This window comes from Apteryx rowi, unplaced genomic scaffold (genome assembly GCF_003343035.1).
Source record: "Apteryx rowi isolate R43461 unplaced genomic scaffold, aptRow1 scaffold_3, whole genome shotgun sequence".
Taxonomy (NCBI): domain Eukaryota; kingdom Metazoa; phylum Chordata; class Aves; order Apterygiformes; family Apterygidae; genus Apteryx; species Apteryx rowi.
The window spans coordinates 6,857,790-6,918,992 of record NW_020449418.1 but is presented as its reverse complement, the minus strand read 5'-3'; the positions used below and the strand labels follow the sequence as shown (position 1 = coordinate 6,918,992).

The window sequence follows — 61,203 nt, the reverse complement described above, 5'->3', positions numbered from 1 at the left end:
GCCTTTCTCCCCGCACCTCAGATCTCCGCTTTCGAGTCGGGCACGGCTCAAAATGGCTGAGGGCTGACTCGGCTCTGCGGGAGTCGCCCGCCCGCCGCCCGCTCGCTCGCTCGCTCCCTTCCTTCCTTCCTTCTACCCCCTTCCCCGGCCGGATCCGGCAGGAGGAGCCGCGTTCATGTCCGAGGGCGGACGGCGAGGGGCCGGAGCCGCGGGGGAAGGGGCCGCTCCGAGATCGCTGCGCGCTGCGCTGGGGGCCGGCTCGCCCGCCGCCAGCCCGGGCCGCGGCGCCCCCCGCATTGTTCCCCTCGGGGGCTCCTTCCTCGCTCCCTGCGCTCGGGATCCCTCCGGAGCGGGAATGAAACTAGACTAGATCGGCTTTTTTCTTTTTTTAAACACCCCCCCCCTTTTTTTTTTCCTGAAGAGGACCCAACCCCTCGTGAGAATTTAGAGCAGGTTGATTTTTGGTTCATAGGATTTAAATTCTCTTCCTCCCCCCCCCCTTCTCCCTCCCTCCCTCCCTCCCTCTGCGAAACCCATTTTCTTTTTCATTCCTATTTATGAACGGAGGGAGAGATTGGGAGGGTTGCTTTGGGCTCGGGGCTGGAATTTCATCTGAATGATTGGCCTGTCTTCCCTCGGAGCTCTCCCATTCAAGACCTCGCAATTTTGAAGCAGGCGAGAGGTTTTATTCTTCCCATTTTTTTTCTTCTGTCTTGTCTTTTTTTCCCCTTTTTTTCTTTTTTCCCTCTGCTCTGCCGGGTTAGAAGCAAATCTTCGGGGCCGTTGAGAGAATTCAGTTTTTCATCACCGTCATCGTTGCTATTATTATTATTTTTTTTAATCTTCCTCCTTTTCCCGTTTTGGATCTTAACCCTTTGATCTGTTTCCTTTAAAAGACTCTTAATTCTGAACTCCCGTCAGGGAGAAAGGGAGGAGAAATAATTAAAAAAAAAAAAAAAATCTGAGCGAGTCTGTTCTCTCAGCTGTTAGCYGGGTTGGTGGGGGACAAAAGTCCCTTTAAAATATTGAATGTCAGTTGCAAACCTACGAAAAGAAAAATCAAATCCGGAGCGCTAAATTTAGGAGGTTTATATGGAACTTGGACTCCGCTACTGGATTTTGTATGGATTTTCTTCAACCTTTGGTAAGTTTCGATTCACCTTCTGGGATCAAAAGAAACAAATTGTTTTTAAGGGTTGTTAAGACTTCGGGTTGTAAATCCTAGGCTATTACGTCTTTTTTTTTGACTGCGTTGTTTTTCTTTTTAATGAAATGACATGGATGGTGTGTTTTCTTTTCTGGGATTCCTAGACTGCTGCTCTGTGGTTTATTTTATTCTTAATTTTAAAATCTGTTGTGGTTTTTATTTATTATTTGCGCTAAAGGGCGGGGGGGGAACAGCGATTCACCCCGAGACTTCCTGTTGCAGGGAGAAAAGACCCCGGTGTCCATCTGTAGACCAAACTGAAAGATTAGAAGGGGGGAAAGTCGCCAGATCCTGCCAGCAGAAATGGCCGAGAATTGGAAGAACTGTTTCGAAGAGGAGCTCATCTGCCCCATTTGCCTGCATGTCTTTGTGGAGCCCGTTCAGCTTCCTTGTAAGCACAACTTCTGCCGGGGCTGCATCGGGGAGGCTTGGGCCAAGGAGTCGGGCTTGGTGCGGTGTCCCGAGTGCAACCAGGCGTACAACCAGAAACCCAACCTGGAGAAGAACTTGAAGCTGACCAACATCGTGGAAAAGTTCAACTCCCTCAACCTGGAGAAGCCCCCCTCCGTCTTGCATTGCGTCTTTTGCCGCCGCGGCCCCCCGCTGCCGGCCCAGAAGATCTGCTTGAGGTGTGAGGCCCCGTGCTGCCAGTCCCACGTCCAGACCCACCTGCAGCAGCCCTCCACGGCCCGTGGGCACCTCCTGGTGGAGGCGGACGACGTGCGGGCCTGGAGCTGCCCCCAGCACAATGCCTACCGCCTGTACCACTGCGAAGCCGAGCAAGTGGCCGTGTGCCAGTTCTGCTGCTACTACAGCGGGGCCCACCAGGGACACTCGGTTTGTGACGTGGAGATCCGCCGCAATGAGATCAGGGTAAGTCGATCCCCTTTGGTCTTGCTCGTCCTCCCTTTTCCCTCCGCTCTGGGCTCACCGCGGGTAGGCGTTGTGGCTGCCACGCGAGGTTGCAGCGCAGAGGGTCTCTGCCCCGAGGAGCCGTCAGAGCAGCCAGCGCATCTGCGCCGTTGCGGGTCGGCGGGGCCCTGCCAAGTGGTTCTGCAGTCTCGCGCCCGCTGCGGGACGGGAGCGGGGCACGCCTGCTGGGCCCCGGGCAGCGCCCCGGGGCGGGTGGGGGGCTGCTGGCGATAGCGCTCGAGAGCTGCCTCTCGGGAAATTTCCAGGCTTCTGTGATGGGTTAAAATCCCATCCGGYGCTGCAGCCCGTCTCCCTGCCTGCCTCCCCCCCCCCAAAGCTGAGACTGCTGCCAAGCACAGCCTGCTGTCAGACTCGGCCGGAAAGGGGTTCAAGAGGTTCCCCACCGCCGGAGCGGTCAGGTTGGGAAGGAGCCTCARCAGAGCGTGGCGGGTCCCTGCTAGGGAGCGCGATGCGGTGTCTGATAGTGGCAGCCTGAGCTCGCCTAGGTGTTTTCTCCCTCCTTCGCCTGGATCCACCGCTCGGTATCGTGCCGTGCGGGTTTCATTGGCTCTTTTTGAGAGGCCTGCGTTTGTGTAGGGCCTACACAACATGCACCCTGGTGCTGCTCCTCCTCGCTGCTCCTGCAGCTAACCCTTTGACGTAACGACCTGCTCCCCGTGCCTTGCCAATGCCCTCGGCGGCGCTGGGGTAGAAAGGAGGAAGTAAGCAGCAGCAGACATGTTAGATTACAGCTCTGTCAGGGAGAGATGGGGAAAACCAGCGTTTGCTAAACGGTGACGGAGGCGGCGGCGGGGGGTTTTGTTCTCCCGGCCCTCCCTGCCCTGTGGGGGAAGGGTTCCCGCAGGGAAGGGGGGTCGGGGCTGGGAGCCGTCTGAAGTCGTTCAGCCGTAGGACCTGCATCCGCTCGGTTCGTTTGCAGTGTCTCGCTGATGCGGCTRAGCGGGGAAGGGTAGAGGTCCGAGCGCAATGTAGGTAAAGTCTGCAGAGCGGAGGGGATTTTGAGGAGCAGTTTCCCCCGGTTCCTGCCTGGGTACAGCCCCACTGTGATTCARAGCAGGGTCAGCTGATGGCTTTAAGAGAAACATGCTAAAAACCAGTGGCAGAGAGAGCAGCTTGACTGTGTCCTCTGCTCCGGAGCCTTTCCTTCCCAGGGCCTCGTCCTCTTCTGGGTGCTGAGCAAGGGCAGGCTGGGGGGTGCCGGACGGGGGGGCAAGATGGAAGAGCTGCCTGCTTTGGAGGTTGAATCGCCCTGAAATCTGGTTTCAGGCAGCTCGCTCCCGGGGGCAACAAAGCCATGCCGTGAGGACATGGACCCCAGCCATTGTAAGGCTCGGGAATGTCAGCCTGCTGCCTCTTCCCACTGCCTTCCTCGCCTCTGCCGAAGCCTGGCGTGAGCCTTCCCATTCCTCCCAGTGAGGTCTGAGCCTGGGAGAGCTTGGCGTTAGACAGCGTATTCCCAGCCTCCCCCCTGCGCAGGGGGGGGGAAGCAGGACCTCTTGCTCGTGGGGACTCAGGATTGGGTTTTGGCCAAATAATGGGGTTTTCTAAGGAGAGGGTGTGCAGGCCTGCGCCATCCCAAAAGCAGTGTGGGGCAYGGCGCTGGCGTGGGGGGAAAGTAAGCCTGTATTTTGCTTGTGGCTGGACCATCTGGCAGGAGCTTTCACCCCTGGCTTTAGACCCTGAAATTATTGGCGGGCATTTAACCGCCCCGCAGGCAGCCCTGTTGTAACCCGCTGGCCTCCTCCAGCCATCGCGTCCCCTCCCGGCTGCCCCAAGGCTCTTGGTTAGACCCTTAGGAAGAGGCCCAGCGCTAGTCTGCCGAATAAATATTTAACAATGAATTGAATGGTGATTACTGTAAAATGGGGATGATTTCCTGTGTATTTTAATGTTGCCAAAATGAGTCACCATTTAGCAATAAAAAAAAGAGTCATAAATAAAAATTGCAGTATAATTACTTTCCAATTGGATGGCCAGGCCTGGGAGGGGGGGAGGTGGCTCTGTGCAGTGAGGAGCCAGTGTGAGCTAACAGGAAGGTTATTTTCCTCTCCAGGCTTTTTGGGGGAAAACCAGAGACCTCCGCAGAGGTGCCAGCAGCTCCACCACACACCCTGGAAGGGGAAAGACCCAGCCAGGCTTTTTGAGAAGCACTTTTCTGCTTCTATTTATAGGAAGTCATTTTTGTCTCTCTCTGCCAGGGTGGAGAGCCACCCCGGGAGGACTCTGTGGGGCTGGGACAGGCTTGCCTGTGTGTGTATTTCCCGGGAGTGTTAGCCAGGGACCTAAAGTATTTTTCCAGGTCCTTTTCCAGGACACTTTGATCTCATCTATTCCCGCTCTCCCTGCATTTTTKTTGTTGTTGTTGCCGTTGTTATGGCTGGATGTTCGCTGCTCCTTGTGGATACGCGCCACTAATGGCCTGGCACGTAACTACTACCGGCTAGGCTGAATTTTGGCCCTGGTGTGAAATCGTAGGAGACGTGGCCGGGCACCAAAGGTGTCGGGCCRTATAGTAGAGCTGCAGACTTACTGCGTGACCTTGGCCAAATCCCTTAGCACCTCCATGGCTGTTATCTTAGTTTCYCTTCTGTGCAGTAATAAGCTTGTCTCTTCTCACTGGGCTCGCGGTTAAGGTCGGTGCTCGCGGTTAGGTTAGGTGCTGGGATAACGGAGGACAGCTCGAAGCTGGAGGACGGTATACCTGCAGGATTCCCCTGCAATTCAAGCAGTTTCTCTGCAAACCGGCTGGAATAGGGAAAGAAAAACCACCGACGAGTTGCCAGCTCTCCCCTTCGCTYGCTGTGTGGCCTTGGGCAGGGCTCTGGTTAAAATCCACCCCTTGCCGAGCCGCGTGAGCCGGTCCCGGAGAGGAATGCGGCCGTGTCGGCTCCCCAATTAGGCTGCGTGCATGTACCGTCCTGCGCGCGCTCAGCCAGCGGCGGCTCCCTGCGCGCAGGAGTCAGGCCTGGGATTCCTGGCTGCTTGCTCATCCGACGCGGGTGAATATGCTCATTGAGCGTCCTGGGGAAGGACTGCCGCATGCGGCAAGCCCCCACATTGCCAGAAGGCTGGGGCTGGCGAGAAATGCCGGGCTGGGGAGATTAGTGTGACGGGGGCGAATGAGTAACGTTGGGCTTGTGAGATCTGGAGGAGGCCCCGGGAGCAAATGGTCATGAGAGATTTGTTCCGTGCGTGTCTCTGGAGCTCCTGTTCGGGAAGCTCTTAATTGAGAAATGAGTCAAAGTTTGGAGGCTAGGAGCCTGATCCTCCGCCTGGTATGTGGCGTGGGGGATTTGTGGGCGTTACGGTGGGCGAGACCAGCCCAGCGACGGAGGTGACCCCCGGAGCCCAGAGGAGGGGTGGGAGTCTGCAAACTGCCCCTTTCTAGTGCTTATTACAGCAGCCCTGCTGCCAGTCCACCTTGGAGGGCATCTCACCTGCTACTTGCAGACCGATTTGAGGGGGCAAAGGGACTCGAAACAGTTTGGGGACAGACCTATTGCTTTGTCAGCTGTAAGCCAGCAATTTGGGCAGGAGATCTCTTGCCGGCCCAAAGATGCTGGAAGCAGGTTGGCGTAGGAGGCGGCAGGGTGTCCATGGAGTAGTTACCCAAAGTGGAGGCTTGTGCTTGGGTTGTTTCGGGGGAGAGAGACCTTTCAGTGGTAGGTGCTGCACAAACCCACACAGCCTTGACTCAGGATTGGATGAACTCAAAGGTGCAACCATAGTACAAACAGTAAATAAAGTATGTGGTTAATCTTTCTTTCGTGGGCGTATAAAACGCTTACCTCCCCTTCCCCCTTGTGAGATGTTTTCTCCTTTGTTTCCTGTTTTTGTAGCGCTTAGAGGGGAGAGAGAGAGAGAGAGAGAGAGGAAAAAAAAAAGCCAACAACCCACCCTCTTTTTCTGCTTCTGGAGGTTTTATTTGTGTCAAGGTCTCAAAATGAAACGTTTTTTCTTCCATCTTTGCCTTTCCTGCCAGAGACATGTGCCTCCTGCCTGGTATTCCCAGGCATGGGGGAATCTGCTTCCAAGGTTGAAAAAGAAAGTTATTCCGACTTAAGGTTGATATGTTACTACTTCCCCCCCCCACCCCGCTTCATCCAAAGATGGGGGGAAGGAATACATTGCTGGGATTAGCGGGCAGGTCAGAAAGCAGCAAAGATATGCAAAAGGGGCTCACCCAAACATTTGCTGGATGTTACCACTGTGTTAACCCCCTCTTTGTATTGGACACGGTTGCTTACGGAGCTGAGGATGCCACTAGTGGAGAGGGTGCTAGGGGCTCTGCTTCCCCTTCGCTGTTGCTCCAAGGGATGGAGATAGCTTTCCCCTTGTTTACTGCACCTTTGTATAAAGCCGAGAGAAAATTCCTCTGTGCTCTGAGCATCTCCAATATTTCTGAGTGTTAAGAAGAGGGAGCAAATGTGCAAAGCATGCTGTGGGGGTGAGTCCTGTGGGAAAACATTTGGGGGCCTTCTGCCATYGTGCAGGAGCAGAGTGCGGCTCCATCCATGGAGCAGCACCTGTTTGGCAAATCCGGGGGGACAGGGATTGGGTTTCTGGGTGCATCTGGCCTGCAGTGGGTTTGGGCTTTCTTTGCAGTCCCCCAAATAAGCTCAGATCAGGTGCTTCCTAAAGTATGGGAGAAAGGAGAGGCGAGCACTTGGTAGAAGCACAGAGAGATGAATCCCAGGCCTGGACCTGGAACTCTGGCCCTTTGCCAGCACTGGCTACCAGTCCCAGTGCAGAGATGGCCACTGGCTTTTTCTAGCTGTCCAGCTGATTGCTGTTGAGTTCAGAAAGTCTAGGTCTCTAGAGGGAAAATGCCACTAGTTTTTCTTTGATAGATGGCTCTGACACCAGAGACACCTTCTTGTTTGAAAAAGTCCCATGTCACATCTTCCCACTGGCATCTATGCTAAAGATGTTAAGCAGAGAGCTAGGGAGCCGCAGTGCTGGGGAGACTGGGGTCTGCTCCGCTGCCAGGCTCCTGGCTTGAGCTGCTGTACGTTGTTTTACTCTGAAACAGGTTTGGTAACTTGCGATGGGCTGGATTTTTACGGGCTTGCTTATTTTCCAGATGACTTGTTTATGAGAAGCGCGGCATGCAGTTYGTTGGCGGCAGTGTGAGTGTGTATGCTGAAGTTTTCTGGTGTAATTTAGCTCTCGTGACTGTAGGTAGTGTGGGYTGGCACCTGGCAGGTGTTCCCCACGGTGCTCTTTGAACATACCTAGCCCTCCCCACTAATTTTGGCACTAGGTCCTATGAAGCTGGGCTGGTGCAGTCAAATTCCCCCTGCTCCCTCCATCTTCCAGCACCCCTGGAAGTGAACCTCCAGCCCTTTTCTCCTCCCCCATCAGTTTAGACCCGGTCTCTTCCTCCCCCAGCTTTGCCGATGCCCCTTGTTCCTGCCCAGGGGCCTTGCAGCTCCAGCGCCAGGCTGCTAAATGTGACTGATTATTGTGCCCTGGGACGCTGTCAGTTGGTCAAACTGCCTTGATGAATAATGACTTCTCAGGCCTTGGGCAGTCGCAGAAATCCCAGCACCCACCTAGCCTTGCTTTCTAGCTCCATGCTGTTCGCCGCCATCGATCTGTCAAGCTTTGCTGTGCTTTGTTGTCAGGGACAGCAGAGAATTTACGTTCAACCGATAGCAACCTGTGCTGCCCTTGAGAGATCTCGGGGGGCCAAGCCACACTGGTACAAACCCATCCGGGTTTGCTAGAAAAACAGCTGTGGGTGTCTTAGTGCTCCCAGATCTTCGGCTGAACTGGAACAGTCTCCTGCCTCCCTGGGGTTTGGATTAAGGGCTTTTCCTGCTGCTTTTCTGCTAAGCCTGGGCATTTTCCTTGCCCTTAACTCATCGGGTTGCCTGTGGTTGCTTGTTCTAAACCCGCAGCCACAATTCTTCTATACAGAGTCATCTGAGAGATGACAACAGAGATGGGGGGCACAGGGAGGCAACTTAATGCCTTTGGGAGGGAAGAGGCTTGGATGGAAGAGATGGAGCTGATAAAGCGGAGGTAGGAGTCAGCAGCCAGGGAGGGCAGGGGCTGCAGCGGGGAATGCTCTCTTCCCACGATGGGAGATGCTGCATGGAAGAGCGCTGCAGAAGAGCGAGATGGAAGGAAGAGAAAGAGAGAGGTTCATCCAAGGACCTTCAGCTGTTTGCAAGGAGTGGCAACAAGTTAAAGCCCAGCAACACCACTGTAGTATATAGCAGTTAGCTGTATTTTGCAGGTGAGGATGTCTAGGCCCAGCCTTGCACACCTGCACCGGACAGCCCTGGCCAGAGAACTTTCTGCCTTGAACCCCTCCCTGTGGTGGTGTCTTCTAATTCACCGCTAGCACAGGGGTGTTCTGGTCTGGTCTCTGAACCAGCAGGTATAAACCCAGCTTTGGCTGGTGATGAGAATGTAATAAACTTTGCCCAGACCCTTGTTTAGTCTAAATCTAACCCGTGATATTTATGTAAGTGTCATGTAGATGCTGGCATGCAGGTGTGGTTTGTGCAGCTCTCCTGGAGCCTGTGGTCATGGTGGAGAGGAAAAAAGTAGGAAAGACTTGACTTGCAGTGTGACACCCCCTGGCTTCCCTCCACTCCTCAGCCTTTTGCTTCACACGTGGGAGCCCGGGTGAGTCCATTGAGGAATATGTGAGTCCYGGGAATGTTCTTCCCTTCTCCTCCCCTCCGTTGCTCCAGCAAAGCCCCGTCCTCGAGCTCTCCCATGYGCCTGGCCCAAGCCAGGTCTTGCCGGAAGGGGGGCCACATCCTTTCTGCTGCTCTGTTCTTCACCTCTGGAGCTGTGCTGCGAGGAGTCATGCAGATGAGCCTCTGCCCCTTTCTGAGCAGGGGAGAGAAGAACGGAGGCTGTTGGAGGGGGTGGGAGGAGAAGGCACATTTCCATGTCTCACAAAGGGCACAAGTGATCAGATTCGTGCAACTGCCCAAGAATAAAGAGGCTCTTACATTGCTGGCTGCCCTGACCTCTCTCCTCTCTGTTCGAGAGGACAGCGTGTGACCACACAGGGATTTCTTAGTTGCGCTTCTGAGGGAGGCAGCAGGTTTTCTGTCCCCAGATCTGGGCCTATATTGGCCTGGTTTTTGCATGTTACCTATCTGTTTATTTTTAAACAGCCCTTGGAAGTCTTGGTGCATGGTGGTAATTTTTCTTCTCTTTAATTTCATGTAATTTTTTTTTTTTAATCTGAAGCTGAAATAGGGCTGAGAGCAGCAGTGCTTCCAGAGCAGGGACAAAAGTAACCAGGAGACACAGGGCAAGAGAGGAGGGATCGACACCGAAACAATGAAATAGCCAAGCAAGGAAAGGCTGAATGCTCAATAGCACAAGCCTTTGCAGAAATGCCTGGCTAGTGCAGCATTTTATAATCAGCTTCTGTGCTGGGCTGGCCTGCAACAGTAGTGTGATGGGGGAGGAATGCTTTGAATTAGCTGGATGCCAGAATTAATTCTGTCAGAATTCAAATGTACATGTATGTAGAGATTTATAAATAAACACTTGGAGCCAGATTCTGCTTTGCCACGCAGGCTCCGGGGCAGAATCTGGTCTGGCCTTGCTTTTCCCTTTTCAAAAAAAAAATAAAAGACTGTAGATCTGGACTGGTCTCTAGTGACTTTGTCAACTGTCTGCGTTTATCAGCAGCCTGTAGGCTCAGGAGATGCTGGTTTGGTTGGAGCAAGGGGGGTGGCTCGGAGGAGTCGGAGCTGCCAAGCCGCCTTGCTGAGGTCCCCAGTTTGCTGCATCGAGCCTCCGCTTGCGGGTAGAGAAGATGGGGTGGCTGCTGTGAGAGCCAGCATGGAGGTGTGGATGCCCRGGACCAGGTGAGGGGTGTCCTGCCCTTCTCAGCCCTCGGCAGAAGGAGCAGTTTGGCATGTCGTAAGCCCTGAGCTCGTTCAGGCAACTCTCCTTTACTCAGGAGGGCAAAAGCCAGCACCGTTGGGAACTGGAGAAAGAGACGCCTGGTCACAGATATGGAGGGATAGATGGTTATTTATAAGCGTGAGACCCGGGATGCACACGACAGTTTTTACATATGTCTCCCAGATGAACGCGGGGAGGAGGTTCACGGTCCTGCATCCTTTCTGATAAGGACAGCTTTGGCCCACTCTTGCTAGAGGATCCTGCTTGTCCCTTTTCTGTCTTGTGATTCACTTGTGACAGTAATGTGAGCAAAGTTCCCAGCTTGGAGCAGGGCCTCACATTCAGAGTGATCTGTTTGCTGTACCAGAATTGCAAAAAAAATTGAGCATGAATTAATGTCATTTCTCTGCCTCCTCCCCATCTCTTTTCCACCTCTTTCACTGTTCTTTGGGTTTTTTTTCCCCCCTACCTTTTCTTTCTCAAGTCCTGGTTTTGTGGATGTTTTGGGGGCCCATCTCTGGAGCGAACTGGAAACAACCGAGCTGTGGATGGCTCCAGATGAGGCAGTTGGCAGGGAGTGACGTTCCGGATGGCTGTGTCTCTCTGAAATATGAGTAAACGTTGTCAGACCAGCTGACTGTACGAGCTGGAGGTTCAGGGAAGGCTGCTCTGTCCTTTCCTCCCTCCACCCACCTCTCTGTGTGCATGATCCCCTCTTTGCTTGGCATCACCTGATTCTCCTTTCCTGTCTTGGTGACCTGGAAGCTTCATTCCAGAGCTGGAGACTTAGAAAAAAGGGAAGGAAAATCCCCTGTATCCTAATGGAGTCGGCAGTTTCCCTTGCTGTACAACAGCCTAATCCAAATCCTCGTTCGAGCCAGTTATTGTGCGGCTTTAAAACCCTGTCCCCTGGAAACCAGTCTCCCACCCCCTTCCCTCGCAGTCGGTCCTGGTGCTTTGCCGTCAGTGGAGCTGAGCTCCAGGGTTTGGTGCTCGGCCACACACAGGCAAATATCGATCGCGCTGGGGGTCGGTTGATATTTTTGTGGTGATGGTTTTTACTCCTGGTTGCGGTTGTTGCTGGAAAGGGGGGGGGGGGCGATGCACGCTGTAATGGGTTTGTGTGTGTAGCAAAAGGAGAGAGGGTAATGCGATCGCATCCTTGCGCTCATTATCCCCTTCCCAGTGTGGGAAGTGGGGGGGGGGGCGCATCCCTCTCGCCGTCGGGCTCCGCACAAAGCTGCCGGCTCCTCGGTGGGAGCTGCTTTTCCTCGCAGGTGAAGCTCCTCGGCGCTCAGACAAAGGGCTGGGGGTGCGGGCGCCTCTCTTTGTTCTCCGTCCTGGTGCGCCCGGCGCTGCCGGCGAAAGCCCCTCGCAGCGCCGCGCGCAAATGCCTGGAGCGCAGCAAATACGCCGCCGGGCTCCCCGGCCCCGACCCGCCGCGGAGGGGGGCCGCTCTCCCCCTTCCCTCGCTTCCCTCGGGTCTTGCATTAGGCCCCCTCGGTGCTGGGGGCGGCCGGATCCGGGAGAGAATTCCTGCCGTTCTTCGGCCAGCTGCACGGTCGTAGCTGGGTGGCTGAGCCCCGTTTGGATCGGAGGTGGTTTGGTTGTAGGGGAATCAGGGAGCAGGATCTGCCCACCCTCCCCAGGGGAGTGGGAGCATCTTCTGGGTCGATTTTCTCCTGCTTCTGCTTTGCTGGCAAACTGTACTACAGGGCATGCGGGGGGGGGGGCTGGCAATGAGTCTGCAGGCCCCGCAGAGAGCACCCCCTCCACGCACACCTCTCCCAGGGATGGGAGCACAGCAGCTAGAACCGGGGCCTGTCCGCGAGCCAAGGATTTTGTAGCGTTTTCCTTACAACAGGGGAAGAAACAGGGCAGCTTCGTCTCTGCAGCACCCTACGATCAGCACAGAGGAGTCGAGGTGTTACCCCAAAGCCAGGATAAACTGAGGTGGGGGGACTTTCCCCAGGCCGTTCAGAAAGTCTGTGGCCACGCGGGAAGCGAGCCTGGGAACCCAGGCTTGATCTCACCAGGGGTGCAGCAGCGTCAAGCCCTAGGTCTGAAGTTTTGCATACTCATCCCCGAGTCTCAGCGCGTGAGTAGCCCCTGCCGGCTGCAGTGCCTCGCTGAGCAGGGACCCTGCCGGGTGCCCCCACCCAGGCCTTTCTGCCCTCGATTCTCCCCGAGGTTGGCTGCTGGCTCCTGTTCCCACCTATGAATGCATACAGGGCTAATCTCCATTTATCAAAGTGCTTTTGCAGTAATCTAATAAACAGCACCGCGGCAACAGGCAAAACCTTCATCTACATGTTAAAAATGCCCACTGGAGTATTCCTCGGGAATGTTCCTCCTTCCCAAAATGCAAGGCCTAGCTTTGTAGGAGAGAGAAAGACAGGAAGCATCTGAGAGCTCCCCCCTCCCCCCTGTGCTAGGTAATCATAGCACAGAAATTTGAGGAAAACATTGTGTTTCCCAAAAGATGGAGGCTGAGAATTTCTGTCGGCTGGGGTGGAAGATGGAGGAAATAGGGGAACAGAAGCCYGTTGGGCGGCAGACCCAGGCGTCCCGAATCCCAGCTCTGCTGGCTGGCAGCTGCTTTGTATCCAGGGAACCTGTCTCTTGTTCTGCCCAGCGGAGGGAGCAGGCATTAACATTTTGAAGGTCAAGCAGAAATYGAGAGCTGACTCGGAGGTGCTGCCATGCTAGCAGGCAGGTAGCGGAGAAGCTACCGCAGAGCCGAACTAGCAGCGAGGCAGCTTTGTGGGTGCAAACGCACGGGGGGAGCAAGGAGCAGCCACTGCTGGTCATTCTGCTCTAGAAAATGGCAGTATGGTCACAGCTAGAAATGGCTTCTCTGCTACACCCTGCTCTCTGATGCGGCCCCCCGGTCCCCGCGTGGCCCTCGGCACCTCCCTTAACCTTTGTGTCTCTGCTGCATCCTCTTTAAAAGAGGGTAATGAAACTGGAAGAGGGAAGCAGCAGGCACTGGAGGCACCTTGGGCTGCCTGACAAAGCCCTGCTGATCTGCTGGAGATGTGAGGAGCTGCATTTTTGAGTCAGGAGATCAAATGCCAGCTCCGGCTGCCATCACACTTCCTCAGGGCTGCTGCAGCTTATGCTCAGCCCTGCTTGGGGACCTGAACAGCGAGGCACCATGGCAGCGGTGGGGCCCRGAGAGAGCTGCTCTGCGGGCTCCAGCACCGAGGTCTCTGCTGGGCTCCTGTCTGCCTCTGCAGGGCACGCGTGGGAAGAGGCCATGCATGGAAATCGTTTCCATGCAGGGCTGGAAACTGAGGCTCAAATATGGATTGCGCAGATCAGCAGAACTGTCCTCAAGCACTGCGGCTCCCCCCTCTTGCTCCTTGAGAGGGTGGAGCAGGCTGGGGTCTGAGCTGTCAGGCACCAATCTCAGTCAAACCTGAAAGATAAATGACACTTCAGGGGCCCGAGATCAATAATGTCAAAGGCTGGTCTGTAATCAGACGAGATTAAAAACCAGTGACAGGCCTCCTCCTAGGAGCAGAAGTCAGCGTGTTAAAGAGCAACAGCAGGGGTTGGTCCTTTGCTGTTATTTCTTGGCGGTGGCTGCATCCAAAACACTCACCCCAATCGCACCCTCCCAGGCTCCCCCGTCATTGATTCCCCCTCCTCAACATCAGCCAAATGCTGCAGCTCTCCTACACCCACCACTCTTCACTGGGCCCCACGCGGCTGGTCTGTCTGATCCTGAGTGCTCTTGCCTCTGGAGGAGCCCATGAGCTGGAGACAGGAGAAATCCAGCCCAGGACTGGTGTGCAAGAGACTTCTGCTGTTGGGGGGTGAACAGGGGGATGCAGGAGGTAGAGGAGGGGATGGAAAGATTGCAGTGGGCCACAGCGAAGCAGGGAGCTGTTTCAAAGTTCTGGCTGTGGGTACGGCAAAGCGATATGTGCCGTAAGGATACTTGGTTTTGAGGAGGGGATTGGAGAGAGAAATATGGGAAGTCAGAGCTGCTGCTGATTGTATTGACTTTGTCTTAAATACGTTGTTTTTACCTATATCTATCTGAGTGTGACGAGCGTTTAGCCAGGTAACACTGCTAGGGTTCAGGGAGGCTTGCTGTTGCTCCAGCAAGAAAGCAGTTGAGACAGGCGCTCTGCCGGGGTTCAGGAGGGCGAAGTCAGGGACCCCCTTTGCATGGGTGCAGCTGCACGTGGGCAGCAGTTGGGTGCCAAAGCTGGGGCCCGGCTTTCCCTGCCCTTGTCAAGCTGCTGCTGAGCCCCAGGATCCGAAGGCAGCATGCACGGAGAGAGGTGCGCGTTGCTCAGTTTGCTGGCTTAAAATACGGTAAGGCGGCTTTCGAGTCCTGCTCTTCCTCCCTCCCCTGTTGCTGCTTGTGGCCTTGAGGGGTTAGCCCAGTTTTCTTTGCTGGTTTTGCTGGAGAGGTGCAGGTGGGGGGCGCGGGGCTGTGCCCATCTCGGAGGGCTGCCGGCATTTGAGCCTTTCACAGCAGCAGCTTTTCTCCCAGGCGCGTGCTGGGCGTTGAGCCGCACGAAGCGTGGAGCGAAGCCGCGTGTCCGTGTGCTCTGGTGGAGCGTGCTTTCCCACGATCGACAGCAGCCGCAGTCCAGCCGAGATGGAGAAGGTGGCATTGATTTATTTTCAAGAGCAAGTTAAAATAAACTCCGGTCCCTTTTTTCTGCGGATCCTTAAAGGGGTACACGCTCTGCCCCAGCCCTGCGAGGCAGGGCCACATGCGGTCGCTGGGGGTTGTGCGAAAGGCCCGAGGAAATAGGGTGTTTCCTCTCTTTCCCAAGCGCAAGGGCGGTTAAAGGAGAAGGGGCCGTGCTGTTCTCCTGACACCGTCCCTCCTGCACGCCGGGAGCTGGAGGTGCTGGTTGCCTTTGCCCCGGGCTCCTCTTCCCCTTCCTCTGCGCTGCGCCCACCCCTTCCCCGCCAGGAAGCCTGGCCTTTGTGTGAAGTAATGCCTCCTGACATCAGCCGGGCGCCGCGATTTCCTGGCGCGAGGGGTGCGAGCGGGAAGGCAAGGGGAAGGGGGGTCGCGCTCCGCCGGGGCAGGAGGAGTTCCTCACCCGGCCGGCAGCGGCACGGCAGGGAGGACGGCTGCGGTGCTTTGGTGGGGGAAGAGCGTGGGGGCTCTGCGCTGCCTCTTTGGCATCTGCCCCCAGCTGGATGCCGAGGGGGGGATAGTCACCCCCTGCCCCGGGAGCGTGGGAGCGCAGCGGTGCTTTACCCACTGTTGCTGCTCAGCTTTCTGTCTGAAAGCACCCCCGGTACAGGGCTTGTCTTGCCTCTTGCTGCCTGCAAATCCACTGCTTCAGTAGGGCCTTTACCCCTCCAGGAGCGCAGGATTGAGCCGTCTTTATCTGAAGCCTGGGCCAGTGGAGGGTCCTGGGTCTCGCTCCCAGAGAGAGCAGCTTGGTGACGCTAAGCAGAAGCAGGAGGGTTGGTACCGGAGGTAGGAACAGAGCCTACATCTCCGGGGACCCAGGCCTAAAACTGGGCTCTGGGAGGATCTTGCTGTCTGCATAGACATGTTACTTTAGCAAGGGCAGAGCGCAGCTCGGCTGCAGAGAGGTTTGCAGGGTGTGGGCTCTTGGCCTCCTCTTAGAAAGGGGCTAATGCAACACATGAGAATTGGCCAAATGCCTTCCAACAAGACGCCACCGCTGGCGTCTTGCCAGGAGCTGGGGGCTTTGCATCTATTTAATTTAAGATGTGTTTACAGACGGATGGTGCTTTGCAGCTGGCTGGAAACTACAGGTCCCAGCATGCTCCCTTGCATGTCACCTGGCTGCTGAGCGCCGGCAGGAGCATTGTACTGTGGGACTCGTAGTCTCTGCGCTCACAGCTGCGGGGGTTTTACTGCCGTGGAAGAGGACTTTAGTTTAGCCTTGCTGGGCAGAGGCTGGCTGCGAAACACAGGCTTGGTCTCTGCCTTCGGCTTTCTTGTCCTCCCACCACCCACTTGCCTGATGCAAGACCAGGTTGGCCTTTTTATCTGACCAGGCTGGGGAGTGAATTGGGTCCTCTTCTTGCACATTTGCAACGTAAATATTTTGATCCCAAGTATGTTGCTGGGAACCGGGCGTCACGTTCAGGAGCTGTGATTCATTCATGTTGTTGCTGCATGGAGCACAGTGAGGCAGTGTTGGGACCCATCCCAGAGCTTTCCTGTGATCGTGGCTGTGAGCGGCTGGGCTGGCGGGGAACATGGGACATCACGTTTGACTAAATCACAGTTTGCTTGATTCCTGCAAGCAAGAAGTGCTCTGCCAGTGTAGTTAAGGACTCGCCACCTCCAAAGTCTGATGGGTGCAAGTGACTTCTGTTTCCATGAAGAGGAAGGAAGAAAGGAGGAGGGAGGAAGAACAGGAAGCGAGCCTGAACGCAGACTCTTGCATTCCCTGGCCACTTGAGTGCAGAAATCCTGCCTCCATCAAGGTCACAAGGTGCAACGCCTCGTGCCCGGTCCCAGCTAGCCTAAAAAATACAGATGCAAAGTGATGCATGCTCAAAACCTGCTGTACATTGAGCCTCATATGAGGCCCCTGCAGGGTTTCCCCAGTGGGATCAATGTTACACAAGAGTCTGGGTGTGTTTTAGATGGAAATGGGACAACCCGAGATGGGATGCTGAATGGATGGGCCTGTTCCAGCTAAAGGATTGCAGTGTCAGGAGCTGTCAGAGCTGGGGCTTGTGGTGTTAGCCAGCATCATTGTTGCCTTGAATCCCTCTACAGGGGCAGGTTTACCCCAGGGTTATAGAGGGAGGTTGGTGTCCAGCCTCTCATGAGTGCCAAGCAGTGGCAGGTGTTTCTCCAACACTTGCTTTCGCTGCTGGTTCTCCACTGGTCAGAAGCTAGGTAGATCTTCTAGCGTTGCTCCCTCTGATTTGGGATGGGGTTGGGCGATCGCCGGCAAGGGAGGAGAGGCATCACTGAACCCTTCATCCCAAGGCTGCTGCCTTGTCCCCTTGCACCCACGACCCCTAGGTGGGGAGGGCGGGAGGGGAGCTGGCTCTCTTCATCCCCTTGCGTGTCTCCATCGTGTTTGGCCGACGAAGCTACGTCGTCCTCGCGCTGCTTAAAGCCAGGTGCAGGCTCTGCAGCGCCCAGATTCGTTCTGGCATCCTTCGTTAGACGGTGTTTGTTCATGCTGCATTTTTCTTTTTACTGGCTTGTTTGGACACGCACTGGTACATTCACGGCACTCAAACAGTAACGTGAGTCTCTTTCCCATTAGGAAAGGGGCCAGGATTTGGGGGGGGCTGGGAGGGCGGTTTAAGCAGTAGTTTCTGAGATATTTCCTTCTGCTGCCACACCCAACATGAAAGAGCAATATCCGCGGCTTCAGCTGCTATCGCAAGGCTCCGAATGTATCTCTTTTAATATAGATTGGTATCATTTTGCATTTTAAAGTAAAAACACGCTGCAAGCTGCAGACAGCTGTCGGTTGGCAGCTTTGTTTGAACATCTGGTATTGCTGGGCTGCTGTTCAGCACGTTCTAACTATGGGATTCATAAAGATTATAATCCAGGCTTTCAGATTCTGAACAGCCGCCTCTCAAAAAATGGAGGAAAGCGAAAACCCAGGGTCTTTCACGTACGGAGACAGTTGAGGGGGTCCTTGGTGCTTAGCAGTGACACATCGCGGTCGAAATACAAACCTTCCACAGCAGCAGAGCTCTCGCCCCGAGGTCCGGGGTTGTGCCCCTGCTCATGCGAGCGGCTCAGGCCGCTGTGCGGTTCTGAGCCGCAAACGGACTCGCCGTACGCGGGCTTTAGTGCGTGCAGGTGTCGAAGGGCCGCTTCAGGCCCGTAAAACGCCGCGGAGAGCCTGGCGTTGGGGGAGCTGTAGAAGCGCAAAGTTCCCTTTTTCGCTCTCTCTTTTTTTCCAGTTTGAGTGCCGAATCCAATTGAATCTCATGTTCTTCTGGGTGGTTTCTCTTGCTGGTTAGCTGAAGCAGCAGATTCTGCTGCGACTTTGGAGTCAATGTTTGCAACGGTTATATGCAGCAGCAGGACTATGTTTCCTTCACTTTAGAAATCAGTGGTGGAGCAGCCAAGGCTTTGAATAAAGATTTTGATGTGTCAAAACCTTGTTTTCAAGAGAGCTTGAATCCCCTTTTCTTCAAGGAACCAAAAGGTTGAGATAGCCGCATTTGTAAGTCCTATCCATTCCTCTGCAAGTTAGGCACTTTCATTGACACCTTTTAGAGTTAAGCAGCCTCTAAGCCCCTAACAGGTTTTATAAATCTTGTTAGTTGATCTGCATTTTTGCAGAGCTCTTTGAATCCAGCATATAGGTGCATAAGTCACCTTGACTTTCCGTAAGACTTTGACTCCCAAGTCACTTTCAGGCTCCATTTGTCAGTTGGAAGTGCACAAAAAAAAGCCCCCCCCATCTTTATTAGAAAAACGGCTGCCTAGAGAAATCTAGCTGTGCTCCAGTTGGTGCAAGCCAGTAATAGGGGTGCATATAAACCCGTTCTGCCCTTGTTTGTGTTGATTTAACTTACCAGTACAAATTAAAATAGCCTTGAGCAGTTGGAAGTTTAACTAGATCAGTTGTGAGGAAAAAAAAAATCACGGCCTTAAAATCCAAGCAGAGTCTCCTTTCTCGAGCTGCGCTGAGCCCGGCGAGGGGCTTGTGCCGTGGGCGCCGCCAGGCTCCTCGGCTCTAGGTCACCATGCGAGAGGCTGCAGGTTGTTGCTCTGGCACTTTCTGATGGTCTCAAGGCTCGGATGCGTGAGAAGCAGGGGAAGGGGGTGCACGCAGGTATCGCAGCAGGTACTCAGCTCGTAGGTGCTGTCTTTGGTTTCCTCAATAACCTCCTTGCGTGTCCGAGTCCTCAAACTGGCACCCTCCAGAGAGGAAGCTGCTGCTCAAATATAGACCCTTGCCCTCCCTGCCAGCCAGGCAGAGGGGTGGGAAGCGGAAGGGGCTGTTGTTCAGAGCTGCTGCTCAGGTCTTGCCGTGCCAGGGCTGAGCCAGGGTCGGTGCAAAGCAGAGGTCTCTGGGCAGGGAAGGGAGTCAGCTCAGTCTTCAATAGGAGGATGGGTGGAAGGGGCTGGCTGTGTTTCTCCCCTGCAGGGAGAAAGCTCTGAGATCACGTAGGCCAGCTGGATTTTGAATCCAAGATGTTTGAAAGAGCGTGTCTCAATATTGCAGGGGCTGCAGATGGGGGTAGATTTGCTGCCAAGTGATGAGAGTGGGTCTTTATGGGATGACTGCTTTTGAAGGCAAGGCATCCTGCCAGCCACAGTTTGGGGACTGCTGGCCGGGACCCTGAACTTGCAGCACATTTGGAAGATCTTGGGATACGACAGTTAGAAAAGACTGGGACGGCAGCAGACCAAGGCAGGATTGGGGGTGCTGCCAAAGTTTGTTTGTTTTTTGTGGGGGTTATGGAAGGAACGACTCATAGCTGATATATCAGAGCAGTGATGAAGGGGGCTTGGGTGAGAAGCAGGATTTTGTGATTCAATGAACCAAGTTAAAACACTAAACAGCCACCCATTTTTGTCACCACCCGGTCCTCCTGGAGTCAGCAGACTGCTTGTGAGAGCCAGTTCAGGAGGATGATCCAGCTCAAAGTAGACTGCTTTGTTTTACTGGGTTAATTTCTCGTTTGGGTCCATGGTTGAGAAGGGGCAGGTCCGTGAAACTGGAGACAGAAGAGGGGAAAAAAGGGAGTTTGGGGCCACAGTAGCTTTAGTGTAAATTGGTTGAAGCTTTCAAGAAACCACAAGCACAGAGTGTGCTGCAGGCGGAAAGGGCAGGACTTCTTGCATGATTTCTTACACTCTCAGAGCACACTGTGAAACCTGGTTAATCCTGTTCCTTCCCTGCTCCCCACACTGGTCAGTGCTGCCCTTCTCCGAGCTGGGAAACTGGGGCCTACCATGAGGAACTGATTTGCCTGGGACAATACAGCAAGTTGGGCACCTTCCTACGTCGCCTTCCAGAGGTTTGAGGAGCAAACTCATTTCTCTCTCCCCCAGGGTCCCTGCACTCTGGAGCACCTTAGCCTGGGCTTTTTCAGGCAGGCAGTGTCACTGCAGGGCCTGGCTTTTATTTTCTGGAATGTCAGGGAGGAGGTACAAGGATTTGATGGCAGTGTTTGTCAGCAAGGGCCAGATGTGCTCCACGTGTTGGTGTCAGTCCAAGGCCTCAAGTGGCTGGAAACAGTTGCTCAGAGTGCTTGGGTTCAGATCTGAGTCCCGAAACTTTCTACAATGTCAGAAAGTCCTGTGCCTTCCCCGTCATGGCGCTGGCTAGGTGCCAATGCTCCGGACGCCAAGTTGAGGTCCTGTGAGCTCCCAGCCCTGTCTCCGGGAAGGCAACCTGCCTGCTCGGGGGGCGTTTCATGGTGGGTTGTGCCTTAGCCTGGAGTAGGAGCCCTGTGTTGGGCAGACAGCTCAGCAGCGGGGTGAATCCTGGCACTGATTTATAAGCAGAAGGCAGTCCCAAACCAGGACGGTTTTTCCCTAAAACCAAAATAGGGGGAAAAGAGCTCCTCCCTTGCATCCCTAGTGGCAGAGAAGACACGGACCTTGTCCTTCATAAACACGAAGCCAAGCCCTGTGACTCTTTCTGGCTCTCTCTGCTCCCAGGCGAAGGCAGCCTGGACTGTCCTCCCTCCTGCAATCTGGCCGGGAGTCCTGCGGGCTGGGAACGGCTGCTGGCCGGAGTCCGCGCCCAGGCCTGGGTGGGGATCTCCTCGCGCTCCCTTCACAGCAGAGGGAAAAAAAGGTTTCTTGAGCTCCTCTCTGCCTGAGGGCCTGGTTGTGCTCGCAGCCACAGCCCTGTTGGGCCAATCCGCCCCGTTCCCTGCATCCCCCTGTCCCCGCTGTGATCTCTGTGCACCCGGCTTGCTCCAGCTGCTTTGTCCCAGGGTCTGGGCCATCAAGCAGGGGGGAGGTTTGTGCATGTGCTGAGCAKGGACAGCAGAGCAATGTGGTTTTGCATATCTCCACATCTGCAGGGACGAGGGGAAGGCAGGTTTGCAGTTTGGGAGGGGACGGGGCCCAGGTGCAGGAAGCATGGCAGCAGCCGCGTGAGCCCCATGCAGCGAGGAAGTGCCCCATGCAGCCACGCGACGGCCTTGGCTGTGGGCCTCAGCGTGCCGGTGGGAGAGGGAGGGCTGGGAGCGAGGCCAGGGGCTCTTGGAGCTGGTCTCTGGGTCTTGCTCATGCAACACCCAAAAGCATCTGCTGTCCCCTCAGCCTCGGGTGTGCTTGGGGGAGGGCTGGACAGGATTTTTCACGTGCGTGAGTCCTGCAGGCTGCTGAAAGGRTGCTACTGAGGGAAAACAACCTTCCTGGGTATCATTTTGTGAGAAAATTGAGGTCTAAAGGTGATGGAGCAGGAGCTGCGAGTCAGTGGTGRAGCTGGGCTTGTCCCCAACTCTGTGGGGCCAAGGGCCCAGCTTAATGCCACAGCTGGTGCCACCTTGCTGAGGCATTGGGGAGGGGGTTGGCAGCAAGGGACGGGACTGCGGGAGCCCTTCTCCAGCCAAGCACCGTCTCTGCTGGGTCCTCCCGGGGCAGGAGGCTGGCTGGGCACCTCTGTTTTTGGAGGGGTTCACAGCCTGCAGCATCGCCCATAGCAGGCACCCCGTATCAGGAAGGCTGTTCAGCCCCATGGTGCTGCCCTCCTGGACCTGCTCCAGGCCGCGTCCAGAGCCAGCGGCCTCATCTCCCTGCTCCTTAATCTCCCTTATCCCCCTTTGCCCCTTGAAGTGGCTGTCTGGCCCTGCTTAAAATTGGKGTCCGAAAGCTGCTGTGAGAGCCCCTGACCTCCTTCTCCCAAAGCCCCATTAGGTCCCACAGTGGCTCTGGCTGGTCACCAGGGTGAGCGAGTGCTGTCCCAGGGCCTGACGCAGGGCCTCCTTTTCGGGCGTTGGCAGCTGGGGACGTCATTGCGGGTGGGCTGGTGGGGAGGGTGGGATTGCAGGGGGATTAGGGGCAGGAGGACGCGACCTTCACTGGTAAATGTGGGTCACGCTCTGCAGCTTCCCCATTGCCTGATGGGAGAGGGCATCTTCGCTGTGAGCAGCTGGGATTTACTGACTCTCGCTGGAAGGGCAAGGGCCGATTTCCATGAGCGTCGATGGAGGTTGGAGGAGGGARCGCGGTTCCTCGTTCCCTGGCGTTTGGTGGGTTCGTGCTTTCTCCAACAGCTCTGCAGCTGTCACAAGCCGTGCTTGCTACCGGATCTGAGCTCTTCCCTTTCCTCCTGTGTGGCAGCGCTGCTGGGCAGAGCGGCTGCCTTGTGCTCCGGGTTGAAATCCTGCCGGGCTGAATGTAAATTGATTTCTGGTAGGTTGATTTGCAAATCCATTCTCTGCTGAAACAAATGAAGATATCACCTGCTTCTCACATAACCCCTTCCTTCTCCAGCAAACTCCATCTCAGGCATGGCCTTGTGTTCCCGTTCATGCTGTGGGCCGTATAAAATGCATCGCCACAAGTAATCCCTGTGATAGAGCCCRTGGCAGCTCAGCAACAGGCAAAGAGCAGGAGGGGAAACAGAGGCCCAGAGAAGTGAATTAACTTCCTCAAGGTCGTTCTGAAGGTCACTTTCAGGCAGAGAATAGATCCTGATTTCCTGGACTCCCGAAATCCCACTGCTGGCCCCATGCAACACAATACTCCTTATTTTCCCTTTGCTAACAAGTTCTTCCTCTCTGCTCGRTGTAAACAAGGGGAAAAGCAGTCCTTGGCTGCTGGGATCGCTGCGGTCCCTTAGCACGAGCTGCAGCCCAGGATCTGCTGCTTTGAAGGCTCAGGAGGAGCCAGCTGAGGCCACCAGTTTGTCCCCCGGCGGTCAGGGGAACGCAGCTCTGAGCAGAGCTGTTTTGGGGAGCCCAAGGCAGAGTTGCAGTCTTGCTCTGTAACCTGTGCCACGTCTCTCTGCGTGGTGCTGTCCGTCTCGGCCCCGCGGCCGGACCTGCTGGGGAAGGGAAGTGGTTGCTTTCTGATCGGGTCTCCCCAGCTGCGATGTTCAGTTGTGCTGCTCTTGCTACGTGCGACTTGGGTCCTGCAGGCTGTCAARCAAGCGGGCGCCACATTCAAGAGCCCTGACCCCTCTGTCCGGGTGCTCTTCCCCCTCCAGAGCCAGCGCTGCTCTCTCCCCACTCGAGACTCGCCTCCACCCTGCAGATGCCAGTACGAATCGGAGCCCCCCACCACCACCCCAAGCTGAGCCAYGGAGCAGCTCCCCCCCTCCGAGACGGTTAGGGGCTGAGAAAAAGGGAGGGCTGATCCCCTTGCCCTCACCTTTGGCCCTGCACAGGCCGTTTCCGAGGATCTTCCTAGGATCTGGCCTGGCTGGCAGGAATAGGGCACTGCTACTGCATGTCATTTCCTTTCCAGGCATAGCTGCCGGCCGGATGCAGGACCCGGGGGAGGCCGGTCCCTGGGGAAGGGCGGGGGGGCGACGCGGGGAAGGGGCAGGCAGAAGGGGCCCCTGCACGGCAGTGACACTGCGGATCTGAGTCCCTGCCGTTACGAAAGCAGAGCCGAGCAGTGGGGAGTGGATGCAGCGGCCCCCCCTCCCCTGCCCCGCTCGTCCTCCATCTGCTGCAGCCAGTGCGCACCGCTGCAAAGTGTGTGCTGCCCCACGGCGGTTTGGGAACAGCTGGAAGGAGCCAGGCCACCCCAGGCTACCAGATGTTCAGCTTCAGCCCGGGCACCTCCTCCTGCTGGGCTGGCGGGGGGCTGGGAAGTGGCAGGGGCTGCGCACTGGGACATGGCTTGGGCAGTGCTGGCGACGTGTTAGATGCAGGCAGAAGAGCGTGGCTCGCTCTGCTCTCGCTGTCCTGGGGTGCTTCAGGGACAAGGGCTGACCTAAATACCTCCGGGCAGACGTGAGTCATGACTCGGAAGAAGCATCTGGCCGCTGTGTACCAGCCAAGCTATAGTGATGCCCCATACTGAGGTAGACGCTGGAGTTGGGACATGGGGCTTAACCTCATGATTTCTCCTTCATGCTTCCTAGGGAAGGCTCGGAGATGTCACCTGCTTGGGCCAGACCAGGCAGTGTTTCACAGGGCGATGGGACAGGTGGGAAGTTTCTCCACCCAGCCTGGCATGAGAAGTGGGCGGAAAGTCACTGTTGCAAAAGGCGTCCTRTGTCCTCTCCCTGCAAGCCTGTGCTGGACGTTCAACCTCCAGCCCTTTTCCCTGAAACACCAGCTCTCCTGGCATTTGGGGAGTCCCCTGGCATCTAGCAAGGGGGTGTCTCTGATGCCCGTGTGCTGGGCAGCTGCTGCCCCCATCCCTAGCAAGAGCAGCTATTAATGTGCTGGAGGCTGCTCCCTTCCCCTGCCGGGGATAAAACTGCCTGATCCTGCTCAGAGAGCACCRTGAGAAAAGCGAACCCCCGAAATAACGTGTGTGTGCTCCTGGCTAGCCGGGGGAGGTGAAGCCGTCCTCCTCGGCCCTGAGACCTCCCCTCCTGCCTGGTGGTTACTGTAAATTTGTGCAAGATGAAACCCCAACCAGAAAACATTTCCTTCCTGTCTCTGCAAACGGATCGGCCTCCTGCAAGTAGCGCGGGGGCTGGAAGTTTTAACGTACTGGTTCTCCCCGGCTCGGGGCCGGGCGCCCTGTCTGCAGTGGGGTAGGATGGACGGGCCGGAAGGCCTTGGTGACAGGTTCGCTCCTCGCCTGCAGGCGCGCGGGGCCTGCAGGGACGTCGGTGTTGCCCCTGCCGCCAGGCTGCAGGGCGGTGGCGTCGGTGGCACTCGCCCGCAGAGGCGTGCGCCGCGTTCGATGGGCAGCCCCGGGGGAAACCCGCCTGGCTCAGTGCCGTACCGGGGGCGCAGGTATCCTCTGCCCCCCGAGGCTGGAGAGCTCCCCCAGGCTGTCCAAGGGGATGCTGAGCCACAGCATCCCTTACTGGCGCCGAAATCCAGGCCTTAAAGGCACCTTGTTCCAGCTCCTCTTGTTCTTCCCAGGATGGTTCAGGCTGGGGCCAAACTCCCGTGCTACATTTGGCAGCCTGCCCCTTTCAAAACTCCCCTGTGACTGCAGTCAGGTGCGGTGCAGAAGGTCAAAACCTTCCACGTTTGAGCAATTTCTTGTATTTGGGGGACGGGGGGGACGGGGGGGGCGGCTCACGTGCTCTGCCCCCGAGTCAGCCGCACCGTGACAAGAAGTGACGGAGCATTTTGCAAAGCATCGACTTTTGTTTGCAGGTGGGGGATGCTCTCAGAAGGGATCAGAATAGCTTGTAGCGTAGGTTTTTCTCAGAAAATTGGCTAGTTTATTGTAGAGCAGGGCTGAAAAGCAGGAAGTTTGCAAGTGGGAGGCAAGGGGAGGTGAAAGTGTGCACTTGCCTCCTAGGTCCGTGGTTGTGGTGCATTAAAATTCAGTTGCAGCGACTTCAATCCCATTTCCAGCTCTGTGCTGCTTCACAAGGGGAGCCAGCAACCTCTTTTCCCCAAGCAAGCTCTGTGTCAGGATGCTCGTCTCTCAATAAGGGTCCTTGATCCTAGTCCCTGGGCTCAGCTGCAGGTGTCTGGAGCCATTCCCAAGAAAGGCATCTGCCCTTCATGGCTTCTTTGCTCCAGTTCCACCTTCCTCCTCCTCGCCCTTCCTCCCCTTCACACTCTGTGCTGCTCCCTCAGTTCTGTCTTTCCGGTTGTTGCAAACAATGTCCTTATTCACTCGGTGGCTGTGATTTGGCTGCAAGGGGAAAGAGCGAGTGCAAAGGAGAAGGAAGGAGAGAGGTAGAGATCCAAGCTCTCCTGCCCTCGGCCAGCTATCCAGTTGGATTTAAAGGGACTGTGTCGAGCAGTCTGGATTTCTGCTCCCTCCCACACCCAGCACCCCCCCCTCCAAATTTGGGGTGTCTTAAAATTCTTTATTAAAATCCCAGTGGAATTTGGTTGCATGGTGTCATCCAGTACGTGAATTGTGTGGCAATCCTCGCCTTGCAGACTGGGACAGAAGTGGGGACTTGCCTGAGTGATGGGGCAGGCGCGAGCAAGGAGGGAGGTGCGGTACATGGTAGCAGAGCACACACACACTGTCTAGTCTAAATTTTTTCATCCTGGTTTCTTAAGGGAACGAGGGCTGTGTAATCATGCTGTTTGTCCATCTGCCCTCCTGTAATAACGTCTGAACCCCTGGCTAATTGCTGCCCAGTTTGATGGAGGGTGTGAAGTAGCATCCTGAAAGCCAGTGCGCAGAGATTCGGTTATCTCTCTTGCTGGGAGAATGGCCCTGAGGGGAGCACAACCTTTATCAGACATCCARGAGTCCACACAGGCCTCACTTTCCTCGCAAACACCGCAGCTGTAAGCTCCTCCAGGTTTTCACTGCTCCCACTCTTGTTTAAAACCAAAGCTGCTCCATAGGGCTCGGGGCACCTTTCTGGCTGTCACGAAACACAAGAAACCGCCAGGCTCCTTCCTAATCCCAGTCGGAGTCAGGCTGGGGCTGACGCGAAGCTTAGCACCTCCAGGRAAGAGGTGCTGCAGGAGAAAGCGCAGCTTAGACAAGGTTTGCGGCGCGCCAAACGCTCATGCGGACTGGGGTCTTGCCACCAGCTTTCCCCTGGGAAGATCTTCMCGCTGTGGTGGAATAGCCAGGAGAAGGTCTGCATAGCCCTGGAGGCGCAGGACACTTCCTCCTCCACCTGGCCGCTGGCCGTCCCCGGCACGCAGGACTCCCGACTTTTGGTTCTCCTCCAACCCTGTCACAGGGCTTTGCTGCCCAGCATGGCCGGACCAAGCCGTGACTTACTCCTGCTGTGCCGGTGGCAACTCCAAGGTCACATTCGGCTGGGCCAGATTTCGTTTGGGGTTTTGAAGCAGGGAAGGGGGAGCGCTGGGCTCTTGCTGTTGAGCCTGAGAGGGCTCCAGATTGGGCAGGGGTATAATCCGCAGCTACCATGCGCTCAGCGCCGACCGCGGGCTTAGCCCTGTCCTTCAGGAGAGGACAGCGGTGAGCCCAGCGCAAAACAAGCCAGGGAGATGTCTTGCCCGCAGGTTTCTCTGGCTGTGGTCTGCCTGCGAGGTCTCGGGTGGCTCTGAGCACCATCCTCTGCCCCAGCATCCCCTTTTGCAGCCGGGTAATTGTGGGCCAGGAGAGCGGGGACCGGTGTGCGTCGCAGGACTGAGGCTTGTGGTACTGGAGTCACATAATGGCTCTCAGATGAGGAGCCCAGATGCCCTGGGTCTTCGAAGCTATTAAACTCTTTACTGTCATCTTTGTGTCTTGTGGCTTCAGACGTTTAATCTTACAGATGTTCTGGTCTATAATGCCAGCCCTGTCCCCCGCCAGACATCCCCCCCCCCCCTCACGTAGACGTATGGCTGGAGTTCCTCCAGCCCAAGTTACCATGAAATTTAGCATCAAGCCCCCAGGGCTCTTCCTGCTCCAGAGTCACGGCCTCGGTGCTGTCACCTCACTAGATGCCTGCAGCGGGGAGAGGGTGCCCCAACTGAGTGACGGGTCCGTCGGGGCTTAGCTTTAACCCCAGCGCTGGCGTTGCCCGTTGGAAAGTGGGTTGGTTTTGAGGGAGCACCAAGCTTCCTCCCCGGTGGCAGTTTCCTCACAATTAGCGCCGGGCAGATAATTATGGCAAACGGTTTGCTCCACAAGCACAGCCCGTCCTTCCTGCTCGGGCATCCTCCGTGGCCGGGCTTTGATCTGACGGGTGCCTTTTGACTTGGCGAGCAAGTCAGCAAGCCGTTTCTCTGTGCGCGATCCCGCCAGGACCCATTGCGCACGTCCTCGCCAGAGGGAGATTTTGCAGTGCTTTCTTTTCTTTGTGCAGAGACGTTCCCCCAAATAGTGTTTCACTCCCGACGTGTGATTACGGGTATTCGCAGTACCCCAAACCAGCCCAACTTCTAATAAACGCACCCAGGGATTCACCCCGCTCGGCCTACGGATAATTGAGCAAAGGATAATCTCACTTAACTTCTCCTTCCCCCTTCAGCAGGCCTGTGGCCTCCTTGGGGTTAATGCCCATCGCGTGCTTGCAGCGTGGTGCCTGTCTCACCTCCTCCGAGGTTGCAGCTTGCCTTTTTCCTCCTGAGAGAAGAGGGAGATTACATTTAATTCCAGCGGAATAAGCTGGTGTCCAGCAAGTGCCACTGTCTCGCTGGGGCCTGTTGGAGCTAGATGGAGCATCCGCTTACCCCAGCCGCAGATTAATTTATTAATTAATCTGTCAGATTAATTCACATCAGCTCTCTGCTGGCTTTGGCATATGATATCCCTCCTTGCTCAGGGAGTCCGTTTATTGCTCTGACAACTGTGGTGGGAGATAACAACAGATTTGGGATTGGAGGGGCCTAATCCTTCCAGGAGCTGAGGACCCTCCTCGTGTGTTCAGCTTGCAGATGAAAGGCACAGTCATTGCCTTCTGTATATGTTTTGTACTACCTTCCTCCTCCAAAACCTGCAGCTGGAGGGTCTCTGACCACCTTCCTGTGCTTGCACCTGCTGTGGTTTTACTCCTAGTCTTTCAGGCAGATTATTTTTGGTGGCCATTCTGCAAGCTCACAGGACCTCCTCATGTCTCAGAAGGCAAACTAAGATCATCATTGACTTGCTTAGAGTCCAAGAAGGACTCGCGTAAGAGGAATATACATGGAGAGAGCTCCGGTTATCCCAACATCAAGGTCATGCATGAAATATGAGAAATTACCCTGAGAAATTCTGATCCTGGAGGAGGAGGAGGAGGAGTTCATGACTTCAGAAATACCAGATTTGGGAGGGGATGGAAGGGAAAGGGATATATTTTCCTTTTCAAAATACCTAAGGAATTCGATCTGTGCTATAGAGACAATGAAATTTCTCTCCTCAGTGCCAGAAGGGGTAGTTTATACCCATGTGTCTTGTTAAGGCTTCGGTTGCTGTGGGTGAAAAACCCTCCCATCCCACTGCAACCTCAGATACGTATGGTTTTTAAATCACTCTAAAATCAAGAGAGTGACTCAAATGTGAAATTAAAAAAAAGAAAATGCTGTGTCCTCTATTCTCTCAGATTTCTAAGCCTTTGGGTTGTATTTCAGCCACTTTTCCCAGCTGTGAGGGACTATTAAATTAGCTTTTTATATATATATATATATATATAAAAATATATATATATATAAAGTTATGTATATGTTTATAATTTCATGTAATCGTACAAGTCCAGGAGTTGGAACCTTAAAAACACATGGCATACTGTGAGATTTGTTAAAAATTACAAAAGTTGGCAACTGGGCCGTGGCGGCTGCAGGACAGTGGAAAGGCAGAAGAAGGTACYGGCGTGTCCAGGGCTGCCTGGTCAACCCCGTGGCTCCCTCCCTCACATCAGCAGGGCTGGCGGGGCTGCAGTCGGGCCCCGAACGTGCGAGCGATGAGAAACGGTGGGTGCCCCTGCGAGGGCGGCCCTGCAGCGTCGGGGAGAGAGCCGGGCCCGACGGACCGACGCGGGGTGGGTCTGGCTGCGCGCGGTGGAGACGGCGAGTCTCTCCCGGCAGGGAGGGAGGCRTAGAGAAGGGCTTGGTGTGAAGGCTCGGTATGTTTTTTGGCTCTGCGGCTTGGAGAGGGAGAAATTCAGTCTGTGCTGCGAGATCTGCCCGGCTCCCGGGCTCGGTCAGCCTTCGGCACGCTGAGTAGTTGTTGGCCATTCGGCGGATTGGGCTGGGGTTAACCCCACCACCRTCCTTAGCAAGCCAGGCTTTCTGGGCATCAGTGGCCAGTCTCCTGGCAGGGCGCAGGGAGGACAGCATTTCATCTTCCCTGTTCGTCTCTAGAGATGGACATTGCTACAGCACCTCCGTGTCCGGCTCGCTTTGCCTGGTCCCTAAGGGTACGGATGCATTTCACTGAGCGGCAGGAGCGCTGTGCGTGCAGGGGGCAGGCGGTCACCAAGTCTGTGACCAGGCAATCGTTTCCCAGCCGAGGTGAGGCCAGACCTGTCCGAGATGGGCAGGGAGGGTTGGGGAACCCCTGGGAGGACAAGGAGAGCTCCTGGGGCCTGGCCAAGCCCAACCACTTGCAATAACCAGCCACTGGGCCTCCAGAGGGAGGGTCCCACTGGGACCAGCAGACTCCTGGAGGCGGCTCTTGCATTGGGAGCTGCTGGCTGGCCGGTGCTCAGTGTGTCCTTGTGGTCCTGCCTTTGGTGGGCCATGGCGTGCCACATGGCTTCACCACGGTGGGCTTCAGTGCCTCGCCACCTGTCTTCAGCGCTGCCAGCGCTGGAAACGCTCRCTGCTTTCACTGGAGCCACCAAAACGTCCAGGATCCCTTGGAGCTTCGTTCCTTGCCAGGACTGGAGATGTGCTAATGAATCGCAAGAGCAGGGTCGTGGGGTGGCTTTTGCTCACCTGCGCCGCAGCGTGGGGTGTAGGTGGGCACCTCAGCCCTCCCCGCGGATGTGGCCGGGGACGGAGTCTCTGCTCAGCACCTGCTGCATTTTCTGCAGCGGGAAAGCTTTTCGGAAGCGTTTACCCTGGCTCTCCCTGGCTGCCGTTTGCGACTCTCACCACTGCGGGTTCCTGGAAATCCCAGGGCTGCCTGGAGCTGGGCACGCTGACGGGCTGGTGGGATTTGCCCGGTGTCCGGAGACCGGAGGGTGCGGAAGTCCCAGCAGCAGGCAGCGAGCAGGCTCTGCCCCACGTAAGGCGACAGGCAGTGCTGGGAGCTCGGCGCGCGGGGCTGGCGCGGGCGGCTCTCCCGTCAGTCGACCGCGATTTCGGCGGGGAAATTCCAGCGAGCGGGGTGATGAAGTGGCAGCCGCGCTCCGCCGCGCGGCTTTCCTTCRGGAACGGAAGCGAATCGCGCTGGCAGCCCACCGTGCCCCTCCGACGCTCCCGGCTGATCCCGGCTGTGCCGAGGCTGGAGGTGCTGGAGACCTTCCGAAAAACAAGAGGCGGGAGGAGGCTTCAAATTCCTGCTCGTGCGTCGAGTCGGAGGTGACAGCCTTTCCCTGCAATGCAATTAATCCCGGCAGCGCTTCTGCCGCCCTCCCCCTCCCGCCTCGTCCAGGAATTAATTACTTGATTATAAATCCCCGCGTGGCGGTTTGTCGTAGYGAGAATCCCCTCGCAATTCGGCCTCGCTGCCGGCCGCTCTCCGTCTCGCTAACGCCGCGGGGCCATCGCGGGCGAGCCRAACCCCTTTCTCCTCCCGCGGTCACCACCGGCAGCTTTTCCCGCTGGCCGAGCCGGTGCCCGGGGCCCTGCGCGTGCCTCCTGGCGGGAAAGCCGGGCGGCGGTGCCAAGCCGGGGAGCAGATGACTCAGACACTTGTAGCCATTTTGGGGTTTTTCACGCCTTATGTTTTGTAGGGGGTGGCGGTGGGGGGAGGGGGTTGACGTGAGCCTGTGTTTTTTGTCTGTCTCCTGCTGGAAAATGTATGGGCTGCTCTTCCCAGAAGGAGAGCTCTGCTTTTTTTTTTTTTTTTTTTTAAATGAAGTTGATTTCAGGGGTGTTTTGGAAAGCCCGTCTCCTCCTGCCCACCGGGACAGAGCTCTCTGCTGCCACGGGAGCAGAACTGAAAACACGTCCCTGTTCGGTCCAGTGCAACCAAACCTCTTCTTTAACCTCGCTTACAAAAGAGCCGTGACAATGTATCACGCGGATCGGGCGGGGAGATAGATGCCTTCAGACATGCCCTGCTCCAGCTGCTTGCCCCTACGGCACAAGCAGACCTGGGCAGATGCCAGCAGAGCAAAGTCGCCCGGATGGTGGTGCCCTTCCTCCCTGCAGCCCTGCGTGGGGCACAAGGGCCGGGGCGACGATGCTCCGGTGGCCTCTTCCCTCCCCGGTGAGCCCGTGTTTGTCGGAAATGAGCCCGGGCACTCTGGACTCCGAGCTGCGCTGTTGGGAATTTGTCTTCTCTCTGCCACCAACCTACCGTGCAACCTCGAGTGTTTCTCCCCGCTCCTCTCCCTGCTCCCTAGATATCGCTGCCGGCCCCCACCAAGGGCTCATCCAGCTTCGTGCTGTGCCAAGGGCCGGTTGTGTCAGATCGGCGTCGACCAGGTCCTTCCCCTTGCAGCAGGTCACGGCCGGGGTCTGACCGCGTCCCTTTGGCCCCAAGGGGCTGCCAGCAGTGGGGATGGGTTTAATCCTGCCCAGCTGCTGGTGAGGGCACCATGCACAAGCCAGGTTGTCGAGCTGCTTGCTGGGGATAAGGTTTTGTCCTGGTTATTAGGCCGATTGCTGAGGCCCAGCCCCGAGGAGCGAGTCGGGGGCTGGCAGCGTGGCGGGGAGGGCGAAAGCGGGCTGCGTGCCCCCTCGCTCTGTCCCTCCCGATTACACTGACGCTGGCTCTGGGGCTTGTCACGGAAGGGCGAAAGGATTTGGCACGGCGTACGGGTCTGCGAGGGGGAAGGCGGATGTCTCGCGGGAGCCTGCTGGGGATGGGTGATGGCCTCCAAGCGGCCCTGCCGTAGCCCGAGATGAGCTGCTAGGCCATGGGGATGCTGCCTCATGCTGGGTGTCTCTGTGGGGAGATGCTGGCACTGGCAGCCTCCATCCTGGCTGGGGATTGGAGGTCAAACATGAGCCGAGCAGGAGCTGGCGGTGGTGCTGGGTACGGCGAGGAGTGCTGCTTGGGGTCTGCGAGCTGGGTGCGCGTGTGGCTGAAGTGTGCGCTCCATCCAGGGGACCTAAAYGCAAGGTCTCCAGCCCGTAAAGAGGCCCAGCATGCACAACCATCGTGCRAGACCATTGAAAGAGTGAGTTTTCCGTCTCAACCAATTGCGCTGGGACTGATCCCAGCCATGTGCAGGCTTTTGGCTTAGCAGGGACATCCCGGCATRCTTGGAGACCCAGGAGGAAAAGCCAGGTTGTTCCTCCTGGGGAGCATAGGTAGAGCTGGTGCCAGCAGCMCCGAAGCTTCCCAGCGCGCGTGGCTGTGCATGTTGCTGCCACGGACGGCTCTCCTGTCTCTGACAGCCGCTCCCCTCTCTTGTCCCTGCAGAAGATGCTGATGAAGCAGCAGGACCGCCTGGAGGAGCGGGAGCAAGACATCGAAGAGCAGCTCTACAAGCTGGAATCGGACAAGCGGCTGGTCGAGGTAGCTGATGCTTTTGGCCATGCTGTGGCCAACCCTGGGGACCATCACTTTCTGGCACTGTGGGGCCTGGCTTCTGCTGGGGGGGGGGGGGTAGCAGTGACCCCAGAGCCACGTGGACAAGGAGRAGGAGGGAGGACAGTGCAGGGGAGGAACTGCCAGCCAGCCCAGCTGGTACATGGTGTCTCCATTTTGGTCCTGGCGGTCCTCCTTTTGGGGGACATGTTGGGGGCTGCCCCACAGCCTCATGGGTCTTGGGGTGAGTAGTGAGGCCAGGAAAAGGTCTGGAGGTGGGAGATCACAAAACAGGGATGTGGTGGGGAGCTGCTGAAATCCCCTGGGCGTGGAAGGTGGGTGCTTTGCTGGGACACAGATAAAATGAGATTTGCTCTTGGTCCTTGAAGCCCCTCGGCCTCTCAAGGCGTGGAGGGGAGGGCTATGGAGCATGGTGTGTCCCCAGCCTGGGGTTTGGAGGGCTCAGTGGTGGGGATGGGGTTAGGGATGGGGTTGGGGATAGGCAGAGTTTTCTCGAGGGAGCGCACCGGGACCCAGACTGCAGCTGYGCCAGCCGGTCTGCACACGCACCTGCCTTGGTGGTGCGGGGAGTTGCTTGGCTTTAGACCCTGGGAGGTGATCCCCCCCCAGCCCCCACGACATAGATCCAGGGGATCTACTGGATCAGCAGAGCCTCCGCACTAGCTCCGATGGGCTTCCTGGCACACAGGAATCCTATATGGCAGCTGGCCACAGGGTTTGCTCTGTGTGAGCATCCCTGCAGGAGAGCAGAGGTGCGAGTGCAGCTCTCGGTCCATACCTGCCCCGCTGGGGGAGGGAACCAGGTGTTCTGGGACATCACGGAGAAGGTCGGGGGGTGTGGAGGAGGCTGACCCTGCTCCTRTGCCCCCAGGAGAAGGTGAGCCAGCTGAAGGACGAGGTGCGTCTGCAGTACGAGAAGATGCACCAGATCTTGGACGAGGACTTGCGGAAAACCATGGAGATCCTGGACAAGGCCCAGGCCAAGTTTTGCAACGAGAATGCGGCCCAGGTCCTTCACCTCAACGAGCGCATGCAGGAGGCCAAGAAGCTCCTCAGCTCCGTCCAGGTCATGTTTGACAAAACTGAGGACATCAACTTCATGAAGGTGAGAAGAGCAGTCCCTGCTGGGGATGAGAAGGGGGGGGTTGGCTGTACGGGAGCCAGGAGGTCAGGGAGGGATGGGGCACAGCAAGGAGCAGGCTGGGGSCACCGTCGGCTCCAGCAGCCAGTTGGTGTAACACGGATTAGCTGATTTCTCCAGGGGCTCGGTGGTGGCAGGAAGGTGAGGAGGAGCAGGGGACATTCAGTSTCCTCAAGCCCAGCAGGGATCAGTGCAAGGAGGGAGTGACCAAGGACATGCTGCAGCTAGAAATGGGTCRGGGCAGCCTGTGCTGGGGGAGAGGAGCTTTTGGGGCTTAGAGCCCTCCTGAGCCCTGCTGGACTCAAGGCTGTCCTAGCCACAGGTCCTGGAGCCGGTGCCCAGACAGGGGTGACCCCTTTGCTCTCCGAGACGGGGAGGGCAGCAGGATTTCCCAAAGCTGAAGGAGATGCACCSTCTCTGCCTGCAGGAGGGACTGGATGAGCTCTCCCGTCTCCTGATCCCCTCCAGGCCTAATCCCCTCCTCACATGCCCTGAACAGCTCTGCTCTGGGCTGTAGAGATGACAGAGCCCTCCCCCTCCTCCCGCCGAGCTCYGGGGGCGCCTGGGGCCTTAGCAAAGAGGCTTTCCTGGGAACCGGGCGCCTCGGCGGCCAGGCGGGGTGACRCCCTTTGGGATCGCACGGGGCTGTGATCCGGGGCATCCGCAGGAGGGCCAAGGCAAGGAGCACGGGGGGGATTTGGGGCAGCTGGAGAGCTGCTGGGGGTGACCCAGCCTGGGGGTGGCCTCTGGGCTGGCACATGTCCTGGGGACAGGACGGGAGACGCTGGTGGGTGCAGGGACTCTCCTTACTGACCAGGGCTTCTCCTTCCCCTCCTAGAACACCAAGTCTGTGAAAATCTTAATGGACAGGTAAGCGCGACAGGCAGGTGTGTTCGGAGGGGAAGGGGGCTGTGGCGGGAGGCGGCGGCATGACAGACGGATGAGGAGCAGGGCCAGGGATGCTGCAGGGCCTGGGAGAAGCATGCTCCGTGCCTCGGTTTCCCTCTTTGTCCAGGGAGGATAAGAAATCCTCTCCCAGGGGCTTTGAATCAAGTTCTCCCCTTGGCCTAGAGGAAATACTCAGCTTTGTTATAAGTTAACCGCCGGGTGCATGCAGGCAGCTGGGGTGGCGATGTGGGAGCTTGTGGGGGTGCTGGGTGCGGGGCCAGGGCCAGGGCTGCCGGAGGTGCGCGGCAGACGCGGGGTGTTCAAAGCAAGGCTGGACGGAGCCACATCCTGCCCTGAGCTGCCGGGAAAGGCACCAGCCAGGAGAAGAGAGCCGGTTCTCCGCTGCCGTCGGCACTGCCTCCGTATGGAGGGCCTTCAGCAGGTGTTCGGGCCCCGGAAGGGTGCAGGGGAAGGAGCTGAAGCGGGAGCGACTGGGGGCAGTGTGACCCTCACCCGAGTGTGTGTTGTCCCTCACCCTTCTCCTCTCTGCCCGCGGTCCCCAACAGGACCCAGAACTGTACAGGTGGCAGCCTGCCCCCACCCAAAATTGGCCACCTCAACTCCAAGCTCTTCCTGAACGAGATCGCCAAGAAGGAGAAGCAGCTCAGGAAGTTGCTGGAAGGTGGGTGACGCCTGCAGGCCTGTGTCAAGCCGCCTCGTGCYGTGCCTCTCCGAGCACTTGTGCAGAGGCTGTGCTTTGGGGTGGTGCCACGGAGGGGCTGGCCGTCAGCAGGAAAAGTCCGCGGGAAGACGGGGGCTCAGCCTGTGGGCAGGGATGGCTGGGTACCGAGGTGGTCCCTTGCTTACAGCCCACGCCTGGGAGCAGACCAGGTCCTGCAGAAGCTTTCCAGTCCTCTCGTAGGGGATTTGGGTTGTGTCAGCCAGGCTGCCCTGCTGCGATGCTCTGCGGCAGATCCTGGTCACAAGCGCTTTGGGAGTGAGCTGTGCGCAGGCTCAGCCCGTGCACGTTGGGGGAGCGGCGCTTGGGACCCGTCCAAGCCTGCAGGCAGGGTCGCCAGGGGGCCCTGCAGATAGGTGACCCCTCTCTTTGCTGCCAGCAGGGCAGCCTGGGCCATCCTCAGCGCATGTAGGGCCAGAGCGCGGGTCTCAGGGCTGGCTTTGATGCCGTTTGGGTCACCCAGCCAGAGCGCCCCGGGTCTGCCCTGCGCCGTGCAGAAGGCAAGCCGGGCCGCTCGCCTCCGTACGCCGCCGCAGAGCCTTTGCGCTCGGGGACGGGTTTAGCAGCGCAGCTTCCCCCCCCCCGGGGAAGGGCCGTCGGGGGGCATCTGATGTGGACGCGCTTCTGTTGCCCTTCCGCAGGTCCTCTGAGTACCCCGGTCCCGTTCCTGCAGAGCATCCCCATGTACCCCTGCACTGTCAGCAACTCCGGAGCGGAGAAGCGCAAGCACTCCACCGCCTTCCCCGAGGGCAGCTTCCTAGAGCCATCGTCCGGGACTGTGGCGAGCCAGTACATGAGCCAGGGCGCTTCTGCTGGCGAGGGGCAGTCCGCACAAGCCATGGTGCCTTGTAGCTCCACGCAGCACATTGTTGGACTTCCCAGCGGCCCGCAGCCGGTGCACTCGGGCTCCGTCTTCAACCCATCTCACTATCCCAACACCACGTCATCTCAGCAGTCCGTGCTCTCCCAGTACGGCGGGCGCAAAATCCTCGTCTGCTCAGTGGACAACTGTTACTGTTCCTCGGTGTCCAACCACAGCGGGCACCAGCCCTACCCCAGGTCGGGGCACTTCCCCTGGACAGTCTCCTCGCAGGAGTATTCGCACCCGCTCCCGCCTGCGCCCACCGTCCCCCAGTCGCTCCCGGGACTTGCCGTGAGGGAATGGATTGACGCATCCCAGCAGCACGGACGGCAGGATTTCTATAGGGTCTACGGCCAACCTTCCGCTAAACACTACGTCACCAGTTAACCGTCAAACCCTCCGGAGAGTCCTGGTTAATGACGCGTTCGGAGATAAAAGTCTGGTTTGTTTTGGCTTTTTCTTTCTTTTAAATCAAACCCAATTTCCTTCCCACCTCACGCCCCTCCAGGATTTTGGGGAGGGTTGTTCTCTCATCTCTCTTTTTTTTTTTTTCCTCTCCTTTTAAATCAAACCCAATTTCCTTCCCACCTCACGCCCCTCCAGGATTTTGGGGAGGGTTGTTCTCTCATCTCTCTTTTTTTTTTTTTTCCTCTCCTTTTAAAATGAAATAATAATGTTTTTTTCCTTTTAATTCTTTTTTTTAATTTAATTTTGGAAAGTCCTTCCTGCCCCTCGCTGGGAAAAGACGAGGGAGAAATTACCGAGAAGAAATCGACAGGGATTTCGGTCGGGCGCCTGGTTCTGTGTGTCACACTTTTACTCGCTACTCTCTGGCTTTGGAAAACTTCCGAAGGGGCAATGGCTCCTTCTCCGTTTCAGTTTCTCTGAGTTCATTTTTCTGGTTTGGTTCAGTTTTTCCCTTCCCCTCCCTCTGCTCTTTCCCTTTTTAAAAAGAAAAAAAAAAAATCTATCATTGATTCAGTATGAAACGATACTTGTAGATTTTGGGTTTGTTACTTTTTTTTTTAACGGCTGATTTTTTTTTTTGCGTTAAAAGGCCACTTCTCATGCATATTGGCATTTTTTTTTYCYTMTTCTTTCAGAGGTTTGTAAATACACAATGGCAGGAAATTTAATGCACAAAAAAAGGGAAAAGAAACTTTAAAAAAAAAAAAAGAATAAATAATAAAAAAAAAATCTGTTCTAGTTTTCAGGAGGGGAAGCGTTGCCGAAATGCACCCCCCCCTTCTGCGTATCGCTGATGCAACTTCCTGTAACAAGCACTTTGTATAAAAAAAAAAGTGGACTTCCTGCTACGAGGCACAGGTATTTATTCTGTAACCGATTTTAGAACACACACACAAAAAAAAGAAAATATTCAAATAAATGTGATCACTTAGTGCAAACGCTTCGCTCTGCTGCAGCTCTTCCCCCGGGAACGGCAACTCCGGCGGGAGGCGCCGGCCTCCTTTTGGAAACAGCCCGCTCGCCCCTTTCGTGGGGCCGCCGCGGAGGGGACCCCGAACCCTCCGTCCSCGGGAGAAGGGCCCCATCCCGGCGGGCTCCTTCCTGCCGGAGCGTCTCCATCGCGCTCGGCCGAGGCCCCGGCTTTGGCCGGCGCCGGCGGACGCGTGGGAGGGGAGCGGGAGCCGCCAGGAACATCTGYGGTTTCTGCCGCCGCCGGAGCCGCCCGGGCAGCCCGGTCCCGCACYGTGCCGAGGGGCCGCGGCTCCCGCTACGGGAAAAGCGGCGTCGGGGCCCGGCCCGCTCCCCGCCAGAGCCGCATCCTGCCCTGGCTCCAGAACAATCCCCATTGTGGTGGCCGGGGCCGGCGGCTTTCCTGCCTCCGCGGGGACCCGGCCCCCCGCATCCGGCCCGTCCGGCTGGGGACCCCCAGGCCGGATCAACGGCGGGGGGGGGGGGGGGGGTTGAACTCGCCCCCTTTCTCCGGGGCTGCTGCCGCCAGCCAGGAGCAAAGGAGGTGCGAAAAGGGACGCAGGCGGCGAGGGACCCGCCGGGAGCCGCGGCCCCTCCTGCTGCCCGGCCTGGCGCCGTGGTGAAGCAGAGCGGCTTTCGGGGGCCGTGGGGGGGGCGTTTCTGCCCTTCTTTTCCGGGAGGGGTTCCTTCGGGGTTTTTTTCCAGTGGTAAAGGATCATCGGTTTCCCTCTGGCTTGGCTTCTCTCCGCGCCRCCTCCCCTTGGCTTTCCTTCGTGGAAAATGGGAAGGAGAAACGATCTCTGGAAGAAATTCATGGGGAGGAGGGACCCTGGCGCCCAGGCCCAGGTCCGATCCTGGGGGGGCGGCAGCGGGCACCTCCCAAATAAGGTGCCGTATCCAACCCTGGGGAGAGCGCCGCCGTGCTCGGACACCTCAGGAAACGTCCAGACCCTGCAAAGCCGGAGCTGAGCAATGCCGTGGCTCTCCGGATAAGACCTACCCCGCGGCTTCCCGAAGCGTACCGCACTGGACCCGCTTCCTCCCGCGCATCCCAAACAAAGTCGTAAATCATTCGGGAGGGCAGAAAGGCCGGAGCRAATCCAAGCTGCTTTTTCCCACTGAGCCGCTTCGTCCGCTTCCTGCCTTTCTCCAGGCTCGGATGAGGCTGGCCGGCCCCACTGCGCCTGCCGGTCCTTGCTGGGGGGGAAACTGAGGCAGGGGCACAGGCCTGTTGGCAGCCCCCGGACCCGGCGGGACGTGGGCTGGGCGCCCCCGGTTTGGGCTCACAGCTGTCCTTCCTCCTCCTCCTCCTCCTCCACAGCTGCCTCCTGCCGTCGGAGCCGGCAGCTGCCGGCCCCGGCGTCAGACATTAAAGCACCTGTTGCCCACAGCCGGGGGGGGGGGGGGMCACACMSGYCCCCCCCGGCGCCTTAGGCGGGAGCAGGGCGAGCAGCCGGCAGAGCCGGGGGGGTCGGATCGGCCTGTCAATAAACAGCTGGAGTTGTGAACGGGGAGAGATGGATCAGGAGCCGGGGGAAAACATGTCACGCAGCGGGAAGGGGAAGGAGCAGCTGGGCCGCCCGGCTCGGTGCCTGACGTAGGACGCGGGGCCTGGTGGGAAAAGGATCCCGGGGGCCGGGCGGCGCTGCTGGGGGGGGGGGGGCTGATGGGGAACAGCTGGAGCTGGACACGCACATCTGGAGGAGCGGGGAGCAGCGCCGGCCCCGGTACCCACCGCTGCCTAACGGAGGGCGGACATGAGCCGGGGCTTCCGTTTGTGACCAAAAGTCCTATTTTTCACCTTGGAAAAGGATGTTTGCGTGAATCTCCCGTCCCCACGCCACTGCCTGTCACCGCTCTCAGTTTTACGGTCTTTCAGGCTGATTCCTCCCCCCGCCCAAAATGCTGTTTTCCCGCATGCTCCGATGGCCAGAACTGGGTTATTGCTTGCAGATCTCCGCTCGCGTTAGCCAATAAAAAGGAAATCTCTCGTCCTTGCGGAAAGGCAGACGCCGCAATGTCGCACGCCAACTCGCGGGAGCCTTTTTCGGCTGCTCTTCCCAGGGGACTCCCAGCCCCCAGGCCGCCCGGCCGGGCACCGGCGCTGCCTCCMGAGGAGCCCCCCGGTCCGGCCTAGAGCCGGAGCGAAACGCCCCCGCGCGCCGGGAATTACGCCCCATGCTTAAACATGAGCAGTATATTTAGATGCCGTCAATTTAAGTTTGCACATCAACCTTATAAATATGAAAGCCCATCTCGGAGCGCTGTTGAAGACACCTCATCAGCCCTTGGAAAACATGCGGGAATATTAATTAGCGAGATTTGGGTATTATCGCATAATGAATAAATGAAGATCCTCCGCYGCAGAAGATGAATCACTGTCGGCTTTTTAGTTTTTTTAAGAAGTACGTGTCTCCGCCGGCCCCCTCCCAGGCAGGCCCTGCCGCGGGGCTGCGGCGCCCGGGCCCGGCGGAGGCGACGCGAGGCGCCTGCTGCCCTTTCTGTGCTTTTTGCCAACGGCCCAATTTGCGGGACAGTTTGCATGGATTTTTTCATCGTTCGCCCCCAAAATACTCAGGGCCGGTGGGGAAAAGGTGGCGGGAGCGGGGCTGGGAAACGCCGCCAGCGGCCGGTGCCGGCAGCCGGCACGGGGCCGGGGGGGGCTGCTGCTCATGGGGCCGTTTCGCGGTGCAAAGTGCCGCCCCGTTGCTTTAAAAACTTATCCCCAGCTTGCTCTGCTCCCCGCATCCTCCGCTCCCTCCATCCCGGCCAGGAGGTGAACTTCCCCGTTGCCGTAGAAACCGCGATGAAGGACACACTTCCAATGGGGGGAATAAAGGCAAACAAAAAAAATGGCTTTGTGTCCTCCTGGCCCGGGATGTGGCGACTCGGGCGTCTCTCTTTGGGGCGCCCCAAAGAGGCGCGTGGCGGAGAGGCATCGGGGGCTCCGGGTGCCCCGAGACCCGGGCGCCCGGAGCTGCCGGTGGCGGCGGTGGCGGCGGCGGCGGCGCGTGGGTGCGGGGAGCTGCCGGCAGCCGGAGCTGCCATTGTTTGCCTTCAATCAAGATGTTTCAGGCAGAATCAAAAGCACCAACTGGGGAAATCATCATCACAAAAAATCTTGCGCCTGCAAAATAGGTCAAGTAAGACTCCAAAGAGAGAGAGCGTCTGATCTGCATTGCAAGGAAGAATAGCAACAGCTGTGAGCCCCAGTATATATGGGGGGGGGGGTAAATATATATATCCATGCATATGTATAACCGCTTACAGCTGTTGGGCCGTATGTTCATTAGGGCCAACTGTTTTGGAGGCAGAGGGATCAGCGCTAATCGGGAAAGGGAGTTTATCATCACATTCAGAGGCAAAAGTGTCAGGAGCAACTGCAGCCCCCCCCCCCCCCCAGCCCGCACCAGCTGTGCCGCGCTCAATGTGCCTGATTCAGCAGCTCCCGCCCGGCTCCGGCGGGGCTGCCAAAGCTGCCCGTCCCCATCCCCATCCCCATCCCCATCCCGGCCCCAGCCCCTCCGAGCCGCCCCGCAAATCCCCCCGTGGCACCTCGGTTTCCCGCGCCCGAGCGCGGCGTCCCGGCCCCTCGCATGTCCCCAGCCTGGCTCCGGCCTCACAGATGCCAGCTATAAAAACGAGCTCCAAAAAAAAAAAAATATCTCTATAAATCCTGCCGCGGGGACGGAGGAGCCGGGGGCAGGACAGCTGGCCCGGGCCACCCCGGCGGCCACCCCAACCCCGGCAGCCGCCCCCCCCCGGCGGCTCTGCAGCAAGGGCGACTTCTACTTAAAAACACCTCTCACCCGGCCGATTTGCTTGCAGGACGGTCCCGCCTGCTCCTGGAGCGGATCCAGCAGGGGCCTAACCCACCTGAGAGCACCCCTTCCTCCCCGGATTAGCCAAAGGGGGCTGCGTTTTGCCGCCCTCTTGTACGGACGCTGCAGCCGTCCCGCTTCAGACCGGGATTTTTTCCCCCCCTCCTCCATTAAAAAGGATGCCGATACTCATCTCAGTCAGCCGGCTAAACGGGAACGGTGTAGGGAGGCGCACACATGCGCACGCTTGTGCCATTCCCAGAAAGCCTTTCCCGGCGGCCCTCGGCGCCAGCGCAGCCCGACTGCGGATTTACGGGAGTTTCGCGTCCAAGCAGCACGGGAAAGGGAACTAAGGGAACAGATTGCAATAAAAAATACGACCCCCCCCCCCCAAATTCGGCCAACTGAGCCCTAAGCAGCAATTTAGCCGGGAGCCAATCACAAACCTGCAGCATGAGCTTGTTTCCACTTAAACAAAATAAAATAATAATAAAATTTTGAAAGAGAAGCTCTTAGTTGCAGCACCATGGTTGGTGCAGCAGCCCGGTGCCTCGGTTAGGAGGTAAAAGACGAGGACCGAAATCTCCAGCTCTACGGTCCCGGGAGATTTCTGCATCGTGTTAAAGGCGGTAGTCTAGGGTGCGCGAGGCCGTAAACAGCAGGGAAACAGTGGTCAAAGAGGAAGAAAAAATCTCACTGTTTATTTCTCCTTCAGGCTGTGGATTATTATTCCTTTTTTTTTTTTTTTGCATCCAATCCACTCGGCTCCTTGTCCTTTCGGGAGCACTAAATTCATCATGTAAATGTAAAGCCGGGCTTGTGCAGCGAAGGTGGCTGCGGTTCGCTCTAGCAGGCGCATGCAAGGTCACACACAGCCTTGCCATAAATTACAGCGTGTCCCGCTGTAAACGGCACCAGGAGAGGGGAAACGCGGAGCCGCCGGGGCAGGGGGCCGCGGGGGCCGATGCATAACGCCGTGACAAGTCAAACAACTCTCAGGGTGTTCACTTGCCAGAGAAATATTCTTCACATCCAATCCATTAGGCAAACAAGATGAAAAAGTATTTCCTACTTTGCTGAAAAAAAAAAAAGCAGGAATCGGTATAAAGCGTGCCTTAAAAAAAGAGAAAAGAAATTAAGTGTGACCATCTATAATGTTTTTTCCAATGGCTCTGACAGCCTTCCAGGCATCTTGGCTGTGCGGGGAAGGAGCCGATGTTTCAAAGAGCTCTAACAGTTTCTCTTTTTTTGGCCTGTCCTGGTGTTGCAGGAACAGTAATGGGTCAAATTAGTTGGAAAGAAACAAAACCAGAATTTGCTCCCCCTCCGATACGCCCACAAACTCAGTTTCACTGAACCAAAACCAAATTATTCGCTGCTTTTCTTTTTCCCACTTAACCTTCCTGCCAGATCAGTGGGGAACGGGTTTCATGAGATACGCTTCTTTTTAATACACAAAATAAATTTTGAAACTATTAGAGGCTCCCAAAGTCTGTCTTTCTTGCCTTCTTGCTTTAAAGATAATTTTGGACTAGTTCTGCTACCATCAACCGTCTCCTTTTTCTGGGGACGACAGAGGGGAAAAGCGGGAGAGTCATTTCACCGACCGAGCAGCAGCTCCTTGAGAAGACGCAGTCTTCGACTGCCCGTTGGAAACACGAGCCCGTCGAAGTAAAGCACCACCCCAAAACACAGATCTGTCTTTCTACTAAATTTTTATTTATTTATTTTTTGACAAAGACATCTAAATTACACATCGAGTAACAACATGACCAGATATCGCAAATACCCCTTTTAGGTGAAATTCAAAAAGGGCCCATAAAAGAGGGAGCTTGCGGGGACCCAGCCGGACCAGGGGATGCAACCGAAGGAGACGGCCGCGAGCTTTTGCTYTCGCGGAAGAGGGAGCCCTTTGGGGCGCAGTTTGCAGCGTGCCTTGCGGGGGGGGGGGTGCGAGCTTGGTGGGCTGCTCCCGTCCCAGCAGCGCTAAGAAGACAAGTCTAGTGATCAGTTGCATTTTCAAAGGAGAAAAAACTCATTAACGTGCGAGAAGCAGCGCTGGGAGCGCAGGGGAAAGGAGACAGCATTGCGTGCGGCTTTGGTCAGCGTTCTCCAAGGGCAAGGGAAGAAACCTCTCCATCAAACCTGCGCGAGGGGTGAAAAATCCCGCGGCAGGCAGACGAGGACACGAGTCCCCACRCCAGACCCTCGCTGCTGGAGCAGGGACTTGAAGCCACGCTTCCTGCTGTGCCCTTGGAGAATTTCGCTTCTCCGTCATCTTTCCCTTCCGGAGAGCACAAGCGGGCAGGAGAGGCRTCTTTAATCTAGCACAAAGGTAAAACCAGATTTAACGGCGTGAAAGTGAAGCAAGACAACCTCCCCTTGGGAAGGGAATTAACCCCTGCGACAAACTTCTCAAGGCCTGGGGTGGATTTGCCTGTCACCGAGAGCCTTTAAATCGAGGCCGGGCGCCGTCCTACCGGAGGTCGCTCCGATTCACCCGCAAGTCCCCGAGCCGGCTGCAAGGCTCGCTGCGGGGGTTTAACGGCCTGTGCTATGCGGGAGGTCAGCAGAGAGGAACGTAATGGTCCCTTCCGGCTTTAAAAACCTATGAATCGATGCAACGCGTGGCAGAGCTCCCCCCGTACCAATGAGATGGTTTGCGTCCCTCCCGCCTCGCCGAGAAGAGGGCAAAGCCGACAGAGTTGGAAGGACAAAGCCTCGCTCACACGATTAGCACAAACCAGACAGCATCGGAAGGGCTGAGAGAGGAGTACGGATTTCTCTCCGTGATGGCAGACGTTTTGGCTTGCTGCAACCGGTTTTACAGGTGATATTCGGCCAGGCGCTGCACGGGGTATAGCGGGCTGTACGTACATCCAGACAAGGAGTCGCAGGCGAACAGAGCCTCCAAACCATTTACATTTCCACCAGGTCAATGCGCAGAGATATGTTTACAACACAGAGAGCATTTACGGCCATCACCGCAGGAYGATTTACTTCAGTCACGGTCATTCCCACCCTCCACCTCCAGCCTCCCAGCACGGCTCTCTGCGCCGCGTCCTCTCTCGCACTGCCGGGCGCAGGTGGACCACATTCCCGGGCTGGATTTTAGGCACAGCTCGGGGGGGGGGTACAGATACGAGCAACYAATATGTGGAGCTGCACACAAGCATGCAGAATGAGCCAGCAAACACTTCTGGATCCTGAGTTCAGTAAGGCAACTTTTCTTTCCAAACTGGAGCTATAGGAAATTTATTTTACGTCTTTTACACACATTTCCAAGTTTAAATAATGTGAGCCTAAAAAACCCAATTACTCCCCCAGATGCTTCTGGGATGCAAAAAGCTAAAACTGTGACACAGGTTGGCTATCACAGGGTAAGTTTGCCACTGGTTAGCAAAGCAGACAGAGAGCAGAGAAGCTCCCAACTCAGCCCCCTTGCAAGCGGTAAGGAGCAACTCCAGAGTCCCCAGGGGGATTTCGCTGTGTGGTAACTGGGGCAGAGGAGAGGTACTACAGCATCTCACCCTGCACTGAACGTGCAGCGAGGGTAAATCCAAGGTCTGGGAGTCCCTACCGCAGAGTTCGGCACTTAGCCACCTGGCTAGCACCAAGCGTACCTCTGAGAAAGGGCTGCAATGGTTTACGGCGCTTGCATCAGGCGGATGCATCGCTAACAAGGAAAGGGGACCTTCCACACATGTGCTGGGATGCCTTTCTCCTCCTTCRGCTGACTAGCCGCCGGGAACGTACGCTGCTCAGATTCCTAGGGGTCCTGATAAGCTAATGCAGCTGGAGAGTTACTGAACGAGCTACATTTAAATGAATCTTTCTCTGCATCGTATGACTCCTTACTCATTCCATGCAAAGCTAGAACCGTGTCACTTTGTGTCATTAGCTATTGCTTAACAGATCACTTGAGCCTGCTTTTTTTTTTTTTCTTCCCCTCCCAGTCTTCCGGTTTTTAAAGTAGGGCTGTATTACTCCAGTATGCACATCCTGCTTCAGCGCTGGAGACAGATGCACTCAGAGGGTGCTGACTCACGGACACAGGCAGATTCAAGTCGCATTGCTAAAGCAGTTGCTGTCCCAGCTGTCCCTCTGCCCCCAGCCACGGCAAAGACAGCTGAACTACGTGCAGAACAACCCCCGGAGCACCACGGTACAACCTGATGTATGGGGGAACCTGGAATCGGCCCCAGATGATTTTAATCTGCTGGGCTGTAGCACACAGGCGGCCAGGAGCTGCTTCGTGCACAGTGCAGATGTTTCTGCCATGAGGTGGCGACGGCCAGGGGAAGGGAGGAGCAAAGAGCTGGGAGCTCCAGGGGTGTCAGCCGTCTGCCTGGGTCCATGAGTCAACTCGCTGACGCGTGGTAAAGCCACATGCTCCAGTAGACGCAGCTTTCCCCATCCTGCCCGCCGGTCCGTCTCCAAGAGGTTGAAGGGGCTAATGCACTCCCTAGTCGTTCTTTGGCCTTTCGCAGGCAGGCAGCAAACAAAGCTGGCAAGCAGGGCAGCGGGATTATTTTACCATCTGTGCATTCGAAACTGGCCCAGGAGTCACCAAGCTTGCTTCGCACAGGACATGGCAGCGCTGGCGTGCTAATGACTCCCGCTCGCTGTCAGCTGGGGCTGGGTTTGAAGCGGGGACGAGGAGGTGGAAAAAACATTCTTTCCCGTTTCATTGGCTTCATCCTTTTAGAGGAAAGACAGCTCAGGGAAGAATGAATCCTCGTTTTACAGAGTGCTTCCCATCTGCTGTTCAGYCTCCTAACCCTCTGCCGGGCGATGTGCAACCGGCACGGGGCGAGGGCGATCGCAGTCCCTGCGCAGTCAGCCCGCACCAGGGCAATCTCCCGAGCACCCCGAAGGGCTAAGCAATGCCCGGATAGCGAGGGGGGTAGGAGAGTTTATTTTGCACATTTTGAAAAGGAAACCTGGGACCTGGTATCTCATTCTAGAAAGTAATCATGAACTTAATTGCATTTTGCTGCAGAGTTGCCTTAACATCAAGGGAAAATCAACAGGGATTGTTCAACATCAAGGCTAATCTCACATATGGAACTTACTGAACAGAGGAACCACGTTTTTGCCGGCTCAAGGTGAAATGCTGGGCTAAATTCTCCTTCAGCTGCGAGAAAAGCCCTAGGCACACTCATCCTGCAYTACTCCAGTTGTAAAGAGCCTCAATTATACACGCATAACCCTTCTCTTCCTTCCACAGCGGTGTCGCAATGCAACAGTGTCTCGTTAGGATCAAACTCCTCTTTTATGGCTACAGGAATATGTGGAAGCCTTCTACCCTCATTACACAAAAGACTTCTTAGCAGCCTTTTTTAAGAAACTACTCACGATTGGTAACAAAATCGCATTTTATCTGTCACTGAGGGAAACCTGTGACTGACGCCTGAGAGTGTCCTCAGCAACTGCAAACCCACATGTATAGGGCAGGTTCTATGAACATCTAAGCAATTACAGTAACTCACCGCTCCCTCTGCTCCACGCTCAATCACAGTCTTGCTTCTGCTTACAAACTTGCTTGCTAATCAGACATTTAATACTATTTATGCATAGGGAGGAAATATATAATTCCTTTATTGGGATAAAAAAATGATACTAAAGAGCAGGTCAAGTTCCAAATCCAGCAGTAGGTTTTAACYGATGTTGTTCCCTTTCTTTTTCTCTCTCTTTTTTTTTCTTTTAACAGCTGTAGCTGTGCACAGATGGAAAAACATTTGGTCAGAAAGCAGCAAATTAGCGTTTTCAGGCTAGAATTCTGCTCCCACCGCTCCTCCATTTCCATGCAGCTCAGAACGCTTTATTTCTTCTTTGCATTGACATTTTTGCACACCCAATTCATGCCGTCCTTCAGACAGAAAAAGGTAACGTTAGTCCAGCAAAGGGAACAGGAATCCCCCAATCCCACAGGACTGCCATTCTGCAAGCGCAGTACTCTGCCTCCCCATCTGCCCCACACCTGTCCTTGGAGCCCCCAAAACTTTGTGTAAAAAACAAGTGCTTCGTCGCTCAGTGGACGTTATCACAGGGAGGTTATTAAATCCTTCTTCTGACCATAGAAAGTATCATTGTCCCATCACGTCACAGCGCCTAGGTCCTTTGAGAAAGGATCACTTTGCAGCTCAGGTATGTCAGTGGCAGATCAAGGCTCAGTTCCAGCTTCAGCTACAGATGATCTGTGCAATCTTGGGCAAGTCATCTTATCTTTGAGACTGTGGATTTAGGGAACTGTTGGTTTTAGAGTCAGCTCCCTATTGGGAATATGGCTCTAATTCTCTGCTCTGCTGCCAGTTCCTGTGTGACCCTGGTCAAATCACTTCAGCTCTGATCCACAAAAAACACTGAAATAACCGGATCCGGACTCTGTGTTCCCTGTGCCTTGGGCAATCCCAGAAAATGGGCCTTGTAATGGCCCTATTTCACAAGGGTTCAGTGAGGACAGATGTGGTCAAGTTTTAAGAGGCTGAGACACTCTTTGGGGTATTTCTGCAAAAACACGTGAGCTACATCTCTGACTTCTGCAAGCAGTATGGTAACACTTCYGCTGTGGATAACCGAGCCGTGAGTTTATTGCTGGGATCCCAGAATGGGATACGCTACTGAAGGGCAAAGCAGCACTTTATCTGCTCCTTTCACTTATCTGTTGTGGGACACACAGAGCAGAGTGCAAGATATACAGTCTTCTCATATTTGAGTCCTGTCAAATCCGCTACCCTAAACACAACATATCTGTGCTGACGGGGATGCTCAGGGCAGAGGGAAGGCAGGGAGGCTTTTGCGAAGGAGAGGGGAGCAACACACCTTCGTGCTTGTAAACTGGGCAAAAGTTCCTTGGAGCTTTGGAGGGGGGAATCCCACTGCGTTATGTTTAACGATCATTTTTTGATTATTAGAATGACAGCGAAACCCTAGAAAAGACCGGAGTCTTTGGGCCACCATTGCTACTGGCCCCGGGGAGCATTGGTGCTGCCTTCCTGTGCCCTTGATCCCAAACTACCAAAAGGCTGCCAAGGAGCTCAGCTTCCCCAAGGACGCACGGCCAAAGGCACAACACAGCAGGCCCATCCGGTGAGCCACGACCACGCAGCTGGGGTGCCTCTCACCACCGACCATGGTGGCCATGGCAGAGGGGAGGTAAAGAGTTAAGAGAGRAGAGAGGGAGTCCTCAGGGCTTAATCAGAAACAGAGAGGTTCTCACTTGAAAATACCAATTTACCTTGATAGCTGCGCTATGTGACACTTCTTATCTGAAGGGGAGCAGCAACTTTTGAAATCGGCCCTTGCTGCTGTGTTAAATAAAGAATAAACAAGCCCAGTTTCTACCGGGGCGCACATGAGGCCCTCTACTAATAACACTTCTAAATCTAACCTTGGGGAGGGCTGATGTCTCCAGTTTCATTTATTTATCTCCACGGCAGAGATCAGTGTAAAACAAATTGTCTGAAATCCTCAGAGCAAATGGGAAAAGACGAGAGGTAGATTCATTTTAAGGCCCAGTAGCTTTGTGTCTTCCCCTTTCAATAACACTGATAACCTAGGTGTAAAACATGTAATGCCTTAAGCAATCAATAGCGTGGTTTAAAGCTTATCACTTTAGAGAGAGAGGGAGCGAGCTGATTCCCAGAGTGTGGAATGCCAGGGCTCAACAACAGGGCTAGGAGGAGAGGTGTCGAGCTTTTGGCTTGATTGTGTGCTTTAGAAATCTGCATGATTGCTCGCAAAAGAGTAAAAATAAATAAATAACTAAAAATGCTCCCACAATGATTTCAGCTTCCCCTGCCTCGGAAGCAATAATCACATTTGCACACATCATGGCATACAAGGCAAGCAGAGCTCCTCATTCATTTTGAATGTAGGTTTATTTGCTGAACCAGAACAGCTGAGACAGCTTAAAGTAATAAATATCAGCTGACACCCTCTGCTATTCAGCACAGTAATCCCAGAAACAATACATCACTGCAAAACAACAAACATGCATCCTATCTTCTACCTAATCCGACCACAACCTGAATTCACAGTGATTAAAACTCTGCCTGCTGCCATTAGGGAGCTCGGGAAGGGGAAAGATGGACCATTTTAGCACCAGTGCGGCGAGGGTCATAAAGCAGAGTTTATGATGAGATTTACCATGGCTGGGAGCCTGGCTGCATCAAGCATATAATGAGGGCAAAAGAATGACATAGCAAAATGCAAGAGGAAAGGTGAACCCAAACAGGCTTGAAATACATAAGTAGGTCACCGAACTTTTAAAGAAGGAATAGATTTTAGTGGCATGAGGTAATTGACAGGAAAATCATATTTAATTGTAAGTATCCACCTCCCTGACAATGATAAAGAGAAAATGAACATTCCCAGCTGTGTTTTTGATGCATCGAAGAGGTATGTGTGAGACGTCTTCCTCATTTTCAGCCACATCTATAGCTTCCAGTGCAACTTTGTTGGGGGGAGGGGGGGGACATGTGTTCTACAGTGTCCCCAAACATTTTGCAGAAGGGCAAATGCAATGGCAAGCAAAAGGAACTAAAAGGTATGCTTGAAGTTTCTCCACCTAAGATTTGAAATGGGACAGAGGGTTGGCAAGACAGAGAAATCCAGGGAAGCTACTACAAACAGAAAGAGCTGCTACAGAGGAGGCACACGGGAAGGAGGAGAAATGATGCTTGAAAGAATCAAGTCCACAAGGAGTCAGCTGTTGTCATCCTTTGTCCCTACACACTCTGCCCCTATATCTGCATGTTTAAAAGATGGCTCTGTGCAGAAAGCACAGTCCCTACAGTGACATTCAGATCTTGATAGATGTCCTTGTGCTGCTTTGTTGAGACACAGAGACATCGGCAGGTATTCTGCAGATGGAGACGGATACAATATTAGTATTCCAGCCTCAAGTCAACCATGGGAAAACTTAGCCAGGGAAAAATTTCAGATCTTTCAGATTCGGCTCTCTTAGCTCCTTGACAAGSAGCTAGTAAACTTTACCAAAGCAAAGGGAGAAAACTCCAGGGAAGAGGGTAATGCACCGCAGAGCAACGCCGCTTGGCACAGCCCTGCCTCGCTGCAGTCGCATCGGCTGTTGCACTGGGCGAGCGGTACCCTAACACCCTTTGGGAAAGGGCTGCCAGAGCCTCCCCCGGGAGAATCCTGAAGCCCTTCCTGAGATTACGCTGCTCTGCTTGCTTACGGCCTGCATTAGCAGCTCTGCGGCTACGGGAGCAAAGTAGTCTGACTTCAAACGCCAGTGAACAAGTCCCTTTCGCCCCATAAAAAGCCTCCCAATTTCTGCTCCCTGCAAGCCAGGGATCAGGCAAGGCCACAGACTTGTGACCCCTAATGTGACCTTAAGGACAGCAAAGCTTAATCCTTTCATGTAATCCTCTGTCTAACATAACAAACTGGGTCAGGCAAGTGCAAAATTCTCTATCTCTAGCATTTTTAGTGCATGTTATTTTAACTGTCACTTTATTTTCCCTCTGCAAACCTAGGACTTTGCCTTCATTATCTTTCATTTATTTGCACATCCAGTCATTGTACACACAGGCTTTTTCAGGCTCCTGCAGGTACAGTATCCACTGTTTTTTGCCTGGGTGCAAGTTTTTCTTATGTCCTCTGAGACCTTGTATCCCTGATGCTGCTGTAGACTCCCTTCTYACCTGCTCAAAAATCACAAGATTTTGCCTTACGATTTGGAAACACAGTTGCTTTTCCCCAGCAAGCACTAGCTCTGCCTGCCCCAGGAGAGCCGCAGTCATCAAAACCGGTTTTAAATCACATTTACAAGTAGACACAAAACCTTGTTAAAATGTGGAAGATTCCCATCTAGCCTGCCTTGGCTAAGACATCTTTAAGACAAAGCTGAGCCCCAGGGATACAGCACATAAGATTGCTGGGGGACTGAATCTTGCCCTTATGAAGATTTGGAATTGCAGCATCAGCGCAGCTAGGTCTTTGGCTCTGTTCTCAGCTGGGCTGAAACAGCTGAGGAGGAGAAAGTGTCTCAGCCCTTCAAACAGTCCTTTGGGCCTGACTAGCCCTGGCATAAATTAGAGAAGTTTAGTGGCTACTCTCATTTCCACTGGCTTTTAGTGGTCTCCAGGGGACTGTTATGCTTGGGAGACTCCGGACACAATATGCTGCAGCATCGTTCTGGAGGGCGATTCCTCGGGGCAGGCTGAGCTCCTGCTGCCTTGATCTGAAGCTCTTGCTTCAAACAAGTAATGAGCTGCAGAGCATGGCTCGGTCCAAAGCCTTGAGTCATGTTTAATGCACACCCTAGCCCCTAAAAATCACCTCCAGCAAGAGGGCAGGCAGCAAAGCAGAGGAGTCCTGCCTGCTTTCACCCCACCCTGGCCGGCCAGGGCAGAGCATATATAGCTTTTGCATGCCCARGTACTACAACTGGCAATCGGGTCACAAAACATAACCTCAAGAGAGCTTATGCGGCAACCAAAAGCTGTTGTGAGGCAACRRTTCCCTTGCGTTTCTCTTACTGTCRTTGCTGGAGTTGGCAATCACCTCCCTTGTTTGCTACACCACGTGCAAGGGTMTCAGCRTACGYTGGAGCAGGACTCTCCRTTYCAGAGGCAGAGTCCAAATGGCTGCGTAGGGGGGAGAAAAGGCTTTCCTGCTTTGCAAACTAGGTCTAAAGGATAAAATCAGGCCCAAGCAAACGGTTTGCTTCTAATAGCCTCTAAGCATGAGGGATGTCACTCCTCTCTCAACGGCACCATGAAGTCTGATTAACAAAACAAGTGCTGCCCATGGTTTCAGCTGGGAGGTAATGAAGTCTTCAGGTGGCRTTATGTGGGATACCAGCTGGGTTCCAGAGGATGCTATGTGGGGTTTCCAGTTAACCCAGTCACCTCTCTTCTGAGCCTGCCCAGGACTTTGCTGGGAYCCTTCTCCAGAGCCCCAACAGTTAATTTTAAAAGAGAAGATAATAATATGGATTCCCTCCTTAATTAACAGTTTTATTAAATAACCCATTTCAAATAATAGTTAAATTCTCTAAATTTATATCATTCTATTATCCATAATCTAATCTCATTAACCTTGAAATCCCCAGTCTTAACTACCCAATTCTATACACCATGGTGCTAGCAGCTAAACTAATTAAATGACCTTCAAACTATTTCTCCTTCATTTATTGGCATTATTTATCTTTGCTCATTGCTCTTCCTTTGAGCTATCACAAAAATCTTCCCCTRCGAACTCTGTTCCTGCATGTTCTCAGTTCTAGATATGCCACCACTTCTCCTTGCAAAATCCATCAGCGATATCTGCAATTTTACTCTAGCTAATATATTCCATCAGCAGTGATGGTTAGCTTGCTCGCTCCTTGGCTTTCATTCTGAATACCTGATGCTTCCACATCTTCATTTATTTTTCTGTCACTCAGTGTCATTTCTCAAAGAAGTCCTTAAAGCAGTGACCTGAGATTTAACTACACAGAGAGAGCTCCCTTTCTGAGCCACTGGTGTACAGACAGTGTGCCACGATCCTCAAAAACATCTTTCTTAATCTCACTCTTTAAACGAGTTCTTCTTTGATTCCCCTAAATTTTGAGCATGTTGACCTCTCCTTAGATTCCTAGGGATGAAGACGCCATTTCTTCCTGTGCTGATCCAGTTGCAACTAAAATCCTTGATAGTGTTTAGTTTAAAAGTCAGCTCCCAAAATATTTTGTTCAATGAATTTCCAAGCAAAGGGAGAGGCTTGACATTCTTGCCATCTGATTTGACCGTGCAGGAGTTATGAGAGAAAAGAAATGTAGCTCATCTTTTTCTACARGCTGCAAAGAGTTTGTGACTTCCCTGACCTTTCTGCAATAATCATTTATGGAATAAGCTGCAATATTTAGGGCAATGGGACTGGGGACAACAAAGTGGGACTTTATCTGGCCTGCATCTAAATTAATTTGTCTAGATTAGCATGATAAACAAAATACATAGGCCTACAAATACTTTAATAGTTTAGCTCTTGCCTTCTATTTTCTGAGAAATAAGTGCAGAAGTGGATTTCATTTTCCTGGTAGAAGGTATTAGGCTGTATATTTTACTCTCTTGAATATATACAGACACACTGTTCATCAAGGARACGGCACAAAGAAGGAGCTAACAGCAAGGAAGTGGGATAGGCCACTCTAGAGAGGCTATAGATCRGCTTCAGAAGGAAGCATTTTTCAAAGCTCATCAACAGAAAGTGCCATTTTCTATCATTTAATTCTTCSACATCCAACGCATCTCCCTCAATTTCATCTGCTATTTTACTGCCCCTTCACAACTGGAGAGCTAATTTGGACTTACATAAAGTAGGGGAGGGCCTGCAGGAGGGAAGAAGGTGACCCAAGCCTGCCTGCATCCATGTGAACTGTAATGTCGCATTCTTGATCTCGATCACATTTCTTTGGGAGGATTTTGCACTTGAATATACACTACAATTGTGGAATGTATTTCCCTCTAACAGCACCACTTCAAAATAAAGAACACAGAGTGGAAGCTTTTCATGAAGTTGGTTGCAACATAGCTGAATTTGTATCTTAGCTAACTAAATAAAGGCCCTTTGAAGGACACCATCTGCTACGTGTAGGTCTAAAYGTTAGGTTAATAATTTTAAAACACAAGAACTGCTGTACTGGGTCAGACCAACAGTCCATCCAGGCCAGCAACCCTTTTCTGGATGCCAAAGGAAAGAGTGCAAGAGACCAGGTATGAGAAAGGGCCTCCCTTTCTCCGTTTTTCCSTCCCAGTCCATGGCCCTGGCTATGCCCTGCTCAAAGGCTGCCTCCACGTCTTGGTGGTTAGTAACTGCCTGAGGATGTCTTCTTCAGAAATTTGCCTAATCCTTTTCTGAACCCATTGATACCTTTGGTCTCCACAACACCACGTGTCAAAGAAAGCCACAATTTGACTATGCAATTGGCAAAGCAGCATGTCTTTTTATCTCTTTTAAAGCCGTTGCCTAATTATTTCATTAGGAACCCCCTTCCTCTAGCAATGCGAAAAATAGCAGATAGTTTTATTTGCCTTTTTTGTACATTATTTTATAAACCCTGAAGATGTTCCCACTTTCTGTCCTCTCTCTTCCAAGCTGCAAGTCTTATTCTATTTATTCTCCCTGTGTACAGATGCCACTCTGTACTGCTGATCATTCTTGACAGAAGATCCTGAAATCTCTCCTACTTCTGAATAGATATAAGGACAATGTTCTTCATGATGAGGGTGGTTAAGCATTGGAACAGGTTACCTAAAGAGGCTGTGGAATCTCCATCCTTGGAGATATTTATAACCTGACTGGACAAGACCCTCTAGACTTGTAGTTAGCCCTGCTTTAAGCAGGAGGTTAGATCAGAGATCTCCAGAGCACCCTTCAACCTAATTTATTGTCGGACTCTATGATTCTACTTCTACTAGAATCTTTTTAGATGAGGGCAGGGGCAAAAAATGAATGTCATGTTCAAGGTGTGGGCCCACCATGCCTTTGTCCTGTGAGATAAGAAGTGTTTTCTGGGATGTTGCTCACTCCCTTCCTAATAATTCTCTAACACCGATTTTCTTTTCTGGCCTCTGCTGAGCACTAAACTTTGGTTCCTAATGATCTGCTCTCTGAATAATGGCAGCTGATTTTGAGTCCATCACCGTATGYGTTTAGTTAGGGTTGTTGTTCTTCATGTGCATTATTTTGCACTTGTCAACATTGAATTCCAGCTACCATTTTACTACCCACTCAGTATTGCGAGCTGCTTCTGCAATTCTTCATACTCAGCTTGAGATCTGACTACCCTGAACAGCTCTGTAGCATCTGCAAACAAGGTTTGAGAGAATCTGCAGTGAGGATAAATGCCTTCATGATCCTGTTTCTTTAAATATCAGTGCAGGGAGTTCTGACTGCTGGGATTGCAAGCACTGCAAATATTTCATTAATTCAGGAAAGCCTAAAAGYGAAATAAACAAACCTAGGTCCCATTTACATTACAAAGAGCTACTATACTGCAGGAACTGGCTACAGCATGGGAGCACAAGACACAGCTATTACAGTTCGGCACAGGAACACAGCTCAGCCCCCTCTGCGGGTTTTTGCAGACCCAAATGCTGCCATTAGAAGTGGTCTTGTGCGACATGTGCGGCTCTTGTGTTTCTCTGGGTCAGAAAAATTGATCGGTTTCTCTCTGGCGCCTGAGCTGCGCAAAATGCCAAACGACATTAGTAGTGAAGGTAAATCAGATTTCTAAAGTGCACACTTGTAACAGTCAAAGGGGTTAATAGTAAAAGGCGATTTGTTTTGTGAAAATGATTAACCTGACAGCAGTCTCTTTAAAATAAATCAATGTCTTCATCTGGCCTGACCAAGGGGTTCCGGGCGGGGAGGTGAATCTGTGATCGCTCTCCCCTTTCCCGGGGAAGCAGAGATCCCAAGGGCCTGCCGCTCCCCCTCCCCTTAGCACCGGCGAAGAGACACGCGCCTCGCGTGCTTGGCTGCGCCGACCCTCTTTTGCGACGCCGCCAGTCCAGCCCCACCCTGCAGATCAAGAGACAACAATCTCTCGCAGATGGCCTGCTGGCACAGCAAGCCTCCTCCAGAGCCTCACCTGTACTCCCTCTCCTGAAAGGGCTGAACAAGACTGGATCTGCCAGACTCTGTCACGGATTGTGTGTAGGTTCAGTCCCTCGGCAATCTCTGAAGCAGGGGCAGCCGTCAGCAAATCCTGCTTGTTAGCAAATATGAGCACGGGGACTCCACTAAGCTTTTCTTCATCCAAAAGCTCAGCCAGCTCCTATATCGTTTACGAGGGAGGGGGTGGGGAGAAGAGGGAGAGACGGAAGGGAAGAAAACCTTCAACCACCAGTGGTTGTCTCTAATTAGAAATATATTTAGGGCAAATGCTGGAAGACTGTTTCCAGTGAAATCTAGATCTTATTATAAGAGAACAAAAAAATGTATACAATCATCTGTGCCCAAGGTTCAAAAGAGGTTTCTTCCAATTACAGGTTACAAAAATCTTCATCTTAGTCTGAAATTAGCAGTTGCCTTAAAGGCTACAACTCTGTATTTTACCAGTCCCTGCTCCCTGGAGACCAAAATTGATGAAACAGCAAAAACCATGTAAACTGGCAAGAATGAGGAGTCTGTCTTGAGTTATTGCCTGACTGGCATTTGTACCTGAGCTGCCATTGACAACCAGCTCTGATATCTTTGCTAATAATGAGTTTCGGGGTTTTGTTCCAAGTTTTATAAACTGCAATTTGAGCAGGAGAGGATTTTTTTTTTTCCCCAGAAATGGAAATCTCCCTCCCACAAGAGGGCGGTGATTCTTTTGAAGGCATTGGCTAGCTTAAGACAAACTAAATCAGTTTTACTGGATGGATTTGGGCTCCTTATGCACAGCACACATTGGGTGGCATCTTAAGAAATGGGTTTGTTCATTCAAAAGTGGGTGACTCAAACAGAGTCTTTTAATAGCTCAACTCTGAATCTGCAGTAGATCAATGATGGCTGAAATACTTCATGTCTAGGGTTGTGCAATGGCCTCATGTGAAACAAGCACATGGTCTCAAGTCACTTCCCTATGTGAACATATGGCAAACCCAGCAGAATTTGAACCTGTAGGGACTGCTGGCATTGAGGACAGATGAGTAAATGAGATTTTTGTGGGCTCTTTGTTTAGGATTTCACACTCTCTATACTATCCTAACATCTTTCAAGCACTGACTAGAAACTTGGATTAAATGAATGCAGTCGGGGAGATGCTAAACTGCAGCGGAAATCTGACTCCATCCCCCCCAAAAGCAATGTTTGGTTTGGAAACCAGAATGAGAGAATGGAGTTATAAACAGAGTTGGCTGGGAATTTTTCAGCAAAATAGGTCTTTCATCTGACACGGCTGATTTATTGAAACCAAAACTGTTTGCGGAAATGTGAGGGGTCCAGGCTGACTCCGCCTGACTCAGGCAAGTGCTCTAAGCTTCTGCTTCCTCTCCCTCTCTTTTGCCCAATGTATATTTAATTACTGCTGTGAAGTGAAACAGATCCAACAGGAGAGAGATTCCCACCCCACACCCCAAGAACAACCCGCAGTCCTGCTGTTAGGGTGTTCCCATGAAACCTGAGACAAAAGAGCAAGTGCCTCCTTCAAAAGAGGCAGAATAGAGGCCTTCAACCTAAGTCTCCCATTTCTGGGGGGTAAATCTGCTGCTGGCTATTTAGGGACACTGTCACTTTCTGAATTTTACAACAGAAAAGTCAGAAGTCCTATTTTTGTTCCATCCTAAAATACAAAATGTTACAAACATCAAAACTTTGCAAAATGGAAATCTTATTTTCTGGCCAGTTCTAGTTACAAAGTTCTTATTTTTTTTTCCAATTACATCCAAAAGACAATCAAGTCACTATGATTTCCATTTCAACTTTGTAAATAAGAAAATAGGATTCCTTAGGGTCTTGGTTTGGCAAGGTTTAAAGGACTTGCAAAAGTTTTTGCTTTCTGTATTAGGCTCCATCTGCTATTATTGTATAGTTTTAATGAAAACCGTTCTATTTAAGCRGAATTAGGCTACCTATTTTCCTTGTTTCACATCTACCAAAATAATCTGCATTGATGTTGAAAAGCAAGTCTCTCTTGAAATGCAAATTTCCCTCATAAACAACAAAAGCATCTTCCTGACTTTTGTGTGCAAGGGGCACTCAGAAGCACTCAGTGACTTCAAAGGAAGGTGGGCCTAAGTAGCTTACCTGACCYGTTTCTTCAAACCTCTTCCTATCTGCACTGTCAATGACATAGATCTGAAAAGGAAACAAGGGGAAAAGTTAATCTACCCAGAAGACATTCTTCCACAGCAGCATGTGCTTACATGGATGGAGCCTAATAATAATGCTTTGGGGACAAAGACTCAGGTATTATTTATAGCGAGTGTCAACAAAACTTCATGATGTCCTGAAAAGAGAGGAACCACCTCTTTTACAGGTAGGGAGAGTGGATGGCCACGATCAGAAAGGAGCTGGTGGCAGTACCAGGGATGCTCTCACCACCTCCAAAGTGTCTGTCACTTGGAGACAGCAGGAGACCTCCTGTCATCTTTATAGCTGGACCAGCTTTCAGGCTGCAGCCGACCTCTGGAAGACAAAACCCGGGAGCCAAACGCGGCCATTCATCCCCACAGACGTGGTATCCAGGTGCTGCACTGATGTGTCTAGGCCATGCTGCCCTCTAGCAGGACAAATCACCTCCTGATAAGCCACCAAGATGCATGATGGCACTCAGGGGTCAGCTGAGGCAGGAATATATTGGAGACACTGAGCTCCTCTCCACCAGGTGATCCTACCACTACCTCCTGGATTGAGTGGTGAAGGGAGGGGGCTGAATCTGGCCTGTAAGACTGTCTTTAGCTACCAGCTTCTCCACCAGGACCTTAGAGGAGACAGGGAGCAGCTGCCTCACAAAGCATGACGGCAGAGCAGTGCCACCCCCTCGGGGCTGGGCACCACATCCCATGGCCCGGGAGGGGGTCCCAACCGGACACCTGTCCCCTGGTACAGAGAAGAGTGGACCCTGGCCTGCAGGCTCCCTGCCTCGGGAGGAGGTTGCCACCCCTCTAAACAGCGTGGTATGTGCTAATTTCTTTCTGTAATGAACTCCCCTTTGGGGCAAATGCAAACGAGCCTTTCCAGTGGAGGCAGTTTTAGGCCTGCACAGGCTGAAAGGCTCCTGAAAGATCTCCCTAGATATGTGATTAGTAGTTCCAGCTGTCTCCCCTTCCCCCAGTAATGCTATTGCAGTTCAGAGCACACAGGCATCAAGCTATGTCTAAAGAAATGGGGAACCTCAGTATAACACTCACAGACACGCATCACCTGAGGCCTCATTTTCATTGCTTGGGTAGGAGAAGGTTTTTAAAGGAGAAGGATGCTGGGGCAGTGGACAGAGACAGGACTGGTGACAAACCCTGAGCCTTTTCCTTCCAGTCCCTGCCATTCCCCATCAGCAGTCACTGAAGCTGCTAGCATGTCACCTGCATGCTCTTTGGTGGCTTACAGGGAGCAAGTGTCAGCCTGGTTTTCAGGGAATAGATGAGCACAGCACCCCGCCATCAAGATAAATGGCAACCTTGCAGGCAGTCTCTGCAAAAGACTCCACGCTTCCAAGGTAATTTTGACCAAAGAGTAGGGGGAGGGAAGATCTGTAGCAGCAATATCTATTAAACTGTAGGCACTCTCTTAATGAACAGTGCTAGAGTGGTTTAAAATTGGACCAAACACGCAGCACCAGAACCTGTTTGCTAGGCCTGAGAAGGAGGCAACCCAGCAACCCTGTGGGCCTTGCTGCTGATCACTTGGGGTCTGTGGTCCTTCCTAGGCCAGTGGGTGCTCGTTGACTGAGGCTGGAGGATACGCAGCAGGGCTCGACACAGCTGCGTGGGGATGCGTTAGTGGAGYACATGCCTGGTGTCACATGACAGGGAAAGGCCCACGGGCATCGCATGGCACGCAGCCTCTCCCCACCACGTGATCTCAAGCATGTGCACCTCTAATGTATCRGCTAGACCTGTCCTCTCTCTGCCCCTCCCTGTGCATCCCGTTTGGGGTAGGAAGCACAGACCAAAAGAAAGGAATAAGTTGCAGGGCTGGCAGCTGTGCTCCAGGGTAAAACTGTCCTCTTGCCGGACATCTCAGGGGAAGCTTAGCAATGCATGAATGCAACAGCCGAGTGCTGCTTCTCAAATGAAAAGCAGCACCTCCCATATTATGGTGCTACTCTAACTGACAAGGAGGAGCTCTGAGTCCCAGTCAGCCATACTTTCTCCTGCACCACTTGGTTTCTTGCTAGGGAGCTATCTTGCAAGATAGAATTGGAGACAACAGTGCTCGGGGCAAAAGCCACAAAAGCACAGCGCAGAGAAGGTAAAGTATGTATGGAGTGCCTGCTTCCAAACCAGAAAGCACTGTGCCAAATAGCTGCAGGTGCCTGTCTGAATATGCAATCAGCCAAATATCCACACCTTATTTGCCTGGGTTAAGCTTCCAAATATCACAGGTGTGTGATGCAAGACATGCCTCTCATTCAAAGGCACCTGCATGGATTTGAATTTGCAATCACTTCCTGATTTTTAAAACCCTTTAGAGGGTCCTCTCTGCTTTGTGCAATATAGTTTAGAAGAAGACAGAAGCAGGGGGTCCTGGGAACTGTAGCATATCTT

General features: G+C 54.2%; 2 protein-coding genes across 6 annotated transcripts in view; one reads left to right on the top strand and one right to left on the bottom strand.

The window, feature by feature from the left end:
• Positions 1-525: 525 nt before the first annotated feature.
• On the top strand, positions 526-38,143 carry TRIM8 (tripartite motif containing 8). The gene is made up of 7 exons (XM_026069759.1): positions 526-1,144; positions 1,430-2,080; positions 32,979-33,074; positions 33,979-34,212; positions 35,087-35,118; positions 35,703-35,818; positions 36,517-38,143. The coding sequence occupies exons 2-7, from the start codon at positions 1,511-1,513 to the stop codon at positions 37,122-37,124; spliced, it is 1,656 nt and encodes a 551-aa protein (XP_025925544.1). The 5' UTR covers positions 526-1,144; positions 1,430-1,510; the 3' UTR covers positions 37,125-38,143.
• A 4,598-nt stretch (positions 38,144-42,741) lies between these two features.
• Positions 42,742-61,203, bottom strand: part of ARL3 (ADP ribosylation factor like GTPase 3) — a 29,453-nt gene continuing 10,991 nt past the window's right edge. For 3 of the 5 annotated variants that reach the window (XM_026069891.1, XM_026069887.1, XM_026069888.1), the window contains 3 exons: positions 58,742-58,792; positions 56,601-56,786; positions 49,860-50,862 (listed from right to left, as the gene is read on the bottom strand). In XM_026069891.1, the coding sequence (XP_025925676.1) occupies positions 50,743-50,862; positions 56,601-56,786; positions 58,742-58,792 (357 nt within the window). In that variant the 3' untranslated portion in view covers positions 49,860-50,742. Of the gene's footprint in view, positions 43,072-47,572; positions 47,868-49,859; positions 50,863-56,600; positions 56,787-58,741; positions 58,793-61,203 lie in introns of those variants that run through there. The other 2 variants (XM_026069890.1, XM_026069889.1) reach the window with 2 other exon arrangements.

What these genes read in the sequence shown, in the direction of transcription:
- TRIM8 (XM_026069759.1), top strand. Translation starts at nt 1,511, where the DNA reads ATGGCCGAGAATTGGAAGAACTGTTTCGAAGAGGAGCTCATCTGCCCC. An exon ending in AGGACATCAACTTCATGAAG is followed by an intron (nt 34,213 to 35,086) that starts GTGAGAAGAGCA and finishes TTCCCCTCCTAG; the next exon opens with AACACCAAGTCTGTGAAAAT. An exon ending in GTGAAAATCTTAATGGACAG is followed by an intron (nt 35,119 to 35,702) that starts GTAAGCGCGACA and finishes GGTCCCCAACAG; the next exon opens with GACCCAGAACTGTACAGGTG.